General features: G+C 38.1%; 1 protein-coding gene across 1 annotated transcript; it reads right to left on the reverse strand.

The window, feature by feature from the left end:
• Window positions 1-16,707: 16,707 nt before the first annotated feature.
• On the reverse strand, window positions 16,708-55,293 carry LOC115424078 (germ cell-specific gene 1-like protein). The gene is made up of 5 exons (XM_030141185.1): window positions 55,247-55,293; window positions 53,582-53,718; window positions 33,725-33,871; window positions 21,576-21,693; window positions 16,708-17,488 (listed from the first exon to the last, which is right to left on the reverse strand). The coding sequence occupies exons 1-5, from the start codon at window positions 55,291-55,293 to the stop codon at window positions 17,140-17,142; spliced, it is 798 nt and encodes a 265-aa protein (XP_029997045.1). The 3' UTR covers window positions 16,708-17,139.
• Window positions 55,294-72,089: the final 16,796 nt, after the last annotated feature.

Genomic DNA, 72,089 nt, shown 5'->3' on the forward strand with positions numbered 1-72,089 from the left:
CAATCCAATTCCCTATAAATATATATATAAATAATTTTCAATGAGACTCAGTTGTCCAATCCACTGATAAAAACTGTATTTGGACAGTTTATCAGTGCTTATACATGTTATACATTCACAAAAATACATTTATTCAACAGTTTTGTTGTGAAACCTCCTGTAATTACACAAGATATTTGTCAATTAACAAACAAGTCTGGTTCAACTGACAGAACAAATACTTCTGTTACCGTTAACTGTCAGTAATTTTATCTGGTTTTAGTTTTTTTTTTTTTTTTTTACAGTATTAAACTTTAAATTAACAGTTTAATCTCATAAATAGAAAAGAAATATTTGTGAAAATATGATACATTTGCAAATGTATTTTAACTGGATTTTTTTTTTTTTTTAATTTCTTTTTTTTTAAAAATTAATTTTCTGGTTATTCAGTTACAGTTTTTTCATGTTATTTTACATTTTTCATGTAAAATCACAGTCTGTTTTTGTCATTTCATTGATATTTTCCTGTATCTGAAAAATACAGGAAAAATCTGTCAAATAAACAGTGAAAATTCTGTTAAATTACAGATTTTTCTTACGGTGCAATTCAGTCTGCAGTGGGCAGGATTCACTAAAATACTATCAGAATAACATATCAATAATGACAACTCCAAATTTTTCTCTTTGTAAATGTAAATATTTTCATGTATTTACACTAAAACAAAGTATAATTTGTAAAAAAAAAAGAAAAAAAAAAGAAAAAAATGAATAACCTGAACAAATATGAACAACCAAGAGAAATAAGTCCAATTTTAACAATATTCTGCCTGTTATTAAATGTGTCTGTAGATCCACTGTGATCTGGAAGTTCTAATGTATATATGTAAATGATAAACTGAGGCTGAATAGTGTTAAAATTACACTGATTTGTTCAGTTTGTTCGTGTTATTCACATCTTTTGAAAGGACAGTTTGTAGATGGAAACCTTCTCATAATGTAAATTTACTTTTTTCACTGTCAAATATAGAGAAAAGTTTGGAGTTGACATTATGTCTATATTATTCTGTTCTTATTTTCCTGGTTCGGCCCACTGCAGATCAGATTCACAGATTTCTTTATTGTCATTTGACAGCACAGAGTACATCAAATGAGATTTCGATGGATGATTAGGGACACCGGCTGCAGCTGGTGCACCACCATAGAAGCCTTTTTAGCTGAATGTGGAACTGAACTAACATGAGTTTGACAGAAGTGTGTTAGAGAAAGAAGACAAATACTTCTGTAAAATGCTTAGAATTGCTTCTAAAAAGGCCATTACAAGGAAGTGGCTCCAAACTGGCACACCCCATGAGGATCAGTGGTGAAAACCTACTGTCAGGACAGACGGATTATCTCCTACGGCTCAAGGAACATTTCTTCATAAAACACTGGAGAAAATGGAAGGACTATGAATAAAACCATGCATAATTACTACTGGGGATGCACCGACGCCCATACCAGTATCAGGTACTGGTCCAACTGTAAAGTCAAACTGGTTTTAATTCACTGTGGGAAAACACATGGAGGGAGGACAGAAGGTAAAAACAGTGTGTGAGCTTCAGAGGCCACAGCACCGGTCGGGTCAGTCCGGAGCACAGCGGGCTCAGCTGAGCGCTGTCGTCATGCACACTGCTGAACGACTGCAGGTGTGTCCAATCAGACAGCAGCAGAAACTGATGAAAGGGCGGAGCAGACGCCGCTGCAGCTCCTGTACAAACCACAGACGTGTGGACGGTGTGGAGGGGCCGCCGCTCAGACTGTCTGTGAAATGTGGAGTTTACGGCGGCACTAGAACTGTGATCTTTAATCCTAATGACAGTCTGACGTCAGTGTGCTGTTGTGTGTGAGCGCAGACAGGCTTTAAAGGGTCCAACTTAAAGCTGCCGGTGTGGAACTGCAGCGCTGGGGGTTCTGGTGAACAGGTGGGTGATCTGGGCTTTAGATTCCACATAATCATGTATTTGAAATGGAACCAGCCTGGGCACAGGGTTTCAGTCGTCTAATTATGTCGTTAATTATAGTTCTAGTGGTGAGTGTGTTGGGTCTAAATAGTGTTAAGTGAGTTTAATTAATTGGATTTTCTGTCTCTGCTTATTCTATTTATTCAGATGTGTTAAATATATTACACTGGTCAACAACAAATGTATTAAGTTTTCTGAGCTGGTGTAGGATCATTTTGGTGCTGAATCCAAAACTCACATTCATTTTGCTCACTCAGGTCAACTTTCTGAACCATGCTCCATATTGGCTTTTGAACATTTGTGCTTACATTTATGGGCATTTTCACATCATATGATACAAAATTCTTTCATATTTCTTGCAATAAACGAGTTCTGAAGATTTTACTTTTGCCAATTTATGATTAATGTTTTTTTTAATATTACAGGTGAATGAAATGGCTTCGACGAGAAGATCTGGCAAAAATAAGCCTGACGTATTCTGCTCCATCTGCGCTGAATACACCATTGGACCTAACAGGAATCCTGTTAGAAAATGATTTTTTTTTCTCTTCAAACCTATTTTGGGTGAGAACTCTATAAAAAATCAACTGATAAAGTCACAAAAATGTAAGCAATTTTGTGAGAAGATCAAATTTTTCAAAATCAAATTAACAAAAAAACCTGACCTGACTGAGAAAAACAGATGTCATTTTTGGATTTAGCGCTGCAACATGGTCCTGATTCAGCTGAAAAAACCTGGACAACTTGCAAAAAACATTTGTTTGTAACCCAGTGTAATATATTTCTTGTTAATCAATTTAAATTAAACAATTTTTGTGCTGTATTTTATCTATATGTAAATATCTATTTTTCTATCTAATGGTGATTATGTTGTACTTATTGGTCAATTAATAGTTGTTTGTTTCTGTGTTTATTGTTAAAGGTTTTCCACCTAAAGGTTAAAGACCAGTACTGCATTCAGTGTATGTGCACCAAACCACCTGTGCCTCTGAACTTTAATAACAGAAAAAAAAAACTGGAAAAAGTCGTCCTGGGAATCTTTGGAGTGAAGTCCAGTTGCACAAACCTCCTCCAGACGTTTGTGCCTTTTTTCAAGTTGGGGCAAAAAGCAAAAAATCAAAGAAACCAGAACAACTTGACACCAATACTGAGAGTGTGTATTTGTACTCGTACTCATAAAAGTACTCTGATACAAACACACTGATACCACTTTACAGCAGTGCGACGTTCAGCTCATAGTGCAGCAGGTACGTACACGACAGAGGAGTAGTGTCAGCAGAGAGGAGATTAAACTGAAGAAACAACGTGACAACAGTAACGGGTAAGGTTCTAACAGTTCTGGATTTTTCATTCTAGTTTAGTTTTATTTAGTTTGGACTTTTTTTCTCTAATTCAGTTCGTTTGAATTCGTTTTTACAGCAGGTTTGATAGTTTGTATTAATTTTCATTTTTTTCTAAATGTTAAGTTTTAGATTAGTTTTAGTTCAGTGGTTGTTTAGTTTTAGTGTAGTTTAGTTTTAGTTTAGTTGTAGTTTAGTTCAGTTGTAGTTCAGTTGTAGTTCAGTTGTAGTTTAGTTGTAGTTCAGTTGTAGTTCAGTTGTAGTTTAGTTCAGTTGTAGTTCAGTTGTAGTTAGTTTAGTTGTAGTTCAGTTGTAGTTCAGTTGTAGTTTAGTTGTAGTTTAGTTGTAGTTCAGTTGTAGTTCAGTTGTAGTTTAGTTGTAGTTCAGTTGTAGTTTAGTTTCAGTTTAGTTCAGTTGTAGTTCAGTTGTAGTTTAGTTGTAGTTCAGTTGTAGTTTAGTTTTAGTTTAGTTGTAGTTCAGTTGTAGTTCAGTTGTAGTTTAGTTGTAGTTTAGTTGTAGTTCAGTTTTAGTTTAGTTGTAGTTTAGTTGTAGTTCAGTTGTAGTTTAGTTGTAGTTCAGTTGTAGTTTAGTTGTAGTTCAGTTGTAGTTCAGTTGTAGTTCAGTTGTAGTTTAGTTGTAGTTCAGTTGTAGTTTAGTTATAGTTCAGTTGTAGTTCAGTTGTAGTTCAGTTGTAGTTCAGTTGTAGTTTAGTTTAGTTGTAGTTCAGTTGTAGTTTAGTTGTAGTTTAGTTGTAGTTCAGTTGTAGTTCAGTTGTAGTTTAGTTGTAGTTCAGTTGTAGTTTAGTTTCAGTTTAGTTCAGTTGTAGTTCAGTTGTAGTTTAGTTGTAGTTCAGTTGTAGTTTAGTTTTAGTTTAGTTGTAGTTCAGTTGTAGTTCAGTTGTAGTTTAGTTGTAGTTCAGTTGTAGTTTAGTTATAGTTTAGTTGTAGTTCAGTTGTAGTTCAGTTGTAGTTTAGTTGTAGTTCAGTTGTAGTTTAGTTGTAGTTCAGTTGTAGTTCAGTTGTAGTTTAGTTGTAGTTCAGTTGTAGTTTAGTTGTAGTTTAGTTGTAGTTCAGTTGTAGTTTAGTTATAGTTCAGTTGTAGTTTAGTTATAGTTCAGTTGTAGTTTAGTTGTAGTTCAGTTGTAGTTCAGTTGTAGTTCAGTTGTAGTTTAGTTATAGTTCAGTTGTAGTTCAGTTGTAGTTCAGTTGTAGTTCAGTTGTAGTTCAGTTGTAGTTCAGTTGTAGTTCAGTTGTAGTTTAGTTATAGTTCAGTTGTAGTTTAGTTTTAGTTCAGTTGTAGTTCAGTTGTAGTTCAGTTGTAGTTCAGTTGTAGTTTAGTTATAGTTCAGTTGTAGTTTAGTTGTAGTTCAGTTGTAGTTCAGTTGTAGTTCAGTTGTAGTTCAGTTGTAGTTTAGTTGTAGTTCAGTTGTAGTTTAGTTGTAGTTCAGTTGTAGTTCAGTTGTAGTTCAGTTGTAGTTCAGTGGTCTCTTTTCTCTTCTTCTCTGTGCTCCTATTCAAATCAATCCCAGACAGGACTCTGCTGCTTTAGTCTCCATGTTTCCAGGTAGAGTGGGGACCAGAAGACGACTGGAAACCACAAGTGAACACAAGTGACGGAGCAAAAAGTGTCGTATGGAGACAGCACAGAAAACTGAGAGAGACAAAGAAATCCATTGAACATCAATCTGACATTGACAAAGACCAAAACCAAGGGAATTAGATCCAGAATTTTTTCTGTTTTAGTTAGTTTAGTAAACACACAATACAGTTTCAGTTAGTTATGGTTTTTTCTTTTAATTCTAGTTTTTATTAATTTCAGTTAATGAAAATGTTTTTACAATTGTAGTTTTGGTCGTTTCATTAGTTTTCGTTAACGATAATAACCTTGGTAACAGTGACTGAAAGTTCCGTTAAAGACAGACGGATACAGAGCGTTCTGTCCGTCCTCTGCTCCATTCTGTACAGATTTGTCTGTTTTCCAGGTGCTCACAGATGCCTACCCAGACGGAGGATTCCGAGCAGTACCACCGGAAAATCGTGGAGGTCGTGGATCTGTTCAAAGAGTGACTGTGAGTTAATGAAAAACTACTGACACATTTAGGACAACTACCCTCATCAGTACCAACATCAGTATCACAGTAGTGTTCCTCTGTCGTCTACAGGTTTGGTATTACTGACTTTCTTCTTCTTCTTCATTAAACTTTCCTCTTCTTCGTGGTATTTGTCCAGTATGGTTAATTCAGAGCGGCGCCCCCTGGTGGATTAACTGACAAACGCTCATTCCAACACATTAAATGTCAGCAGCAGCACTTTGTTCCAGTCAGACTAATGACAACGACAATAAAGCACATTTACAAAAGGAACTAACAACTGGAATGGGATTATTAAGGACTCGTATCGGTACTCAGTATCGGCAAGTACTCAAATGGAAGTACTCGTACTTGTGCTCGGTCTGGGTGCATCCCCAGTGTACGACTGTCACTGAAATACTTTGTGTTCAACCAGTGACCTCCAGTTTCTGTGTTGTATTGTCTATTGATAAAACAAATAAAGATCAAGTATAAAAAAGTCTGCGTCTGATGAGAACCCTGACGTCTATGGATCACAATCTGAAACATGAGACCAGGGTGAGCGATGGGCGGTGGAATATAAAGGGTACTGATCAGCGGGACGTCTCATTGGAAATGAAGTGCACTATAAATGTTAGCTTGTTTTTCATACAAACAGATCAGCTGTTTCCCCTTCGGCCGCAGGTTGTGTTCATTTGTTCCTATTACTGGTGTCAGTCCTGTGATGAATGCGTCCGATGTCCACAGAGTTTGTGGCGCTGCAGTTCAATCTGTGGCGTCATTAACGGGGAAGGTCACACACTGGGCCTGTTCACACGCACTGGAAAATGCAGCTCCACCTTGAGATGAAGCATTACTATGAGTAAGCCCCATTAAGTCCAGAGCTGCACACCCACATCCACCTAATGGATCCCCCAAGGACCGCAGTGGACTTCATTTACAACCAAACAACAGCTTCCTGTCATCGCTAAGAGCTGATGCGAAGTGTTCACTGTGACGGCGCTGACGGTAAATACACATGTGGACCCACTGCACATAAACGGCACCGTTCTGCTTAGTTTAAGTCACTACTGTTCATGCACTGGCTTCTGTGGACTCTAAGGGGTCGTGTGCCCACCAGTAAACACCCCAGATAGCCCAGTCATTATGGCTTAAATCTGGCCCAAAACTGGCACGCCATTTGGCAAAGTTCTGGGCGGACGTATGGGCCCTAAACGGCCCAAAAAAGGCCAGCCAAAATCCAACCAGAAGGAAGATAAAATTCACCCAAAACTAACTGTGGACTTCCAAAACACAGCCATAACTGTCCCAGAAAAGCCCCAAATCCACATAATCCAGCCAAAAAGTACCAAAACTGACCCAAACAGAGGCCACAAGGAGAACAAAATTCACCCAAATGTGTGTTGATGTGTTTTTAAATGAAGTGGGTTTTCTTCTGGGTAGAAACTCCCGCTCTTTGTGCAGTGTTTTGGCTTTACAGAAATCTGCCAAACACAACCAGACACATCCACATATGGAATCAGATGCCGGTGCTCTGCTCAGTCTGCTGTTAAACATGCCATGCCATCCCTGTTCTGGATCTGCTCTGGGCCCAGTCTGTAGTCCACCACATGTGCCACAACTCACACTCATACTGCTGGAGCCTCCACATCTGGTCTGGAGAACCTGAACCAGACCCCAGTTCAACCTAAAGGCTTTCAGAATGACAACAGAAAGACAAACAGGACACATGTACGCCAGAATACTGCAGAAATATCTCCTATCTGGGACAGAAATACCTGTACAAATGAACTTCAAAACATACATTTCTTATAAACTGGACTTCAGAGCCCAACACAGCACCTACTTGTATCAACAGAAACCTGATCATGAGCCCGTACAGACCCCGAGCTGCTTTTGTAGAACTTCCCAAATGAAGTTTTCTGTGTTTTTTTACACTTTCTTAAAGCGCTCATATTTACCTAAACCCACTGTTCTTCGTCTGTGCTTCATTTCTTTGTGTATTTGGACTCTAATAGTTCAGCCTGTTTGAATTTGAACCCTCCAGCTGATGATAAACTATCTTTAGATTCATTTGGGCAAAAATCCAGTGGATTTCTCCAACCGGTTTGAAATTCTGCTTAATTAGTTGCGTCTCTAACTGGTTCCGTCTCCACATTTGCTCATATCAGGTCCAGACTTCAGACCAACATTTCTCCAGTTCGACACAATAGTTTATCAGCAGCAGCAGTTGGAGTAAAAACTGAAAATCTGTCCAAACTCTGAGCCCGTTACCTCAAATGTTCAGGTGTTGGTTGAACAGGACAGAGCAGCACAGCCAATAACCTGGAGGGGGCGGGGCCTGCAGTGTGTCCTGTGCATTTAAAGGGCCAGCGCTCCAAACCCCCTTTGTGGTGTCATTAGTCAGAAACAGTGTTGAAATGGACCTGTGGAGCTGAATGAAAGAAGAATTCAGAGCCAAGCAGAGCATTTACAGTTTATGGAGACCACAGGGACATGAGGGAAAAGGAAGAATTCCATTTAAAACAAAACATCACTGCTTTAACTGATTTACCACCATTTATTCTAATATTACACTCTGTATTTTGTATTTTTACCTCTGCCAAGAAGGTTATGTTTTCATTGGGGTTTGTCTGTTATGAAGATAACAAAAAGTTATGGAAGGATTTGATGAAATTTTCAGGAAATGTTAATACTGGCACAAGGAATAAATGCTTACATTTTGGTGGTTAACGGGGTTGGGGGGGGGGGGGGGTACTGATGTGCCTTGGCGGAGGTCTGCCCTCTACACTGTGTAAAAAAAAAAAAAAAAAAAAGGTAATATTCTGGCAGCAGGGAAAAAATACTGTAAAATAACGGAAAATAACCATCTCATAAAAATACGGTAATTTTCCAGAATTCAAATACAGTTTTTTTGCCCTAACTTTACATGAGATTTTGCATTTTTTTTTTACTTTTTAATGTTTACTAAAGAATATGTCCATGTATTAAAACAATCCAATTCCCTATAAATATATATATATAAATAATTTTCAGTCAGACTCAGTTGTCCAATCCACTGATAAAAACTGTATTTGGACAGTTTATCAGTGCTTATACATGTTCTACATTCACAAAAATACATTTATTCAACAGTTTTGTTGTGAAACCTCCTGTAATTACACAAGATATTTGTCAATGAACAAACAAGTCTGGTTCAACTGACAGAACTAATACTTCTGTTACTGTTAACTGTCAGTAATTTTATCTCATTTTATTATTATTATTTTTTTTTACAGTATTAAACTTTAAATTAACAGTTCAATCTCACAAATAGAAAAGAAATAGTAGTGAAAGTGCGATACATTTGCAAATGTATTTTTACTGTATTTTTCTGTGAAAAAAGAAAAAAAACATTCGTTTAAAAATGGAAATGTTTCGGTTATTCAGTTACAGGTTTTTTTCTGTTATTTTCCATTTGACATGTAAAATCAGTCTGTTTATGTCATTTCATTGATATTTTCCTGTATCCTAAAAATAGAGGAAAAACCTGTAAAATAAACAGTGAAAATTCTGTTAAATTACAGATTTTTTTTTTTTTTCCAGTGTAGTATAAATTATTTTGAGCTGTTCACTGATTTAGAACAATAAACCAGTGTCTTCAAATTGATAATAAACAGATAAATTTGAGCTTATCTGCAGGTGTATTTGTCCTGAGAGTCATTACTGACACCTCCTGCATATTTAATTTGTTTTAAATTGATACTGGACTTGCTTTTGTATGTGTGTGTCTTTTAACTTGACTGATTTTTTTAATCCATATTTTTATTTTTGGCTGTTCTTAAAATTAACATTTTTAACACCATAGTAAAACAGTGACTCTCCATCTGTCATGTGTTAATAAATAATAAATGAACGACAGAAAAGGTCTGTTATTGCTCACCCTGTGCGGGTAAATCCATGCTAACAGTAGGTTTTTAGTTTGAATTTTTCGTTTTTTGCTGAAGGTTTCAGACTTGCCAGTGTAAACCAGTCGTTTACAGTCAAAGGCTTCAGAGCTCGTGTTTGGATTACGTGGTTTTACAGACTCCAAACCGCCCTGTTTCTGCTGCGACTCCCGGCCAATGTAATCCCAGCGTTTTCCAATCCATCAGACCTTATGTAACATCCAGAGTGCTCCAGCATCTGAAGGAGCAGCGAACACGAGTGGTTTATGGTCATGACACGTTTAGGATTAGAAAACAACATCAACATCAAATCCTGAAGCATTTGCTTAGTTTTGCTTTTTTTTTTAAGCATGTCTGTTCTGTTTATTTCAGCCAATAAGCAAATAAACAGTGATTTATTTGATAAAAAAAATCTTTGTGTTGCTGAAATTTCATCATTAGATAATTTATGCCCCAATAAAACAAATACTCTACAATATAATTCAGTACATGTGAACTAAATTTATTTTATTGTGAATTCTTTGATTATAACTGAAATCTCAAATCTGTTATTTGTCTAAAATTTAAATGTATGGTTAAATGTATCTTAGGGAACAGTATTTTTGTTTGTAAATTCAAAGTGAACTGTTCTCCACATCCAGGCGTTCATGTCTTCTATTCTGTGTTTGACTCTGGTTCAGGTCTTTGAGGGTTGGTGGACTTGGTGGCAGCCAGCTTGGATGAATGAATAATTAATATTTTAAAACACCAATAAAGTTCAAATAACTGACAGTATATTAACCTTTTATCAGGCAAGTGACTATTTTTGGTCATTTCTACGCACATTACAATACAGTGACAGCAATAGTTACAGTGAGGGAACAATCTGAGGTCCAATGTGGTCTCCAGGGTCTGTCAGGTCCAATGAGGTCTCCAGGGTCTGTCAGGTCCAATGAGGTCTCCAGGGTCTGTCAGGTCCAATGTGGTCTCCAGGGTCTGTCAGGTCCAATGTGGTCTCCAGGGTCTGTCAGGTCCAATGTGGTCTCCAGGGTCTGTCAGGTCCAATGAGGTCTCCAGGGTCTGTCAGGTCCAATGTGGTCTCCAGGGTCTGTCAGGTCCAATGTGGTCTCCAGGGTCTGTCAGGTCCAATGTGGTCTCCAGGGTCTGTCAGGTCCAATGTGGTCTCCAGGGTCTGTCAGGTCCAATGAGGTCTCCAGGGTCTGTCAGGTCCCATGTGGTCTCCAGGGTCTGTCAGGTCCAATGTGGTCTCCAGGGTCTGTCAGGTCCAATGTGGTCTCCAGGGTCTGTCAGGTCCGATGTGGTCTCCAGGGTCTGTCAGGTCCAATGTGGTCTCCAGGGTCTGTCAGGTCCAATGTGGTCTCCAGGGTCTGTCAGGTCCAATGAGGTCTCCAGGGTCTGTCAGGTCCGATGTGGTCTCCAGGGTCTGTCAGGTCCAATGTGGTCTCCAGGGTCTGTCAGGTCCAATGAGGTCTCCAGGGTCTGTCAGGTCCAGTGTGGTCTCCAGGGTCTGTCAGGTCCAATGAGGTCTCCAGGGTCTGTCAGGTCCAATGTGGTCTACAGGGTCTGTCAGGTCCAATGTGGTCTCCAGGGTCTGTCAGGTCCAATGTGGTCTCCAGGGTCTGTCAGGTCCAATGTGGTCTCCAGGGTCTGTCAGGTCCAATGTGGTCTCCAGGGTCTGTCAGGTCCAATGAGGTCTCCAGGGTCTGTCAGGTCCAATGTGGTCTCCAGGGTCTGTCAGGTCCAATGTGGTCTCCAGGGTCTGTCAGGTCCACCTGCTTTGTTTGGTACCATGCAGTAATGGAACTAATGTAAGAAATGATGTTCAAAGGGGTCATGTGGATTTGGACAGGGGTCTGGACCACAGGGGTCTGGACCACAGGGGTCTGGACCACAGGGGTCTGGACCACAGGGGTCTGGATCAGCACTTAGTTTGTCTAATGTTCTAAAATACATGCTCCTTTCATCTTACATGTTTTTATTGTTTTATTTTTACGTACATGTCCTGGATTTTTTTCCTGCCACTTATGGGTAAGGAACTAAATATGGTCACTTTGTTGACCTTGATTTTTTACATGACAATAAAAATTTTTGAAACATTTCACATTCATGCATTTTAATTCCTAACTGACTCAGGGCTACTATAACTGCACTGTATGTATTTATCCCGTTTTAGTTGTATTTTAATTGTATTTTGCAGTGTAAAGCACTGAGTGAAAAGTGCTCTTTAAATAAAATTTACTTACTAAAGTAATAAAGTCTTGTTATGTCCTTCAATAACACACTAAGGTTGAAAAGTTGAATTTCAGAGTATTTCTATGAGTGAACTATAAAGGGTTCATGTGAATATAAACTATAAAACTAACACGTACATGCCTCATTAAAGTATCAGTAGAACTAAATCCCTCTGTAGAAGACACACTGTGGTGGTTTTCTGTCCATCTGTACATTTCCAGCTCTTTTTTTCTTTGTTGAATGCAGCCGTTTGGACCCAGACACATTCAGAGTTTTTCATTGTTCATATTTGCAGCACTCATTTTCTGCACACATTTCATTTTCTGCACACATTTCATTTTCTGCACACATTTCATTTTCTGCACACATTTATTTGCAGGTTTTTCCCCTCGACACTCGCAGACAGTCCATTCATTTCCAGAGGGCTCACCAGGGGACGTTTCCACAAGGACACGGTGACGCTGAGCGCATTAGGGGGTTGAACCGCTGACCTGTGGGTGACGGAGCTGTCCGTCACATTTATCCTGTCAGGGAGGCGCTGCGGGTGGGATTCCTTCAAATCCGTTTTCCAGTGAAGGTGATGAAAACAGCTGTCAGGACGGTAAAGACGCTTCATTTAAAACAGGGGCGTTCAGGTGTCAAGTGGGTTGGACAGGAAAATATTAACATAATAGTCTATAAATAATGACAGTTCCAATTTTTTCTTCTTTGTTTTAGTGCAAACAAGTCAAATTAATTCTGAAAGTATTTACATATAAAAACTATCCTCGCACAAACACTGAATAATGACAACAACCTGAAATTTCAGTCCATTTTAACCCCATTATGCCTCATCTTATTTACACGTGCATTATACCCACACAAAACTTTTACTAAAAGGCATAATATTGTTAAAATTTAGAGTTTGGAATTTGGAGTCATCATTATTTATTCAATTCAGTTACAATAAAAAAAAATGTTCTCAGGCAAAACTTTAAAAGCACATGTAAATAACATGATTGTGCAACACTTTTGTGGACACAGTTTAAGCTCACTTTCCAAAGGGCTATAAAGGTCATATTCTCCAAACCACATGGGGGCCGTCTGTATAGACCCTGAACAATACAGTGAAGAAAAGGATCATTTTCGTTTTAGAATTTGGACTGCGCTGTGATCTCATACAGTTGACCTCCTCAGACCCAGCTGTGGGTTCACTGTCCCTGTGTGGACAAGAGTTCCAACAAAACAAAAAAACCAACAAAAAACTGTCCACTGCAAATGCATCTGTAAAAAACTGTTGCATCATGGTGTTTCCAACATAGGCAATTATTTCATTCAAATAAGCCAAAACTGTGTACTTTCCTGCGTCTCAGAAGGTTAAGTATCTTCTTAATAAAACCATAAAAAAAAAAAAAAAACACCTCAAAATGCATTTCAACTTCAGCCTAATTTCGAGTAATTAAATTAATCTAAAAAAAAATCTAGATACTTTTTTTTTCATAATTCCTGCATGAAAGGGTTAATTAACGCATCTGCAGCAGAATGACTCAGAACGTCTGGACAACGCAGTTTGTCCAAGTAGAGTTACTGTCACACATGTGCACACGGACACAGGATCCAGTAGAGACAGGCAGCAGAACCCACCCATGAAGATGGAAGAGCAGAACCAGCAGAACCAGCAGAACCCACCCATGAAGGCAGAAGAACAGAACCAGCAGAACCAACCCATGAAGATGGAAGAGCAGAACCAGCAGAACCAGCAGAACCCACCCATGAAGATGGAAGAGCAGAACCAGCAGAACCAGCAGAACCGACCCATGAAGATGGAAGAACAGAACCAGCAGAACCAGCAGAACCAGCAGAACCGACCCATGAAGATGGAAGAACAGAACCAGCAGAACCAGCAGAACCGACCCATGAAGACAGAAGAACAGAACCAGCAGAACCGACCCATGAAGACCGAAGAGCAGAACCAGCAGAACCAGCAGAACCGACCCATGAAGATGGAAGAACAGAACCAGCAGAACTGACCCATGAAGACGGAAGAACAGAACCAGCAGAACCGACCCATGAAGACGGAAGAGCAGAACCAGCAGAACCAGCAGAACCAGCAGAACCGACCCATGAAGACGGAAGAACAGAACCAGCAGAACCAGCAGAACCGACCCAATGAAGACGGAAGAGCAGAACCAGCAGAACCAGCAGAACCAGCAGAACCGACCCAATGAAGACAGAAGAGCAGAACCAGCAGAACCGACCCATGAAGATGGAAGAACAGAACCAGCAGAACCAGCAGAACCGACCCATGAAGACAGAAGAGCAGAACCAGCAGAACCAGCAGAACCAACCCATGAAGATGGAAGAACAGAACCAGTAGAACCAGCAGAACCAGCAGAACCGACCCATGAAGACAGAAGAGCAGAACCAGCAGAACCGACCCATGAAGATGGAAGAACAGAACCAGCAGAACCAGCAGAACCGACCCATGAAGACAGAAGAGCAGAACCAGCAGAACCAGCAGAACCAACCCATGAAGATGGAAGAACAGAACCAGTAGAACCAGCAGAACCAGCAGAACCGACCCATGAAGATGGAAGAACAGAATCAGCAGAACCAGCAGAACCGACCCATGAAGACAGAAGAACAGAACCAGCAGAACCGACCCATGAAGACCGAAGAGCAGAACCAGCAGAACCAGCAGAACCGACCCATGAAGATGGAAGACACTAAACAGCCTGTTGTTGCTGTGGATGGAAACATGAGGACAGAACCCAAACCAGACCAGCTGACCCACATGAAACATTAGACACACTGCAGCAGGACTGTTCTTTCTCTGAAGCACTTCCATCTTAAACACCACATTAACATGAAGCATACGTTAGTCGGGGCAGAAGTAACCACAGTGCCGAGGCTATCTAATGTTTCCACTGTGTTGGCCGTGGCCACAGCGGCTCAGACTGCAGTGCACTGTGGGGTTTGGGCCGGTTTTTTCTCCATATTTCAGTTTTTTCTTAGATAAATGGTGCACTACGTTTGGGCCAAACGCTGCGACCTCTGGAATAAAATGTACAGCTAGCTTTAAAAGTCCAGCCCAGCATCCGCAGCCTCAGCCGCACTGCTCTGTTTTCTTCTGTCCCACTACACAGCGTGGGCGCGTACGTCCATACTAACGTGGAAACTAATCCACTGCTGAATTTGTTGACAACTTTTAAAAATCTATTAAATCAATTCATTGTTGCAGCACAAATCTGATAACTCTGTTTGATTTTTAGTGCAACAGAGGGTCTGCACATCCGTCACTTCCCCCCCAGGCCACGCCCCTCTAAACCCAGGCCACGCCCCTCTCAGTCAGACTGAGTGTCTTAAACCAACCTGCTCAACATGACGGAGTACAGCAGTAAACACAGCCAGAGCAAAGGATCATGGGAAATCTGAAATTAAATGAAGGACAGTTGGACTGGACATGGATCTGTACGAGCTACCAAAGAACAAGTGGTCCATGAACACTGACATGTGGACACACATGGAGGATCCAGACCTGATCCAGGGTCCAAAACTAGGGCCCAGAACCAGCTGATCCAAAGGGTCTAAAACTAGGGCCCAGAACCAGCTGATCCAAACGCTCCAAAACTAGGGCCCAGAACCAGCTGATCCAAAGGGTCTAAAACTAGGGCCCAGAACCAGCTGATCCAAAGGCTCCAAAACTAGGGCCCAGAACCAGCTGATCCAAAGGGTCTAAAACTAGGGCCCAGAACCAGCTGATCCAAAGGCTCCAAAACTAGGGCCCAGAACCAGCTGATCCAAAGGCTCCAAAACTAGGGCCCAGAACCAGCTGATCCAAAGGGTCTAAAACTAGGGCCCAGAACCAGCTGATCCAAAGGCTCCAAAACTAGGGCCCAGAACCAGCTGATCCAAAGGGTCCAAAACTAGGGCCCAGAACCAGCTGATCCAAAGGCTCCAAAACTAGGGCCCAGAACCAGCTGATCCAAAGGCTCCAAAACTAGGACCCAGAACCAGCTGATCCAAAGGGTCTAAAACTAGGACCAGAACCAGCTGATCCAAAGGCTCCAAAACTAGGGCCCAGAACCAGCTGATCCAAAGGATCTAAAACTAGGACCCAGAACCAGCTGATCCAAAGGATCTAAAACTAGGACCAGAACCAGCTGATCCAAAGGTCATTTCCAGTAGGTCGTGGACTGACCCCAGTGAATCTATGCAGGATCTACTGGGACTGAGCAGATTTACTGAGTCTAGTTCAGATCCAGTCCTTCATCCAACACAGATACTACTGCTGTGGACCAGCAGGGCACCACTGCATTCTGGGAAATGAGCAGATTTACACCACCTGGTTTAAATTAACAAATTATTCTGATAATATTATGGATTTATTGTCAGAATATGACGACTTTAATCTCATAAACAATGACATTTTTGTTAAATTATGAGTTTTTTTAAACTACGACTTTATTCTCATAACATTGTGATTCTTTTTGTATTTGACTTTATTCTCATAAATTCCAGGTTTTATCTCCATATTTTCTGACTTTCTTCTGGTAGTGCCCAGTGTTTTTCTTTTCTTCTGTGGTCCTAATACTCCGTCGTAGCTTTATTCTCCAGTTCCTCCGTATTTGTAAAACTAGGTTGGCCTCAGTTTCAGTTCGTTTACTAATCATGTAGGAGCACAAGGTTCACAATCACAAAATGAGACAAAAACCAGGAAAGATCTGATCATGAAACCAAGAGCTGCACTAAGAAGGAGCGTTAGCCAAAACAATGGGTCATTTCAGGTCTGATTGGACCAAAAATACAGCATCAGTGAATGTTAGCTGACACCAAACAGGATCCACAGATCTAGGTTTGGTTTCCTGGATTTGTGGATCCATCTCCTTCTGTTTTCTTTGTCTTTGGGTGTCTGTAAACGATAGCTCCCACTGCTTTAAGAACCTGAAAATACAACCAACCAACAACAGCTCTGCCCCAGTTTTTACTGAATACTGAACCACTCATCTTCCTCTTTCTGCCACTCAGTGGGCGGAGCCACGATGATGTCACTAGTGGTGACGTCACATGCACCCTCTACACAAACTGATAAAACATTCTGAAAGAACTAACAGACTTTTTTTTTCTTCTAAATGGACTGCACTTGTACCAACTCTCATAAAAGACCAACACAGCTGAAAAACTGAACAGACGTATACTTTTAATAGAGCACTAACAGTTTTCACATTCAGCGTCAAACACAGAGCCTGGACACGACCTACAGCTGAAAATGCTATGTGTAGTATTTTCTGTTTGTGTTCCTGCAGGACAGGTGACGCTGTGGCCAAAACATTACACATAGCACCTTTAAATATGCGAAGAACAACTGCTGTTCATCCACAAACACTCACTAATCATACAGTTAAAGGTCCGTTTGTCACGACTTCTGTCGCTTTTCTATTCATGTACGGACAGTGAGTCAGTCTGTTTAATTAACTGCCTCCTGTCAAGTCCTTAACCTTCATTAAACAGAAAATAAGGACGGCTGTGCTTTTGTTTTTGGCGGGAAAACCTGAGGCCAGTCCAGACTTAAAGGTACAGTCCGCCTCTTTAACTGTCGTTAGCTCCTCCCCCTCTCAGCACTGCTCCTCCCCCAACGAGTCCGTGTTATCGCCCAGGTCTATGGAGGCCGACGTGGCTCTCATCTTCCCACGTCCCAGGCCCGGACCCGGACCCGGACCGCCGCCCCCCATCCCGGCCCTGGTCCCTCCGTGTCCCGGGTAGACCTCCACGGTGCTGGAGATGGACTGGAGGGATCGGTCCCGGAAGTAGTGGAAGGCCTCCTGGTCCAGGTAGTTCTGCTCCTCGCGCAGACCCTGTTCGAACAGTTTCCGTTTGTGGCGGAACTCGATGACCGTCTTGGTGTAGGAGTTGAGGGTGGTGACGGAGGCGGCCATGCAGCAGGTGAAGGAGCCCCAGGCCATGCTGGAGGACACACAAGGAGGATCATGGGTGACAGTTTTACACACAGGAGGCTCACTGGAAAAACCAGACCCATGGCCCTGGAGCTGAGCAGCCAAATTCAAAGCTGTGTTAAATGTATCCAGATCCATTTCTTCTGCCCCAGTTCTGTGTATTTATTCTGTTACAGAAATAGTCCATGTTTTGCTCATATTCAATCAGATCTGTACAAATTCAAATTCACACTTGATATGATCGATACTGATTTATTGGATCAATCCACTTCCTATCTGTTAGAATGGGAACATTTTTCAAAGTGGCACCAAATCCAGAATCAGATCCAGATCCAAATAATTTCACTACCTTTTGCTGACATCATCATACAGAAGCTGTAGACCAAGTCTGAAGTCAATCGGAATTGTAGTTTCGGAGAAGAAGACGACTGACAGTTTTGTAACAGACGCCACATGACGACATTAGCTCCAGCCTGTGGGCCGCTAAGCTAAAGTGTGTTTAACCCTTCAAGACCCAGCGCTATTTTTGAGGCAGTTCCCAAATGATTTTTTCTCTATTTTTAACTTTTCTTAAGCGATTTATCGCCATTTATTCTAATATTTCACTCAGTATTTTGCATTCTTCAGTGATCACATCTAACATTAGTCCCTTTTCCATTGGACATCTGCACAAACCTTTACCCAGATTTACTAAATGTCAAAAAAACAGAAGTGTGTAATGTCAATTTTTCCATTAAATCACAAACGCGATGATTTGTTATTTATTATCGTGAAATGACACGAGAAGTCATTCAGTAAACATGGTGACGATCGTAAATATGGTGCAGATTTACAGATGTGTTCATCATTATTATCCATGACTTCTATCCCGTCCTAAATGCAGGTTCAGGACACAGCGTTTATTAAACAGTTTGGTTCCTGTCGCCGTCACTGAGCTCAAGAAGAAACAGTGACACTGCACTGGATTTACTTATTTAGTTATTTATCCTATTTCTTCGCTCTATTTATTATTATTGTGACTTCTAATTCTTTAATTCTATGTTCTTATCCTGGTTTTTATCCCAGTCTGTTTTTATCTTCTTGGGTTTTTATTATGTTTTATTGCATCTTGTTTTTATTTATTTGATTGTATTTATTGATTTTGTCCTTTTCTGCTGCTATACTGATGAATGGTGGAACACTGAACACTTTTTGTCTTGACACTTAATCCAGTTTCTGCTGAACAGGTTCAGTGTGTGTTTGTTGTGATGCCAAATGCAGTTCACTCTGTCTGCAAAACAAATGGACCCACAGGTGGAAATAAAGGAACTTTGAACCTTATTTGATAAATGCGTCAGTTTCCTGGTGTGTCCACACATACTGCACCGTGTTTCTTTTAAAACTCTTCTTCTTCACTTGTTGTAACGTCCGTCATCATCTGTTTTTTTTTTTTTCATTCATGTGACTCTAGTTGTGTAAAAAGGTCTTTCCGTTGCAGTTTTGCGTGGTACACCATTTCCTCTACACCTGAAAAACCACCTCCGTCCAGCGCAAAAACTTTTAATCGAACAAGAGTTTTGGTGAAATTGTCGTGTTTCCATTGGGTAACTTTTTAAACGCAAGTTATATTCATGCAATTTGAAGGTCAATGGAAAAGCGACTAATGATGGCATCTGCACTTTCCACACAGACTGAAACGGAGGTTCAGCTCCCAAACGCAGCGTGCTCTGCCATCACTGGAGCTAACAGAGTCACCTGATACGATGGAAACAACGCCACAGTCTCAGCAGGAGAACTGTTTTATCAGGCAAGATTTTGAGGAAATTGTGTTCATAAAATGTAATGAGTAACAGCATAAACTGTAGTAGTGTAGTGGAGTAGAAAGTACAGAGAACTGCCAGAAAATGTAACCGAGTAAAATCAAAAGTATGCGTTATTATTTTTACTAAAGGAAAGCAGAGATACATAAAAATGTACTTAAGTACAGTGAAGAAGTACAAATACTTTGTGACATTCCACCACTGGATATAAGTTTATTTACAGAGTTAATTTCCCCAGCCTACCTCGTTATAAAAATAGACAGTTTGGGCTGTTTGACACCATTTTTCTAGTTGTTTTTTTTAGTTTTTACTGTTGTTTGCAGCATTGTGGTGATTATTTTGACCCCACCCCCCAAAGGGGAGGCAAGGGCTACTGTTTTTGGTTGGGTTTGTTTCTTTGTTTAACACTTTAGCAGCAAAACTATTGGTTGAATTCACACCAGATTGCGTTTATAGATTGCTGGTGACCCAGAGTAGATGCCAATACATTTTGGAAAAAGTAGGTCAAAGTTCAATTTTTTGATGAGTTTTTAAAATATTTTTTTTCTTCCATTTACTTATAATGGGCGAAATTTCAAACGTCTCTGAAAACATCAATTTTGTTTCAATTTACTTGAAACTTGGCACAAGTATAGAGGCAGCTGACTGTGCACAGCTCCAGTACTACCTGAACTTCAGATGGCTCCTTCATTTCCTGTCTTTCATTATTGGACACACTGTTTAATCCAGGTGTGTCTGCTGCTTCTTGTTGTGATACTGATTAATTAGACACACCTGGATTAATCAGTTAATCAGTGTGTCCAATAATGAAAGACACACTGTAAAAAAAAAAAAAAAGAAAAAAAAAAAGGTATTATTCCTGCAGCAGGGGCGCCGAAAAAATACTGTAAAATAACAGAAAATAACCATCTCATAAAAATACAGTAATTTTCCATAATTCAAATACAGGTTTTTGCCCTAACTTTACATGAGATTTTGCGTATTTTTGACTTTTTAATGTTTAATAAAGAATATTTACGTGTATTAAAACAATCCAATTCCCTATAAATATATATATAAATAATTTTCAGTCAGACTCAGTTGTCCAATCCACTGATAAAAACTGTATTTGGACAGTTTATCAGTGCTTATACATGTTATACATTCACAAAAATACATTTATTCAACATTTTTGTTGTGAAACCTCCTGTAATTACACAAGATATTTGTCAATGAACAAACAAGTCTGGTTCAACTGACAGAACTAATACTTCTGTTACCGTTAACTGTCAGTAATTTTATCTGGTTTTATTTATTTTTTACAGAATTAAACTTTAAATTAACAGTTTAATCTCACAAATAGAAAAGAAATATTTGTGAAATTATGATACATTTGCAAATGTATTTTAACTGTAATTTCTGTGAAAAAAGAAAAAAATTATTTTAAAAAATGTAAATTTTATGCTTATTCACAGTTACAGTTTTTTCCTGTTCTTTTCCATTTGACACGTTAAATCACAGTCTGTTTGTGTCATTTCATTGATATTTTTCTGTATCTTGAAAATACAGGAAAAACCTGTCAAATAAACAGTGAAAATTCTGTGAAATTACAGATTTTTTTTTTTACAGTGCAGGAAATAAAGGCTCCACCTGAAGTTCAGGTAGTAGTGGGCTGTGCATGGAGGTGATGACATCAGATGGATGGAAGCCAAACTCAGCTACAGTCCATGTGAGGGGCGGGCTTTGGAGTGAGTGGAACCACTGGTTTTACTGTTTTTACCAAGTTTGGACTGGGTTTGCAGCTCGAACACAAAAATCTGGGGTTTTTCTTTTGCTTGATATAAGTTTGTGGTCCAATTGTAATGAAATGTCTTTTTTCTTTTTGAAATAACAGAATATTTATTGACTTGTGCATCCTTTTTTCCAGACAGTCTGCAGATCGGTCCGTAAAATGACAGAAAAACACACATCCTTCCATTTATTGAGACAGATCCACCTCTCAGTTTGTCACTTCAGAGCCAGTTCACTCTTTATTTGTCCTGGAGGAGGGGTCTGGCCTTCAGCTGCAGCAGACTAATCATTCTACTAAATGTATTCCACTTTAACGATCTAAACGACTCCCTCTGGTGTTAAATGAGAGTGGAAGTGACTTTGGTCCACCTGGCCGGCAGCAAACAGCAGACAGACGGAACTAGAGATGAGCGCTGAACAAAGTGGAACATCCAGGAACTAAACAGGCATTTATCTAAGCCACTTAATGCAGCTTTAATAAGACATGTTTCATCCAAATGAGACGAGGTATCAGTCTGTGTTACTGACCAGAAAGACCAGCCATAGTCCCAGCTGTGAGGCCTCCAGTCTTCAGGACCCAGACTGACGGTGATCTGGAACACCTGAGTGTACATCATATGAGCCACCATACCCAGAAGACCTGCAACACACACAATACATATAGAAATACACACAAATACACACACAAATACACATACAGCACACAAAAATGCAGATACACTGACAATGAGAACCCGTTGTTTAAGGAAGGGTTCGGATCCCCTTTAATAAGTGTGTGTGTTAAATGCACTGTAAAAAATCTGTAATTTCACAGAATTTTTACTGTTTATTTGACAGATTTCTCCTGTATTTTTAAAATACAGGAAAATATCAATGAAATGACAAAAACAGACTGTGATTTTACATGCTTATAAAATAACAGGAAAAAACTGTAACTGTGAATAACCAGAAAATTTGCATTTAAAAAAAAAAAAAAAATTAAAAAGAAAAATACAGTTAAAATACGTACATTTGCAAATGTATCATAATTTCACAAATATTTCTTTTCTATTTATGAGATTAAACTGTTAATTTAAAGTTTAAAACTGTAAATAATAATAATAATAATAATATTAAAACCAGATGAAATTACTGACAGTTAACTTTAACAGAAGTATTAGTTCTGTCAGTTGAACCAGACTTGTTTGTTCATTGACAAATATCTTGTGTAATTACAGGAGGTTTCACAACACAAATGTTGAATAAATGTATGTTTGTGAATGTATAACATGTATAAGCACTGATAAACTGTCCAAATACAGTTTTTATCAGTGGATTGGACAACTGAGTCTCACTGAAAAGTATTTATATATATATTTATAGGGAATTGGATTGTTTTAATACGTGGAAATATTCTTTATTAAACATTAAAAAGTCAAAAAAATATGCAAAATCTCATGTAAAGTTAGGGCAAAAAACTGTATTTGAATTCTGAAAAATTACCGTATTTTTATGAGATGGTTATTTTCTGTTATTTAACAGTATTTTTTCAGCGCCCCTGCTGCTGGAATAATACCATTTTTTCATGTTTTTTTTTTTAGTAGTGTTGTAATGTTTCAAATAGTAATTAATTAAGTTACCCGTTACTGGAAAACAATAATGGCGGTAGTAACGCCGTTATTTTAACGCCGTTATTCCCAACACTGGTGATAAATGTACTTTCACTGCATACAAACTTTTTCGTCCTCTTCAACTTGGAACCTCTGGAACTTTTGGTCTAATATTACACTTGATGCCTGGTTCTCCACTGAGGGTGTGTCTGTTGGAGCTGGACCTCCTGCTCTGGTACTGACTACTGGGAACAGGGGACACGTCTAACCCAGATTCCCCCTTCTTTCTGTCCCATATACCCCTGCCTCTGCTGGTGCCCCCAGCCCCCCCCCGGTGATTAATGGCACTCCACCAATAGAGCAGAAATACCTCAAATAAAAATTCATTCATTTTCTGTAACTGTTTAATCCTTCGTAGGCTTGTGGGGGGGTCGGAGTCTGTCCCAGCATACACTGGGGGGGGGGGGGGGGTAGACATAAGATAAAATAAGATAAGGTAAGATAAGAAAAGGTAATATAAAGATAAGATAAGGTAAGATAAGATAAAGATAAGGTAACATAAGGTAAGGTAGGTAAGATGAAGTAAGATAAAGAGAAGATGAGGTAAGATAAAGTAAAACAAAAATAAGGTAACATAAGGTAAGGTAAGGTAAGATAAAGTAAGATAAAGATAAGGTAAGGTAAGGTAAGATAAAGTAAGATAAAGATAAGGTAAGGTAAGGTAAGATAAAGATAAGGTAAGGTAAGGTAAGATAAAGTAAGATAAAGATAAGGTAACGTAAGGTAAGATAAAGTAAGATAAAGATAAGGTAATAAGATAAGATAAGGTAAGATAAAGTAAGATAAGCTAAGATAAACATAAGAAATGACTTTATTTATTCCATCATAAACTAAGACAAAATAAGTCAAATTTTACCACAAACACACTGAAAGTGGTTTCATTCAGGTTCGTTATGTGATAAATGTCCCTGTAGCTTTAAGTCCTCCACCTGTCCGTCTTCACATTCTATATTAACTCACTGTGGTTGTGATTTATTTTCATCAGTAAAACATTTCACAAACATCTCCACCTTCTTTCAGAAGTCCCAGCTCAGATGGAGCCTTTAACTGATGCTGAATAAACACATTATTTGCACAGTCATTATTTTTGCATGTGTTGAAATGATAAAGAACACAGAAGTGACAGGATGACAGAACCCTTATTTGGAAGCACTACTTCACACACGTCACCTTTTATTTTCACTGACATAAATGTAGTTCTGTTGATTTGTGGTGTCATTAGTGATCTGTGGTTGCAACACAACAGTAATAATGTGAGATAATTAACCAAACAAAACATTAATGAATCACATCGTATCTACTTCGTGGCTCAGCATATTATCAGTAATAAATCAGAACTGGTGTAATTATCATAATTAGTCATTACACTGTATCAATTGATTTAACGCGGTGGTTACAAGGCATTCGATCAATTAGAGACGGAGACGTAATCAGTCATAAAAACATTAAATCAAAGATGTGAATGATGTTCATGTGTGTGTGTGTGTGTGTGTGTGTGTGTGTGTGTCACATGAAGTGTGTGATGGTGGAAGCCACGTGTCGTCGTGTTGGTAATCTGTGTGTTCAGCGTCACAGCAGTAAATAAACACTGAGCGGTCCAGATTTACGACTGCCTGTGAACGCAGCATCATATCTCATCGACCTTGACTCATGACGACACAGATTTCTAGGAAATGTGTGTGTGTTGTGTTCAATGCACTGTAAAAAAAATCTGTAATTTAACTGAATTTTTACTGTTTATTTGACAGATTTTTCTGTATTTTTCAGATCCAGGAAAATATCAATGAAATGATAAAACCAGACTGTGATTTTACATGAAAAATGGAAAAGAACAGGAAAAAACTGGAACTGTGAAGAACCAGAAAATTCACATTTTTTAAAAGAATTTTTTTTTTCACAGAAAAATACAGTTAAAATACATTTGCAAATATATCATAATTTCACAAATGTTTCTTTTCTATTTATGAGATTAAACTGTTAATTTAAAGTTTAATACTGTAAAAAATATTAAAACCAGATAAAACTACTGACAGTTAACGGTAACAGAAGTATTAGTTCTGTCAGTTGAACCAGACTTGTTTGTTCATTGACAAATATCTTGTGTAATTACAGGAGGTTTCACAACAAAACTGTTGAATAAATGTATTTTTGTGAATGTATAACATGTATAAGCACTGATAAACTGTCCAAATACAGTTTTTATCAGTGGATTGGACAACTGAGTCTCACTGAAAATTATTTATATATATATTTATAGGGAATTGGATTGTTTTAATACATGTAAATATTCTTTATTAAACATTAAAAAGTAAAAAAAAAAAGAAAAAAAAAAAAAAAAAGAAAAATCTCATGTAAAGTTAGGGCAAAAAACTGTATTTGAATTATGGAAAATTACTGTATTTTTATGAGATGGTTATTTTCTGTTATTTAACAGTATTTTTTTGGCGTCCCTGCTGCCGGAATAATACAGTTTTTTTATGTTTTTTTTTTTTTTTTTACAGTGTAAAAATACCTAAAATAAATAAATGTGTGTGTGTGTTGTGTGTTCATGTGGACATAAATGTGTGTGTGTGTGTGTGTGTGTGTTCATGTGGACATAAATGTGTGTGTGTGTGTGTTCATGTGGACATAAATGTGTGTGTGTGTGTGTGTTCATGTGGACATAAATGTGTGTGTGTGTTCATGTGGACATAAATGTGTGTGTGTGTGTGTGTGTGTTCATGTGGACATAAATGTGTGTGTGTGTGTGTTCATGTGGACATAAATGTGTGTGTGTGTGTGTTCATGTGGACATAAATGTGTGTGTGTGTGTGTGTGTGTGTTCATGTGGACACAAACCTTGGTTTCACATTTCCTTGCAGACTCGACAGAAAGTACGATGTTAAGGCTTAAATGAGAGGATTAAAGTTGGACATGTACTTAAAGGACTGTCAGACCCATGAGTACAGATACTTCAGAATGTGCAAAAGTGTTTCAGTACCCCCCCCCCCATATCACACTATAAGCTAATACATTGTAAATATGTGTATAATATTTAATCCTGTAAAGAATGAACCATTAAATCCTTGACAGAACATTCCAATTCTTTAAACCGGAGCCTTTATTGGTCCTTCTGAACAACCAAAAACATTATTTTTTTCAAACATTAATTTCCATGTATGAGTTTCAATTTTGTATCATATTTGATACATCGGGTCTCAATTCTAAAATATTATTATTTTTGAACAAACAAAAAATATAATATAACACAAACCTGTTTGATAAATTGTTAATTCTTTGTCAAAATGGTCCCAGTCCTTCCTCATTAATGCCAGTCTTGTAGTGTCACTAAAGGCCTCTGGTGAATGAACTCCTCCCCCTGGTGGATGATCTGTGTGTTGTATGGATCTAATTGGATACATCAGGTTTTTCCCACTGACCATGTAGAAGGCATCAAAACTCATGTATCAAATATGATACATTTGGCGTTATAGGGTTAAATTTAAATCTAAATTGACATAAATGCTGATACAAATAGCAGATTTCTTTTTTCTCCTTATATTTTATGTTTTACACACGTATATTTTCTGTTTTTTGGGTTTTGTACACTTTAGTTTTCTATTTGTTGCTGTCAGCTGTGAAATTTCCCCATGATAGGATCAATTAAGCCTCATCTCATCTCATCTCATCTCATTTTTAGGTTAAGTCACGGACCAACTTCACATCTTCATTGGTACTTAAAAACAAAAACAAAACAAAAAAAAAAAACGGTATTATTCTGGCAGCAGGGGCTCCACAAAAACCTGTAAAATAACAGAAAATAACCATCTCATAAAAATACAGTAATTTTCCATAATTCAAATACAGTTTTTTGCCCTAACTTTACATGAGATTTTACTTTTTTTTTTTTGACTTTTTAATGTTTAATAAAGAATATTTACATGTATTAAAACAATCCAATTCCCCATAAATATATATATAAATAATTTTCAGTGAGACTCAGCTGTCCAATCCACTGATAAAAACTGTATTTGGACAGTTTATCAGTGCTTATACATGTTATACATTCACAAAAATACATTTATTCAACAGTTTTGTTGTGAAACCTCCTGTAATTACACAAGATATTTGTCAATGAACAAACAAGTCTGGTTCAACTGACAGAACTAATACTTCTGTTACCGTTAACTGTCAGTAATTTTGTTTTATTTATTTATTTTTTACAGTATTAAACTTTAAATTAACAGTTTAATCTCATAAATAAAAAACAAATATTTGTGAAATTACGATACATTTGCAAATGTATTTTAACTGTATTTTTCTGTGAAAAAAGAAAAAAAATTCTTTTAAAAAATTTCAATTTGATGGTTATTCACAGTTACAGTTTTTTCGTGTTCTTTTCCATTGGACATGTAAAATCCCAGTCTGTTTTTATCATTTCATTGATATTTTCCTGTATCTGAAAAATACAGGAAAAATCTGTCAAATAAACAGTGAAAATTCAGTTAAATTACAGATTTTTTTACAGTGCATAATGCACGCCTAGCATTAGCATTAGCACATTAGGAGCTGCCACTGAAAGCCCTCATGGACCGACTTCACATCTTCATTAGTACTTCTGTCCAGAAAAACGGAGGATTAACCTCTGTATACTGGGGGTGTACTGGTTATCCACAGCTGGGTACAGTGTTGTGGTTCTGGAGTCATGGGTTAGGGTCCGGTTCAGACGCAGAGGCCGACTGGAGCCCAGCTGTGCACCGAAATGTAACTGATGGAGGCACTTCAGCTGTTTTTTTTTTTAGTATTTGAAGTTCTAGTTTCAGGATTTCCCTTCTTTTTTCTTCCAGGGGTGGTTTGAATTGTTGTGCCCTGGACACCACAGGCTGCTGCTGTGGACACTGGAGAACACTGAACTGACAGTTCTGTAAATATTCTGTCAAACTGTGGAAGCGTCTCAGGGATGTGTGTGCATATGTGGTGGGAGGGTGGAGGCTGGGTGGATGCACTAGTGTGTTCATTTGTAATTGCTCTGTCTTGGATCCTGAACAAACGCTCTCATCTGTCTGCTCTGCTGTCGTATGAACAGCAACAAGACAATAAACTGGATCTGATTAAGGCTGCTTTCTGTTCGCTGTACGTCCTTAAATATGTGCGTCTGTTTCTAACGTCGTCATGTGGCTTCACGCTGCCACGCCTCATGTACGTTGGAATGAGTGTTTCTTAATCAATCCACCAGAGGGCGCCGCTCTTAATTACCATACTGACTGAATACCATGAGGAATAAAGAGTAAAGTTTTATGAGAAGAAGAAACTGAATAATGAGGCCAGTCATCCAGGTGAGTAAACACAGACAGAATAATGGATTAGTGGTAATTAGGATATCACTATGGTTTCACACATTTGAAAAACATTGTGATGAAAGTCTTCCGCTGCTTTAAGAAACGTCTTCAGTTTGAGTGGAAAGTTAACGACCTTCCCTTCCTTTCAGTGACACGTGCACTTTGGAAGCACAGGCTGAGCTGAGCTCGCATTCATCTGTGGATGTGGTTCCGTCTTCAGTGAAGGGATGTTCTATATGCACTGAACCTCCCAGGTCTGCAGACCGGGTCAACTCACAGAAAACTCCTCCAAATGGATTTTTCTGCCTTGAATCTTTAATTCTGCTCTGCACAGTACAGGCTGAAAGATCCAAATCCCCTCTTGTTTTTCTTTGAGGATCCATCTCTCACATAATTACAGGCAAAATGTCAATACTTTACACTCAGTAGATTATTCTTTGATGGTACTTTTAGATCAAATCCTCATTAGTACCTTCAGCCGACAGCAGCTGCTTCAGATCATATTTGATGATGCTAATCTGTCCATTTCCAACCTACACTATATGGACAAAAGTATGTGGACACGTTGAATCCAGGTGTTTCTTTTCTAGCAGGAGTCTGGGATACAAAACATTACAGACTACTGTCATAGTATACATTTAAATTAGGATAAACATCATTGTATTGCATTGGTTAGTTTGGATTAAATTGTTATCTTTGCTTCCAAAAGGCCTCAGAGAGTTTTTACTTAATTTCTCTCTTTTTTAAAATATCCATGACTATGATTTTAAATGTTCTACCTCTACATTTCTAAAATATTTTTCATGCTCTGTAAATAATAATTTTCTACCAAAACTAACCATCTACTTTCTTCACTTCTCACTGAAGAAGAAAAATCTTCCATTAAACTTCAAATAAATATTGATGTCAATATAAACCACAGGGACAAAAATATTGGGACACATCATGTCTACAGCTGTAAGATGTCCTGTTCATGGTGATTTGAGATAAAAACATCAATATTTTAATATTTATCACAATATAAAACTATATTATGACATTTGTCACTTCAGTTCAAAATGTCCCAATACTTTTGTCCATATAATTTATAAACATCAATATTTCCTTAGAGTTTAATGGGAGATTTTTCTTCCTGAGATGTGAAGAAGTGGTTAGTTGTGGCAGGAAATTATTGTTTAAAAATATTTTATAAATTTAGAGGCAGAAAATTTAAAATCATAGTCATGAATTTAAAAAAAAGGAAAAAAAATCAGTGTTGAGAGAAATTAAGTAAAATCCATCTCTGAAGCATTTTAGAAGCAACAATAACAATTTAAACCAAACTAACGAATGCAATGATATTTATCCCAATATAAAACTATATTATGACATTTGTCATTTCAATTCAACATGTCCCATTACTTTTGTCCATATCTTCCCAATATTGTATAATTTGATCTACAAAAACTCTAAGGAAAGATGCTAACATTAGCTCTGTTAGCATACACTCCAATTAGCCATAACATTATAACAACTGACAGGTGAAGTGGTAGTAATATTATTAAAACATCCATATTTCTAATATTTGCCGTTGTTTTGTATTTCAGACCCGTTAGAAAAGAAACACTTGAATTGAACATGTCCACATACTTTTGTCCATATAGAGTATTTTTTGATTATTAGAAATAGACAGAACATTACATACATTTCATTCTCTGTAATAAAAAAGGAATTAAAGCACATGTACACTGTAAAAAAAAAAAAAAAAAAAAAAACGTAATAAAAACAGTATTATTCCAGCAGCAGGGGTGCCGAAAAAATACTGTTAAATAACAGAAAATAACCATCTCATAAAAATACGGTAATTTTCCATCATTAAAATGCAGTTTTTTGCCCTAACTTTACATGAGATTTTGCATATTTTTTTACTTTTTAGTGTTTAATAAAGAATATTTACATGTATTAAAACAATCCAATAATTAAATTAAGTAACAATATTTATTTTTATTTTTTTTACACACATTTTGGTTATGCAATGTAAATACTGTCAAATGAGTTGATTCTAATTTGGTTTGGGCCTGTTTTCTTCTATTTAGTTCATTGTTCTGGGTTGAAGTCGAAGGACAGGAGTGAGGATTTCAAATGTTCTTATGTTCAGGTATTGATAATGAGAATGGGGGTGGGATTAATCAGTTTTTCTTCTTCCCACTCCTTTTCGAGTATAAATGAATGATTTTTTGGGGGGGATTGTGAATTTGTTTGTATTCTATAAATCCTGGAAATAAACAAACAAAATGAAATTAATCCAATTCCCTATAAATATATATATAAATTAAAGCTGCAAGCAGCGTTGGGCGGGACCTCGCACTGGGCGATCCGCCTCCCATACGTTCTGCCTCCCCTACGTTCCGTCTTCTGTACATTCCGCCTCCTGTGAATTCCGCCTCCTGTGCATTCCGTCTCCCGTGCACTCTGCTTCCCATGAATTCTGCCTCCCGTGAGTTCCGCCTCCCGTGGGTGTTGACACCTCAGCTCCACTCACACCTCTCCGTCCAGACACCAGCCCCCTCCCTTTTGCATCCGTCCTCCTTTCATCCCTACAGAACACCTGCGCCCCTCTATTGAAACCACCATCACCTTTTAATGCGGCTTTTATTTTGAAAAGAGTGTGCAAAGCAGTCATCTGAGCTAAGGGTGGATACTTTGAAGAAACTAGAATATAAGAGATGTTTTCAGTTATTTCACACTTTTTTGGTAAGTACATAATTCCACATGTGTTCATTCATAGTTTTGATGCCTTCAGTGAGAATCTACAATGAAAATAGTCATGAAAATAAAGAAAATGCAAAGAATGAGAAGGTGTGTCCAAACTTTTTGCCTGTACTGTATATATGAGGGTTTTACTTTGAAAGGCAATTTTCTGACTTCCTCTTGGACAGAGCTCATTGCGTCCTCCTATATTTTTTGTAGTGCTGATGTAAGGAACATTTTGACATTGGTTTCATGTCTCTTGGACATTCCTGCTGGCCACTATGGTGGTTTCTGTGTTTTTTGACATCGGTGGCGCTAGAGAGTGCATTTTGGCACCTACGAGGTTAATTTTTGCATTTTATCAAAATTTTCACCGGACCTGACATATGTGCCAAATTTGGTGAGTTTTGGAGCATGTTTAGGGGTCAGAATCCAGTTCAAAGTGGCGGACAGAAAAGAATAAAAAACGAACTAAAAAACAATAGGGGCCTTGGCTTCTGGCCTCTCAGCTCGGTCCCTAATAATTTTCAGTGAGACTCAGTTGTCCAATCCACTGATAAAAACTGTATTTGGACAGTTTATCAGTGCTTATACATGTTATACATTCACAAAATACATCTATTCAACAGTTTTGTTGTGAAACCTCCTGTAATTACACAAGATATTTGTCAATGAACAAACAAGTCTGGTTCAACTGACAGAACTAATACTTCTGTTACCGTTAACTGTCAGTAATTTTATCTGGTTTTATCTTTTTTTTGTTTACAGTATTAAACTTTAAATTAACAGTTTAATCTCATAAATGGAAAAGAAATATTTGTGAAATTACGATACATTTGTAAATGTATTTTAACTGTATTTTTCTGTGGAAAAAGAAAACAAATACTTTTTAAAAAATGTAAATTTTCTGGTTCTTCACAGTTCCAGTTTTTTCCTGTTCTTTTCCATTTGACATGTAAAATCACAGTCTGTTTGTGTCATTTCATTGATATTTTCCTGGATCTGAAAAATACAGGAAAAATCCTTAAATAAACAGTGAAATTTCTGTGAAATTACAGATTTTTTTTTACAGTGTGGATGCTGTTTGGATCCTGTTTCAATGCCCTTCTGCTTCGTTGTTTCAGCTCTTTGTGATTGGATGTGGGCGGGGCTTCAGTTTATCTCTGTCCTGTGACTCCACACTGCCGTAATATCGATTTCTAAAACGTCAATGCACATTTCACCTGGGAAGGATATTCATCAGCGTGTCCTGCCGATATGAAACACGCTCCAGATCCGATCCTTCACTCGTTCTGTGACGGCTGAGGAATTTATGAGCACGTCTTTGCAGCAGCAGCTAAAAACGCCTGCGAAACGTCCACAGACGAGGCCACGGGCGCCAGCGCCGCGCCAGCGCCTTGTGTAAGAGGTTTAACAGGAGTTTGGAGGAAAAGTCCCTGGCAGCCCACAGCGCCCAGGCTTCCAGGGGATAACCTCTGACCCCGGATGACCCCGGATGACCTCTGCAGCCCGTAAATCTGTTTCTGAATGTGGGGAGGTTATGAAGTGGCTCTAAATGCTGAACGAACCATTATTGTCATGATTATTAAAGCCAAAACCCACTGGGACCAGAAAACTCTCCATATATACAAGACTAAAACACTGAAGCTGCTTCAGAATGGTCCACAATTTTATTAATTCAGTGGATTTTTAGTTTTATTTTTAGCTTATGATAGATTTTTATGAAAATTAATGTATAAAACCCAATTATACACAGGAAGTAAGAAATAATACCCACAAATTCTTCTATTATGAACTATAAAAACACTAAAGCTGCTTCATAATGCTTAACAATTTTATTAAATCATCTGATTTTTACTTTTATTTTTAGCTTATGGGGAATTTTTATGCAAATTAATGAATTAAAACCCAATTATACACAAAAAGTAAGAAATAAAAGCCAAAAATTCTTCTACTATAAGCTAAAAATACTAAAGTTGTTTCAAAATGGTTCATACTTTTATTAATTCAGTGGATTTTTAGTTTAATTTTTTGCTTATGGCAGATTTATATGTAAATTAATGTGTAAAAACCCAATTTTACATAAGAAGCAACAAATACCAGCCGCAAATTCTTCTATTATAAGTTAAAAATAATAAAACTGCTTCAAAATCGTTCATATTTTTATTAATTCACTGGATTTTTTGTTACATTTTGTGCTTTTGACAGATTTTTATGTAAATTAATGTGCAAAAACTCAATTATACATAGAAAGTAAGAAATAATAGCCATAAATTCTTCTATTATAAGCAAAAAAAAAAAATACAAAAGCTGCTTCAAAATAGTTCGTACTTTTATTAAATCATTGGATTTTTTGTTTTATTTTTAGTTTATGTGAGATTTTTTTTATATAAATTAATGTGTAAAAACCCAATTATATGTAGGAAGCAACAAATACTTGCCACAAATTCTTCTACTATAAGCTAAAAATACTAAAGTTGTTTTGAAATGGTTCATACTTTTATTAATTCAGTGGATTTTTAGTTAAATTTTTAGCTTATGGCAGATTTTTTGATGTAAATTAATGAGTAAAAACCCAATATGCATAGAAACAACAAATAATAGCCGTGAATTCGTCTATTATAAGATTAAAAAAAAACAACAAAAATACTGTATACAGTATATGTATATATATATATATATATATATATATATGAATATATATATATATATATATATATATTATATATATATATATATATATATATATATATATATATATATATATATAAACCAAATGCTGAATACATCTACTCTAAAATTGAATTCAAACTAAACTGAAGTTGAAAACAAAAGGTGGAACAGAACCAGATGTTGAATCGTAGAAGAGATGAAAGGGTGAATATTCACACAAAGTCAGTGTTTGATGAACTCTGGGTCAGAGTTCAAAGTGAATTTACCGAAAAAAAAGATACAAAAGAAAGAAGAATTTACCGGAGGAGGACGGTGAAGACGGCGGCGAAGGCGTTGAGTTTGAGTCCGTCGATGACGTTACTGGAGTGGAAAAGTTCCAAACACATGAGACTGAAGCCCACGACCAGCAGCAGGATGTAGAGCACCTCCGACACCACCGACAACCACAACACACCTGCACACAGAGGATACACAACTGAGGACACACAACACACCTGCACACAGAGGACACACAACTGAGACACACAACACACCTGCACACAGAGGACACACAACTGAGACACACAACACACCTGCACACAGAGGACACACAACTGAGACACACAACACACCTGCACACAGAGGACACACAACTGAGACACACAACACACCTGCACACAGAGGACACACAACTGAGACACACAACACACCTGCACACAAAGGACACACAACTGAGACACACAACACACCTGCACACAAAGGACACACAACCGAGACACACAACACACCTGCACACAAAGGACACACAACTGAGACACACAACACACCTGCACACAAAGGACACACAACCGAGACACACAACACACCTGCACACAAAGGACACACCACTGAGACACACAACACACCTGCACAAAAAAGACACACAACTGAGACACACAACACACCTGCACAAAAAAGACACACAACTGAGACACACAACACACCTGCACACAGAGGACACACAACTGAGACACACAACACACCTGCACACAGAGGATACACAACTGAGACACACAACACACCTGCACACAAAGGACACACAACTGAGACACACAACACACCTGCACACAGAGGACACACAACTGAGACACACAACACACCTGCACACAGAGGACACACAACTGAGACACACAACACACCTGCACACAAAGGACACACAACTGAGACACACAACACACCTGCACACAAAGGACACACAACTGAGACACACAACACACCTGTACACAAAGGACACACAACTGAGACACACAACACACCTGCACACAGAGGACACACAACTGAGACACACAACACACCTGCACACAAAGGACACACAACTGAGACACAAAACACACCTGCACACAGAGGACACACAACTGAGACACACAACACACCTGCACACAAAGGACACACAACTGAGACACACAACACACCTGCACACAGAGGACACACAACTGAGACCTACACACAGTCAGTAACACACTATTAAACTCTATTACATTGTGGATCTAGTTTGTTATTATCTGTGGAACCCTGGAGAACAAAAGGAACATGCACAACAGACCACTGGAACACCATCATATATTATTATTATTTTTTTTTTTTTTCATAAATCTCTTAAACCACTTAATCTCTGCAAAAAACGACCAAAAGTTCCATTTTTTTCCCAGGATTTTTTCCTTTAAATGCCAGTTTGAATGCGTGATATGACTGGTAGAATGACAAAACCAACAGAAACAGGAGCTCTTTTCCATAGAACTCACACTGGGGGGATGTTCTACTGTGTATATCAGAGTCTTGGACATGTCACAGGTTATCAGTAACAGATTCATTGCATTAGTCGTTTTTGTTCAGTTCAGAACCCTCATGGAAAAAAGGGCTCACTGACTTGCATTGAAATCACATTTTTTAATCTCACAAAAAAATGGAAATGTTTGAGAAATGTAACAGAAAAAACAGATTTATGCAGGGAAAAAGCTGAAAAATACCGACAGATGATGATTTATAGCAGAGGGTGTACAAAGTTTGCATATGAAAGTGTATAATAGAACTATGACAGCAACTGACATTAGATTCGATGCGTTTCAATTCATTCATTCATTCAATTGCAATATGTTTAAAAGAAACATCCTTGCCATAAGCTTTAACACAACCATAATGATCAGCAAACGAACAAGAAAAACGTAGAAAAATGGCCAAAGGGTTAGTCATTGTCAGATAAACCTGTATGCAGATGATACTCTACTGTACTTCTGTGTCCAGTTCACTCCTTAAAGGCTGCTAAATGAAAAGCCCAAATATGATTCCGTTATGAATTTACATGATGTTGCACATGAAAATAAATGCAGGTTCAAACATGATACAGATGGAGCAAATGGACGAGTTTATTTAAATGTAGTTAATGTGTAGTTTGTTTCATAATCCTGTGAAATGCTATAAACTGCTGCTCTAAAGTTAAATTAATTAGGTAATTGGATTGCTATTTCAAAACTGTAGCCTAAAATGTGACTATTATCTGTTGCCAATTATTATTTGTTATGTTCTGTATGACAACATGATAAATAACTAATTAAATCTAAGTGTCAAAAAACATAATATGACACAATGTGAAGGTTTTGTAACAGGATGCGGTTATGAATCATTTATGTCAGTGGTTTCCAAACTTTTTTTACTCCTGACCCACTTTTAACATCACAAATTTCTGGAGACCCCAGACATTCAAATGGAGACTTTTTTTTGTTTTGCTAAAATTAATTAATTTATGATCATATAATAGTTTGCTATACTATGTTGCAAATAACATAATGTTAGAGGACATTTAGTCTGTATAATGTCTGTTACTGTGGACAGAGGCAGTAAATCCAGGTGTAGATTAAAGGTCAGGATCTGTCCAGTCAGTCCAGCTGGGATTTACAAGGAGGACAATTAATACTGAACAAACAAGAACTGAAACTATGAATGATGAAAGAGCTGCAGCATCTGAAACTGACCACAGTGAACATGTGACACAAACAGAAGCACAGAGCTGCAGTTTCACAACCACAGTTTGTCTGCTATGGATTGGGATTGTCTCTGTCAACTCACCATATGTTTTTATTAGTATGGTTTTTTTTTGGGGGGGGGTTAGTAATTACTATAAATTTCAGGCGACCCCATGTGAATTCCAGGCGACCCCATGTGGGGTCCCGACCCTAAGGTTTGAAAAACACTGATTTATGACACAAGTGTTCTTACAGTAAAAGGTCTGGTTTCAGGTCTCAGACAGAACACCAGGCACAGATGGAAACAGATGAAGACGGTCAGTGTCAGAATTAAAAGTGTTCACGTTCTCAGTTAAAAATCTCTTAAATTGGTCTCATGCTCGGTGAGTGTGGAGGAAACAGAGGGTGACATTCAGAGGAAACACAGACTGGGATGAAGGCCAGAGGAGGAACACCCGACCCAAGGACTCATACACAGACCCCATCCTGCATTTAGTTCTGTCTGTGGCAGACAATAGTATTTAAAATATATATATATACACTGTAAAAAAATCTGTCATTTAACAGAATTTTCACTGTTTATTTGACAGATTTTTCCCGTATTTTTAAGATACAGGAAATATCAATGAAATGACACAAACAGACTGTGATTTTACATGTCAAATGGAAAAGAACAGGAAAAAACTGGAACTGTGAAGAACCATAAAATTTCCATTTTTGAAAAGTATTTGTTTTCTTTTTCCACAGAAAAATACAGTTAAAATACATTTATAAATGTATCGTAATTTCACAAATATTTCTTTTCTATTTATGAGATTAAACTGTTAATTTAAAGTTTAATACTGTAAAAAGAAAAATAAACAAGATAAATTTACTGACAATTAACGGTAACAGAAGTATTAGTTCTGTCAGTGAACCAGACTTGTTTGTTCATTGACAAATATCTTGTGTAATTACAGGAGGTTTCACAACACAAATGTTGAATAAATGTATTTTTGTGAATGTATAACATGTATAAGCACTGATAAACTGTCCAAATACAGTTTTTATCAGTGGATTGGACAACTGAGTCTCACTGAAAATTATTTATATATATATTATAGGGAATTGGATTGTTTTAATACATTAATTATTCTTTATTAAACATTAAAAAGTAAAAAAAAAAAAAGTAAAAAAAAAAAAAAAAAAAAAGCTAAATCTCATGTAAAGTAACGCAAAAAAAAAATTACCATATTTTATGAGACGGTTAATTTCCATTATTTGACAGTATTTTTTTTGGTGCCCCTGCTGTTAGAATAATACTGTTTTTTTTTTTTTTGTTTTTTTTTTACAGTGTGTGCATCATTACAAAATAGGAATGTTTGCAGTAAATGTGTTGCTTTAGAGCAGGACTGTCAACCTCAGTTTAGTTCAGGTTCCACATTCAGCCCAGTTTGATCTCCAGTAAAAGAAAACATAGTAGCCTACAGATAATGACAGCTGCAGTTCTTTCTGTTTGTTTTAGTGCACAAAAAATAACATTAAAATATGAAAATCTTTACATTTACAAACTATCCAAACAAAAAAGTTCTGAAATAACCTGAACAGTTTCTCATTTCCTAAACAACTGTGTCAGAATACGTATCCAGTTGTCATGGAAACGATCTAACTCCGATGCAGGTCAATAATTTGTCTCTTCTGAAATAAATAAAACTGAGGAACCACTAAAGTTACGACTTAGGCTTTTTAATGAGGTATTTTAATTATGGAAAATTACTGTATTTTTATGAGATGGTTATTTTCTGTTATTTAACAGTATTTTTGGCACCCCAGCTGCTGGAATAATACCGTTTTTTTTTACTGTTTTTTTTTTTTTTTTTTTTACAGTGTACCATGCTGACCGAGGCCTCTGGCTGCACGGAGGGAAAAACAATCCCATGTGAGGGACGGGGACGTTACAGGAGGATGATGAAGCAGCAGCGTGTCCTCCTTCACAGCCTGAAATGTGCACATTTTTTACAGCAGAGCAGAGTTGTCATCGCTGCCCTCAGGACTCACTGGTACCAACCAGACTTTTCTCTTTTGACTTCTTTTTTTTCTTCTTTTTTTTCCTCAACAGCTCTCCATATTCTGAATGTCTGAGAAGCAGCAGCTCCTGTTGAACATGTGAGACTTCAACAGGATTATGCGCTCTGTTCTGCTCTGAAGCACCAGCTCCAGGCTCAGTTTGGCTCATTTCAGCATCATCCACTCAGAGGAAGCCACAGGATTCCACCACAAACATGAGCAGTCATGTCGTGTCTTCAGGCGACATCGACTCATTTCTGTTTTTAAAGTGTTTTACATAAAAGACAGTGAAACAACTGAAGAAAAGAGCAACATTAGGAAAAAGAAAGGGGGTTTGTTCCACATTTGTCCAACTGAAGACAGCTTCAGGAACCTGCACTGGAAAGAAACTTTCAAATCTAAACATGTATGGAAGAAGTTTGACACAAAGACAATCCTAACGGAAATTTATAGGGCAGGAATTTACAACAGAATATTACACTATATTTGTCTGAGGGGATTAAAGTGCAACAGCAGCTTATGTTCATATGTTCCATCTACTGTTCCACACTTTACGTATTTTAGGTGGATTTCACACCTAACAGTCCAACACACTCAGTTCACTGGTCTGAGTTTTATTCACCACTGAACTTTGTCAAACCAACCAGGCATTTTGAATAATGTACTCCCCTCCTCACCTGTGGGGGCGCTATATCTAGAATTAGCAAAGGAGAAAACCACACCAAGACCAAGAAGAACAAGCATGTGAAGAAACAATTAAAAATGGTTTAAAAACAAAAACAAACAAAAACAAGAAGTTACATAGTCAAACATGAATGGAAGACAGTCACAGGAAGTTTGATTCTACATCGCTACGTGTATGAACTCTGGAAAGAAATCTGATAATGGACGAAGCGACTAGATTATCACATCAGGTTGGTTATTACAATTATCTGATTACAGTTATCAGACTTTATATCATGTAAACACACTGGAAAAATCTAAATCTGACCAAATGTATTTGTCGTGTCATTGTAGTTTCAAATATCTTCATCACACTTAAAATCAGACCAGAATCGCCCTAACGAGTTGCTTAATTCAAGGTTGTTGTTTTTTTTTTTTTTTGTTTTGTTTTTTTTTTGCTTAATTCAAAGATTGTTTTGTTTTTTTGTTGTTTTTGCTTAATTCAAGATTGTTTTTTTTTTTTTTTCTGAATTCAAGATTTGTTTTTCTTAATCCAAGCCAAAGAAAAATCTGCCAATGGAACAGGGTGAAAATTATCCTGGTAAGATTTCTTGAAATCCGATTTTCCAGCTCTACTGTCTAAAAATAAATTCTTACATTTCACTGAAAAGTTTACTGTTTAGGTGATTCTGTTGATTTTAAGTTAAACAAATGAAAGGATACACTGGAACAAACGCCTGTAAAAACAGTCCATTTGTCCAGTATCCTGCTGTTCTTTGTAAATCCAGTCTAACGCTGTAAATAATGAGGTCTGTAAGGGGCACATTTAACACAGTCAGCTCCTGCTAACTGGGACAGGGTTCTCCAGTCCTGTTCTCAGTTCCTCCACTGCTGTTCAACCCACAACTGACCCGAACCTAAATCATCTGGTACTCAAATCCCACCAGCTCATTTAGAAAAGATTCAGTCAACCAAAGTGAACTCCAGACGGTCTGCACCAAAGGGAAGGGCTTCCTTTTACAAGCAGAAGGAGGAAAAGAACACGAGAGAAGAACTGAGGAGGACGATTTTTCAGCTGGACTCAACCCCAGACAGCAGACCCTGACCCTGACCGGACCCTGACTGGCCTGACCCTAACCCTGACCCTGGCCCTGACCCTGACCCTAACCCTGGCCCTGACCCTAACCCTGACCCTGACCCTGACCCTAACCCTGGCCCTGACCCTAACCCTGGCCCTGACCCTAACCCTGGCCCTGACCCTGACCCTGACCCTGGCCCTGACCCTAACCCTGGCCCTGACCCTAACCCTGACCCTAACCCTGACCCTACCCTGACCCTGACCCTGACCCTGACCCTAACCCTAACCCTGACCCTAACCCTGACCCTGACCCTAACCCTGACCCTGACCCTGACCCTGGCCCTGACCCTAACCCTGGCCCTGACCCTGACCCTGACCCTCCTGACCCTAACCCTGGCCCTGACCCTAACCCTGACCCTAACCCTGACCCTGACCCTGACCCTAACCCTGACCCTGGCCCTGACCCTGACCCTAACCCTGGCCCTGACCCTAACCCTGACCCTGACCCTGACCCTAACCCTGGCCCTGACCCTAACCCTGGCCCTGACCCTAACCCTGGCCCTGACCCTGACCCTGGCCCTGACCCTAACCCTGGCCCTGACCCTAACCCTGACCCTGACCCTGACCCTGACCCTGGCCCTGACCCTGACCCTGACCCTCTGACCCTGACCCTGACCCTGACCCTGGCCCTGACCCTGACCCTAACCCTGACCCTGACCCTGACCCTGACCCTGACCCTGGCCCTGACCCTAACCCTGACCCTGACCCTAACCCTGACCCTGACCCTAACCCTGGCCCTGACCCTGGCCCTGACCCTAACCCTGGCCCTGACCCTGACCCTGACCCTAACCCTGACCCTAACCCTGACCCTGACCCTGACCCTGACCCTGGCCCTGACCCTAACCCTGACCCTGACCCTAACCCTAACCCTGACCCTGACCCTGGCCCTGACCCTGACCCTGACCCTGACCCTGACCCTGACCCTGACCCTAACCCTGACCCTGACCCTAACCCTGACCCTCCCTGACCCTAACCCTGGCCCTGACCCTGGCCCTGACCCTAACCCGACCCTAACCCTGACCCTGACCCTAACCCTGACCCTGGCCTGACCCTGACCCTAACCCTGGCCCTGACCCTAACCCTGACCCTGACCCACAGACCACATGCTTCTGCCTACACTGCCATCACTCCGCTCTGCTCCAGTTGTTCATTTATCAGGTAAATGTGATTTGATCAACATAACTGTGGCATTTTGGGTTTCATTGAACATTAAACTGCCTCCATAAACTGCGTTCACACAGGACACAACTTGCCACAGTATAACAGGTGTGATAATACTGCTTCATATATTTTAGGGTTGTTAGCCGTACGTAGCACACATGCAGCTCATTTAAGTTGAAGCATTTTTGCTCGCTGCAAAGTGGGACACCGTCAAACTAAACAGTGTTGTCAGTTTATGTGGTTATATGTCATAAGGTCATCTCTTGTTTGAGCTTTTTCTAGCAGTGTTTCATGATTTTGTCTTTTAAAATGTAATTTGAAATGTTAAAGTCCTAGCTTTTGCTGTTATACTGTAAATAATTACATTAAATACATTTGACAGTAATATATTGTTTCCTGGAATACAGTAGTTAGTGTAAAATGCAGCAGCTGTGGCTAACAGTATTTGACTGTAAAGAACATTATTTACAGCCCAGTACTGGAATACTTTTACAGTAAGTAACTGTAGTTGTAGATTACAGTTGAGATACTGTAGAATAACAGTAACATGTTGTCAACTCTAGCTGACAGTATTTGAACTGTTATTAACAAAATTTGTTCCAGTGTACAACCAGATAAATAACCTGTACAGCGGTGTTCCAGACCCAGATGAACCACAGGAGCTTGTGTCCTCAGGTGGTCAGTGCTCATTGGGACGGTGTCCTCAGGTGGTCAGTGCTGATTTGGGACGGTGTCCTCAGGTGGTCAGTGCTGATTTGGGACGGTGTCCTCAGGTGGTCAGTGCTGATTTGGGACGGTGTCCTCAGGTGGTCAGTGCTCATTTGGGACGGTTGTCCTCAGGTGGTCAGTGCTGATTTGGGACGGTGTCCTCAGGTGGTCAGTGCTGATTGGACGGTGTCCTCAGCGTGGTCAGTGCTGATTTGGGACGGTGTCCTCAGGTGGTCAGTGCTGATTTGGGACGGTGTCCTCAGGTCGGTCAGTGCTCATTTGGGACGGTGTCCTCAGGTGGTCAGTGCTGATTTGGGGACGGTGTCCTCAGGTGGTCAGTGCTGATTGGGACGGTGTCCTCAGGTGGTTCAGTGCTGATTTGGGACGGTGTCCTCAGGTGGTCAGTGCTGATTTGGGACGGTGTCCTCAGGTGGTCAAGTGCTGATTTGGGACGGTGTCCTCAGGTGGTCCAGTGCTCGATTTGGGACTGGTGTCCTCAGGTGGTCAGTGCTCATTTGGGACGGGTCCTCAGGTGGTCACGTGCTCATCAGCTCCACCTGCTGCGGTCCACCTGCTCGGATCAGTCCAGTTAAAGGAGCTGGAGTTCAGCAGCTCCGATTGGAATGAGCTGTCCAGGAAACAGCAGCCCCTTTAGTGGGCTGGCATTCGTCCCTGTGTTTGGTTGGTCCTGTCCACCCCTTCTGTCCAGACCAGACCACTGACTCCCACTTACACCACCACAGTTGAAGGCCCACCTGTCAGTTTTTCTGGGTTTAGACTTCTGCTGCATTCCAAAGTGTTGGGAGGCAGAATATATGTCACCTGACTTAACTACAGAACACCTGAAAGATTCAGGTGATCCATGTTGAACATAAACAACAATATGGAGATGTCCGCTCCTGTTTGCTTTGTTACTGCAGAGGCATTTAGACTGTGGACAGTACACCTGTAAAAATATGGAATTTAATAGAATTTTCACTGTCTTCACCGTCCCTCTCCGGTAAATACTTCCTTCTTTTTTTTTAATCTTTTTTTTTCGGTAAATTCAATATGAACTGTGACCCAGAGTTCATCATTGACTCCCACTGTAACAAAAAATCTCCAATTTAACAGAATTTTCACTGTTTATTTTACAGATTTTTCCGGTATTTTTCAAGATACAGGAAAATATCAATGAAATGCCAAACAGACTGTTGATTTTACATGTCAAATGGAAAAGAACAGGAAAAAAAACTGGAACTGTTGAAGAACCTAAAAAATTTCTCAATTTTTAAAAGAATTTTTTCTTTTTTCACAGAAAACTACAGTTAAAATACATTTGCAAATGTATCATAATTTCACAAATTTTTATTTTCTATTTAGGACATTAAACTGTAATTTTAAAGTTTAATTCTGTAAAAAAAAATTAAATGAGATAAAATTACTGACAGTTAACAGTAACAGAAGTATTAGTTCTGTCAGTTGAACCAGACTTGTTTGTTCATTGACAAATATCTTGTGTAATTACAGGAGGTTTCACTACAAAACTGTTGAATAAATGTATTTTTGTGAATGTATAACATGTATAAGCACTGATAAACTGTCCAAATACAGTTTTTTATCAGTGGATTGGGACAACTGAGTCTCACTGAAAATTATTTATCTATGTATTTATAGGGAATTGGATTGTTTTTAATACATGTAAATATTCTTTATTAAACATTAAAAAGTAAAAAAAAAAAAAGCAAAATCTCATGTAAAGTTAGGGCAAAAAGCTGTATTTGAATTATGGAAACTTACGTATTTTTATGAGATGGTTATTTTCTGTTTTTTTTACAGTATTTTTTTGGCGCCCCTGCTGCTGGAATAATACTGTTTTTTACAGTTTTTTTTTTACAGTGTACAGTGTTCTCATGTACGCAAACAACCTGGAAGAGGTGAAATGACGGATGAGCTACTTTATACGTGTCATATCAGTCCCTGGTCTTTTTCTGTTTTGTGTGTTTCTGTTTTATTTGTTAGTTCCCTAATGTGTCTTGTCTGGTGTCTTTACTTCTCTTTGTGTCACCTTTGCCTGATTACCTGCCTCCTCCCTGATTGTCTCCACCTGTGTCCAATTGTCTTCCCCGCCCCTCTTGGTATTTAACCCTGTGTTTCCCCCTGTTCGTGCCAGTTAGTTTTCACCCTTGGTGTGATTACTTACAGCGTTTTTTTGATCATGCCTGCCTGTTGTGACATGTTTTGCCACCTCGACCTCCGACTCTGCCTGTTCCTCGTCTGCCTGCTCGTCTGTCTTCGACCTGGTTTGTCATCACACATGAATATACGCCTGACCCCTGTCTGTTCCTCCGCCTTGGTGCCTTTTCCTGGTTTGACCCCTGCTGGACTACTGGTACGTGAGCCTGCCTGACCCTATGTTACGTTGCCTGTCTGATAGTCTGCCCGTGTATGACCTGGTCTGTCCACTGATTCTCCCTTTGCTCCTTCCTAGTCGGGTTCCCCTCGTGTGCTCCCGACCTGGGCCGAACGAGGTTCACTTAAGATCGAAGCCGAGACGATTTCCCCATCTCAGTCCAGCTGAAGATACATTCATTACCATTCTGTGTGAACTGTTACTATGATATTCTAATAAATCCATTTTTAATTGTACTCCTGTCTGAGGGTCTTGCATCTGGGTCCAGTACTCGTACAATCGTTCCTAACAGTACGATGTGAAGTTTTTTTTTCATTGTGAACTTGAACACTGCGCTGCCGTTGTGGTTCATGTCACGTTGTAGTTCTGTGGTGGGGTCGGGGGTCCTTCCATCTGGACCCACTTTACATGTAGGACCTTCTGCTTGGACAGGTGTTCTAATGCTTTTTATCGAGTTGGACGTCGGAAACGTCCCACCTCCAGCACTTTGGAATGCAGTGTTGTGGTGTTAGTGGTGACTGAGCCTTCCAGTTTCCTTTGAGGACCTTTTTAAAAGGACCCTAGTTTGGTTTCAGCCCTTTTCCTTGGGTTTGCTGTTGTTTTGTTGGTTTCCCAACTTGCAACCCCAGTCCATATTCTGTTGGATTCTGTTTAAAGGGGAAACATAATAAGACTAAAAACAAAAACCTAAGCCCCAGAGCTTAAAAAAAAAAAAAAAAGATTTATAGACTTTACGAAGTGACAAGAGAAAAACAGAAATATCATGGCGAAAACACAAAACATGTAAAAAAACAAACAGAAAACCTAAAGATGTTTGTTTTGCTGCTTCCACACAACTTTTCAGACCAACTATTCTTTTATTCTGGAAAATGAGCAACGATGTAAAAATGTAAAGACAAGTGTGAAATAATTAAAGATGGAATAGATTTAAGTAATAAACTTAAATGAAATAAAAAAAAACTTTAATCTTCAAACCATTGTTCATCTTCTACAGTTGAGACAGAAATAGTGACAAGTGTTTGGGAAATTCTAGGTGAATGTCCTCAAATCCAAACCTGCAGAAGTCACTAAACGATCTGATGTTAAATAAATCCAAATAAATAATACAGTGGAGGCCTCCTGTTGGAGGTTTTGGCAGATAAACTGTCGTTTATTTGATGTGGACTGTCGCCACAGATTAGATTTAATAAACGTTCACTCTCTGGTTTCTCGTTAGACGTGGCTTTAATTTCCAAACAGTCGACGGAACGAACTCCAGGAGCATAAAACGCCTGAGAGGGAAACGAATTAACAGCAACAATATTCAGCCCAATAATTTTTCAGCCTGTTTATGTCTGTGTGAATATGTATCAGGAGACGGAGCAGACTGAGATTCATTAAACTGAGGACGTAAATAAAATGTGTTTTGAGGGATTAAGCAGCAGCAGCAGCAGCAGCAGCAGCACTGACACCAGGAAGGAGCTGAGTGGATCTAATTACCAGAATGGATGAGCCTCTTCTGTCTGTCATACACTTACATACAATGAGGAGCTGCTTTAGTCACTGTTTCCATGTTAAGAAACTAATTTTTTTTATGTTTATTTTTTGATATAATAAGGAGCTGCTTTTTTTCAGCGTTTCCATGTTAAGAAACTAAATTAATCAGATTTACTTCTCAGGAGAACTTCATTAACAGATTATGGATGAATAACTTAAACACAATCAGAAAAGTACTTTAATTCTCTAATGCAATCAGGAAATTAAAGCCTGAACTCATGATACTGTAGATTTTCACATTAATCGATAAATAATTGACTTTAAAAAGTGGAAAAAGAAAGTCAAAATGAATGAAACTTATAATTAAGTCCAAAAGAAGAAACAGAAAATACTTTGTGTTGAAGCTGCAGTTAATGTTCATATTTGGGACGCACTGATACCACTTTTTTCCAGACTGAGTACAAGTACTTCCATTTGAGTACTTGCTGGTACCGATATGGGTACTTAATAATCCCATTCCAGTTGTTGGTTCCTTCTGTAAATGTGCTTTATTGTCGTTGTCATTAGTCTGACTGGAACAAAGTGCTGCTACTGACATTTAACCTTCCTCTTGTGTTGGAGTCGGCACCAACCCCATGTTAGGTTTTAAATGCGGTAAAAGAACCACATAAAATGTGTTTATTGCATCCAGGCTTTTTGACTTTGTCAGAACCTCATTTCAACAAAGTAATACAAAACTTTTTTTTTTTTTTCACTAAATTATGAAATACTGTGGTTGAAATTATGACCTTGTGTTGTAGGGTCGGTTTCAACCCCGTTATAGAAAAATGAGTTTATAAACCAATAATTAGAGCGAAAACTGAAATCCTAAGTGCACTGTCAGTCAACACACTGACAGCCAGCCCCTCTCCCAATCATGTGAGCTTTAAGGGATTCTCATTTTGCCTTGTATCCAGTTTACCTGCACAAAAACAAAACAAGCAAAGACGGGCACGGGCCACACATGTGACGTCAGTTCAGTTTAGAGTTGGTGACTTGCAGAGTGCACATCAAGGGGTATACTGACCAAAAAAAGGCCAAGATGCTCACACCAAAAATATTAAACCAATATTTTCATGGATAAGGAAACCTAAGAAGGTAGCCAAGAGATGAAAAACTGATTGGATGATAGATCATTGATTTTTGTGTATTTTACAGCTGATTTAAGACATGGGTCAAAACCAACCCGTTAGCATAAGAGATGGTAACAGAAAGCTAACACAAGAGGAAGGTTCATGTGTTGGAATGAGCGTTTGTCAGTTCATCCACCAGGGGGCGCCACTCTGAATTAACCATACTGGACAAATACCACAAAGAAGAGGAAAGTGTTTTGAAAAGAAGAAAGTCAGTAATAATAAACATGCAGACGACACAGTTGGCCCTTTCGTATACGGTCGTCATGTTCCAGATCTCATCTACACATGTGCACACATCTGTCAGAATGTGTCAGAACGGCAGCGAGTACCAAGTGGAAGAAACGAACAGGCAGGAAAATATTCATGTGAACAGTCGCACAAGTGCACAGTCATTGTATTCTTTCACATTTGAACTTTTATTAATTGAACTATTTTGAAGCTAACAGCCATCACTCTGTCATAGAAGCATCAGCGCAGGTCAGAGGCGGGGCAGGACTCTGCCGGTCCAATCAGGACCTAGAGCTGCAGCAGGGGTTGGTCCAACAGTTGTCATTTACTTCACATTCATTCAACTGTAGTCAGAGGAAGCCAGCAATGAGCTCAGCCTTTCTGTAGAATAGATGGGAAAACGTTCAAATGTCAACAAATACAATGACTGTGCACTTATGCTACTGTTCACATGAGTATATTCCTGCCTGTTCGTTTCTTCCACTTCGTACTCGCCGCCATTCTGACAGATTCTGACAGATTCTGACAGATATGTGCACATGCGTAGATGAGATGTGGAACAGAACGACCACATATGAAAGGGCCAACCGCAGAGACTGACAGAGGAAACACTAATGTCACACTAATGTTACTGATGAGGGCAGTTGTCATAAACGTGTCAGTAGTTTTTCTCTAACGCACAGTCTGGAAAAAAACCCTGGAAAACAGATGGAACACACGCAGATGGACGGACAGAACGTTTATACTAAAACGGTTGATTGTGTAAATTGACTGTGTGAGGCGACTAAAAAAGTGTGTGAATGGTTTGTATGGATGTTTGGTGTTATTGCAAAAATATACGGAAGAAAAGGTGTGTTACCAAAGCAAAGGAAGTGGATTTAATTTAATTAGTTTGTAAAAAGGGGTGGGAGTTCATTAGTTATACTTCTGCACACTCCTTTTCGAGTGCAGAAAAATTTGGTTTGACCACGTTGTATGGTTCTGTGTGATCTGACGGTTCTGTGTGCAAGAAATAGAACTACACTACTATGAAGAAAAGCAAATAAAAAACTCTATGCATATGAACTCCTATACAGTATCAGCTACATGGAATATAAATGTATTGTGTGTATGTATAGATACTTTTAAAGTCTGTATTGTATATTAGTTGTATAGTGCACTGTCACTGGACATATATAATCTGTGTACTGACAAAGTCTGTTCTATTCTATTCTATTCTATTCTATTCTATTCTATTCTATTCTGCTCTACAGTTAAAGTGCAGTTGTGGATTTTTATCTAGACTCTTGTGGACCTGCAGAAGGTTACTGGTGTTCTTCTCTGAATTCCACATCCTGTCTGACCTCAGCTGCCTCAAACTGTTTTTATTTTGGTGTGGACTTGGATCTGCCCGAGGAGCAGCTGCATGTTCTAAAAACAGCAGTGAGCGTTTAAGGCTCAAAGGACGACTCATGAACATATCGCATCCTGGTGTGTGTGAACCAAGGTCGCCGTGTTGGCTGCATCCACCGCTGCTCTTCTTCCAGATGGCATTAACGATGAACCATCAGAGAACTTCATTATTAAGTACCTGCTCTGCATGGAGCGGCCAATTACAGGCTACGCCCCACATGCAGCAAAAATATTCCCTTTCTTCAGGACGTTTAAGTATTCCTTTAGTGAGCTGCTGGAAATAACCTGAAACTATTCTGTTTGGGAGGAAACGGCAACGAGAAGAAGAAAAAAACAGACGTGTCTTACATGGGAGTGGTTTTTATGATCCAAGAGTTTTTGGTATTGACTATTTAACCCTCCGGTATCCAGGTGTGCCTTTTACGCACACTTTGCACTTCGTTTTAAAAACTTCATATTATTTTTCACAATTTAAATAAGGTTAGAATTCAAAAGTTGTTCATTTGTGCATGATCTTTAAAATTCTGTCCACCAACTCAAATGTGCACATTGTAAACAAAAGAAAATGAGCAGACTAGCATCTGTCTGCCAAGTGTGCAGAAAACGCACTATGTTTTCCATCTGATCTGTATGATTAGGACTGAGCTGGATTTACCAAAACAAAATCAAAATTAGAGCAGAAAATAAATCAATATATAATATTTAATAGTTTGATTATAGGTGTGCATTTATGCACACTTGGTGACAGATGCTAGTATTTTTGAACATTTGACCTAGCACCAAAATAATACTGTAATTAACCAGTGTTGGAGTTAATCACCTGACATATGCCAGGAGGAAAAAATCTAAATAATATGTGATCCACTTTTTATGGAGTACATTGAAAAAAAATTTTTTTTGTGTTTTTTTGCATCAAAAAAAAAAAAAGGTTTGTTTCCATTACAACACGGCACTTAAGGGTTAAAAATGTGACAATTATTGAGTATTTGTTATTTTTATTTATGGCTCAAGTTGATGAAATAGAAAAAAGTGTAAAAGAATTAAAAACAAACTGCATGAAATTTCTTTTGCCATTATTCCACAAGTGTGTGAAACACTTGGTGTTTAGTAAGAGCCTTGGTGGATGGGATACCAGAGGGATAACCCTAATACACAAGGAACTACAAATCTATACAACCTAGATGCTAGTTTTTGTCACTCTCTGAACACTTTTAATAGCTTTTCTGACAAAACAGACATCACATGCATCTGTATCAGCGTGGCCCACCCTGTCACATGCACCTCAGGTGTAAAGTATGGACATAAACCACTCATTCTAAGGTACTTTCATTTATTTATTGTTTCTCCATTAGCTTTAGCTTTAGCTAGGCTATCACTATTCTTCCTGGAGTCCACACCCAACACAGCTGTCTTTATACTGCAGTACACACATGACCAAAACACAGAACAAAACTCAAACCGCTAAAACCATTCATCACAATTACAAAACCAAAACAACATCCATATAATACAGGACCTGCTTCTGTTAACTGGACCTCCCAAAAGAAGATTTCATCATACTTTGTAAATGGTCAGATATATTTCATAGTTATAATGTAATGTCAACCACCTGAACATTAGCAGACACTGAGCACTGTTTGCAAATAAACTCTCAGTCATTCTTTAAATAGTTTGACTTGTCCTGTAAATTACTGGGTGTTGTACCTGTGTGTTGGGTTCATGCTGCCTTTTTGTCAGGACGCACTTGGAAAAGAGGTTATCAGTTCTTTCTTTCTGTTTCTTTCTTTCTTTCTTCTTTCTTTCTTTCTTTCTTTCTTTCTTCTTTCTTTCTTCTTTCTTTCTTTCTTTCTTTCTTTCCTTCCTTCCTTCCTTCCTTCCTTCCTCTTTCCTTCCCTTTCTTTCCTCCATCAGCTGTACCATAGATACAGCTGTTCTTCCTGGGGTCCGTACAATAATCTTTACAACTTGTCAATGCCAATCACATACAATAGAATCAGACAAAACAATTTTCCCATTCTACACAACGTACAAAAACCAGACACACATACAGACAGGACAGCTCCTTTAGGTCAGCAGCGGTTATAATACAGTACATATTAGGGCTGTGCAATTAATCGAAATTCAATTATGATTTCGATTATTACACACAACGATTACAAAAATTATGTAATCGAGAAAAAACGATTATTAATTTTGAGTCGTTTTAATTCACGCGCACACAAGCTACCATGAGCTGCTCTGCCCCGCCCCCCCTCTAAGCTACTGCTGCTGCTAGCCGGCAGGTCCACCCCAAGAGGACAGTTGTACTAGCAGTCTGGAAAAATGGCAGGAGAATCCCAGCAGAAGTGCTTGGTAAACAAAAAAGGCAAGTCCAATTCAATTGTATGGAATCACTTTGGGTTGATGAAGAAGACGAAGAGCAAAAACACATCACGTGCAAAAAGTGTTTGGTAGTTGTGTCCGCACCGACCGCTAACACAACAAACCTTTGTAACCATCTAAAGTTGAACCACCGCCACCTTTATCATAATCTTATGAAAACTAAAACACATAAAAACAACTTCGTCCGCAATGCAATCTTCAGTTTCCGAATCTCTTTACGCTGTAACTCCCGTATTAACCTAACCCTAACCTGTTTAACCCTAACGTACATACTCTAGATGGCTGATGTATACAGAAGGCCTGAACTGAAACCTCACAGCACGCCACTGAATTTATTATGTTTCATACTACATTGAACATACTTGAATTTATAATTTGCACTTTACGTGAGCTTTTTTTTTATTTTTTTATTATTGCTACTGTTCTATGGCAAGTCTATAGCAGTTTAATTCCAGTGCACTATTTATTTACAAAAGGAAACATACTTGAATTTACAGTACACTTATTTGCATTCAAAGATTTTTTTGTTTCATACAAAAGTGAACATACTTTGTTTTAGTGGTTAAAAGCTTTATTTATGTTTAAAGAGAATATTTTACATTGCTTTGCAAGAAAAAAATAAACAACTTTAAGGTTAATAAATAATCGTTTTTAATAATTGTGATTTCAATTATTGCTAAAATAATCGTGATTATTTTTTTTCCTATAATCGAGCAGCCCTAGTACATATAATTTAATTAACCCAGGTTTCAATCATCTATGGTCAATAGATGTTTTTCACTGATTTCTTAAATTTCCTTTGACCACTTTTCTTGTGTGTTGTGTTCCAGTCGTTTGTTCCATTCTTCCATTCCTCTGTTTATTTCCATTCTTTTCACTGCATTTGTCTTGTTTGGGCCTGTGTTAAATTCCCTCTGGTTGTCCGTCTGGTTGCACAGCTCTGTCTATCTGAAACTAAACAAACATTTTTGTACAAGATGGATGTGTTTTTTTTGTTCTAATAATATTTCTAAAGAAAACCAGTCATCTTTTTTTAACACAGAGTCAGTTCCAGTGGTTCTGCATCTCAGTAACATTTGTTCTGTAGACACACTGTAAGCAGTACGAGCAGCTCTATTTTGTACAATTTGAAACTTTTGAATATTTTGTAGTGTTGTATTTGAGCGTACTGCTGCACAGTAATACAACACTGACAGTACTAAGGACTGAAGCACCAGTTTAGTTCGACTGGTGGCATAAAAGCTGCACAGGTTTGACCACACAAACAGCGTTTCCATCCTTGGTCATCATATTATCGATCTGTTTAGTCCAAGATGCTTTATTATCTAACAGAACTCCCAGTAATTTTGTTTCTTGAACTTGTTTCACAGATATTGATTTAATGCTGAGGTTCAACCAGGCTGATGATGTAGAGTAAGAGTGGGAGCCAAATATAAAAGTGTTGGTTTTAATACATTAAGAAGCAGCTTATTTTTCCAGATCCATTCACTCACAAGATTTCAATTCCTGCTGAAGCACAGAGTGTAACTGCACGACATGTGGGTGCATGGGTAAATAAAGGGCAAATAAATAAATAAATATATAACTCTTTGCACTTTGCGGTTAAAAAACTTCATATTATTTTTCACAATTTAATAAGGTTAGAATTCAAAAGGTGTTCATTTGTTCATGATCTTTAAAATTCTGTCCCACCAACTCAAATGTGCACATTGGAAACAAAAGAAAATGAGCAGACTAGCATCTGTCTGCCAAGTGTGCAGAAAACCACTGTTTCTAACATTTGATCTGTATGATAGGACTGACCTGGATTTACAAAAATAAAATCAAATTAGAGCAGAAATAAATCAGTATATAATATTTAATAGTTTGATTTATAGGTGTGCATTTTACGCACACTTGGTGACAGATGCTAGTATTTTTGAACATTTGACCTAGCACCAAAAATAATAATGTAAATTAACCAGTGTTGGAGTTAATCATTGACATATGCCAGGATGAAAAAATCTAATAATATGTGATCCACTTTTATGGAGTATGTTGAAAGAAAATATTTTTTGTGTTTTTTGCATCAAAAAAAGGTTTGTTTCCATTACAAAACACGGCATTTAAAGGGTTAAAAATGTGACAATTATTGAGTATTTGGTATTTTTATTTACAGCTCAAGTTGATGAAATAGAAAAAGTGTAAAAGAATTAAAAACAAACTGCATGAACATTTTTTATTCCACTAGTGTGCATAAAAGGCACACTTACATACCAGAGGGTTAAACTCTTTAAGGGAAAATGAGCTCCTGAAAACACTTGGAGCGTCTGGAAAAGAGACGTTATGGAAGAGTTTCTGATTTTTGCAGTGTTTTCCGTGGGCCTGGTGAACAGGTGGGGAGCCGCAGGGAGCAGCGGCGGCGCTTAATGACGCCATTACTCACCTCTCTCCGACGCCGGGGCCAGATCAATGAAGCTCCGACACTTCTCACTGAGGGGGAGGGAGGGGGGGGGGGGGGGGGGGGGATATAAAGAGGGGGAAAAGAGGAAGGAAAAGGTGAAGAATGCAAGGTGAGACAATCTGAGCGAGGACAGAAGACAATAAAAACAGTACGAGACGATGGAGACGAATGAACGCGCCAAAACAAGACACCAAAGATGTAAAGCAGGGGCGTCGAACATACGACCTGTGGACCACAACTGGCAACAAAGAGTCCAATCAGCCCAAAGGATGATTTAGAAAAAATACACTGAAAATATTACATTATTTTAGTTCAGATTCCACATACAGACCAATTTAATCTACACTGTAAAAAAAACAACAACAGAAAACATAAAAAAACAGTATTATTCCAGCAGCAGGGGCGCCGAAAAAACTAGTAATTACCTGCGCTGTGAAAAAAAAAAAAAAAAAAAAAAAAAGTAAAAAACAGCATTATTCTAGCAGCTGGGGCGCCGAAAAAACTACTGTTAAATAACAGAAAATAACCATCTCATAAAATATGGTAATTTTCCATAATTCAAATACAGTTTTTTGCCCTAACTTTACATGAGATTTTACATATTATTTTGACTTTTAATGTTTAATAAAGAATATTTACATGTATTAAAAACAATCCAATTCCCTATAAATATATATATAAATAATTTTCAGTGAGACTCAGTTGTCCAATCCACTGATAAAAACTGTATTTGGACCAGTTTATCAGTGCTTATACATGTTCTACATTCACAAAAATACATTTATTCAACAGTTTTGTTGTGAAACCTCCTGTAATTACACAAGATATTTGTCAATTGAACAAACAAGTCTGGGTCAACTGACAGAACTAATACTTCTGTTACCGTTACTGTCAGTAGATTTTATCTCATTTTATTTATTTTTTTGCAGTATTAAACCTTTAAATTAACAGTTTAATCTCATAAATAGAAAAGAAATATTAGTGAAATTATAATACATTTGCAAATGTATTTTAGTAGTTTTTCGGCACCACCTGCTGCTGGAATATTACTGTTTTTTTTTTTCCTTTTTTTAAATTTTTTTTACAGTGTATGTGTCTGAATTTGCGTGGTTGAAAGATTTAATGTTTATATTAAAGTAAAACAATAAAAAAACTTGAATTTGTCATTATTTATAGACATTTATGTTATTATTTTACTTGAGGTCAAATGTGGAACCTGAGGGTAAATGAGTTTGACTCCCTGGTGTAAAGCGAGCGTCGGTTCTCATAGTTAAAACAGTGAAAACACAACATAATACTGACACAGCGCTTATGAAATCCCTCTGTGTATTTTCCCCAAACTTTATAGATTTTCTGCAGTTAAAATGACAGAATAACAGGCTGCAATCACCAGTGATAAACAACAGCAGCCTCCTCGACACACACCTCCCAGCAGATCCAAACATCCACGGCACAAACAACCGTAATAAATGAGACCGACAGGAAGGTGACGGTACCAACAAATGGAGAGGAATACCATGGGAGGAAACTGTGTGGAGGTGTGGAGTCGGGAAAAGCACCGTACGCTCGTAATGTGTTCGACAAAAAAAAAAAAAAAAAGGCTGAAGCCCTGAGGTTTGGCTGTGGTTCACTACGGTTCACAGACACCTCAAGAAGAGACCTGAGTGAAGGTTTGGTTTCATCACCACTATCATTGGGCCTTTTGTCTGAACATTTTAAACCCAAAAACTATTTTTATGGCGACTTCCACATGAGTTTTTCTCTGCATTTAACCTTTTATAAAGTCATGTGTCACCATTTATATAATATGATGCTCATGTTTTTACTGTGTTAATGTACTGACCATACAGATGTGTAGTAAAGCTCAGTATTAATTCAAAGCGTTTATCAAAACAGAGAAAAATGGGACTTTTTTCAGCATTAATTGAACATAAAAACAGGAGTTATTGATCCAACTCCATGGGTTTTGACTGGTGAATCAATGTTGTAGAAGATGTCGGTGTTTCCATGGTAACTACAGAGCCTCTGAACATCCAAATTTATCACCATTCATTATAATATTGTCCTTTGCATTTTACCTTTTTAGTGTAAATCATGTATTTTCCTATATTTGAGCTTTTACGGACATCTACATGATCAGTTAGTTACAGTAAATTCAAAGGTGATTATATCAGAGCAGAGAAATGGGAAGAAAAGGGACTTTTTTTTTTTTTTTTTTAGAAAAATATCATGAACTGAACATAAAAATAAACATTTCCATTCACTGTCATTGATCCAACTCCATGGGTTTGACTGGGGAACCAGTGTTGTAGAAGATGACGGTTGTTAACTATGGAGCCTCTGAACGTCCAAATATGGTCATATCTGATGAATGTGAAAAGATGAAGAACTGTATTTTACACCAATTATTGACATGTATTGATATGATTAATGATTGATAAATTATTTAATATTAGATAGATTTATTTAATGTTTGTTTTGATCGTTCCATGTTTTCTTTTCTGTCTGTTTTAGTCACATGATACACACAGGAGTTAGTACACTGTAAAAAAAAAAATCTGTCATTTAACAGAATTTTCACTGTTTATTTGACAGATTTTTCCTGTATTTTTCAGATAGAGGAAAATATCAATGAAATGACACAAACAGACTGTGATTTTACATGTCAAATGGAAAAGAACAGGAAAAAACTGGAACTGTCAATAACCATAATATTTCCATTTTTTAAAAGAATTTTTTTCTTTTTTCATATAAAAATACAGTTAAAATACATTTGTGAATGTATCGTAATTTCACAAATATTTCTTTTCTATTTATGAGATTAAACTGTTAATTTAAAGTTTAACTGTAAAAAAATAATAAAAGATAAATTACTGACAGTTAACGGTAACAGAAGTATTAGTTCTGTCAGTTGAACCAGACTTGTTTGTTCATTGACAAATATCTTGTGTAATTACAGGAGGTTTCACAACAAACTGTTGAATAAATGTATTTTGTAAATGTATAACATGTATAAGCACTGATAAACTGTCCAAATACAGTTTTTATCAGTGGATTGGACAACTGAGTCTGACTGAAAATTATTTATATATATATATATATATATATATATATATATACATATATATTTATAGGGAATTGGATTGTTTTAATACATGTAAATATTCTTTATTAAACATTAAAAAGTCAAAAACATATGTAAAATCTCATGTAAAGTTAGGGCAAAAAAACTGTATTTGAATTATGGAAATACCGTATGTTTATGAGATGGTTATTTTCCGTTAACCAGTATTTTTTTGGCGCCCCTGCTGCCGAAATAATACTGTTTTTGTTTTTTTTTGTTTTTTTTGTTTTTTACAGCGTACTTGATTGCATAACCATTGTTTTGATGACTTTTCATGGTTTCTTTTTGTATATTTTAAACCCATTCCCTGTTTGAGGACGACAGAGGCTGAGCTTAGGACGATAAAAGAATGTTTTTGGATGAAGTTCAGGCTCATGTTGGGATAAAGTATGAATATTCACAGAGAAAGGAGATTTAAGTCAGCGATGAACTGATGAAAAGGAGATTAAATGATGAAAATACAGTAAGACACAGTTTTGTATTTTTCAGTGTTTATCTGTAACAGTGTGAACCGTCAGAACAGGAGGATGGAGTCAGGAAATGTAAGGCTAAACAGACAGGGACATGGAGGGTACGAGGCTCCCAGGTGAAACTAATCCCAGTCAAATAGTCCTTCCAGTTGAAAATCCTCAGATGAGACTTTAAACACTATCGACAACAGCTGTCCAGTAAAACGTCCCATTAATTGGACTGAGAGGACGGCCTGTGAAGTACAAATTAAAACCCTACCTTCATGTTTCACAGTCTCCACATCACATTAATATGACTGAAAAACGTCCTTCAAAGGCCGACTTCTGTCTTGTACACCTTGAAAACATTTGCCACAGTAATGAATCCATAAAAAACAACAGACACCAACTTGACAATACTGATGCTGAATTATCAGTCTATTAGTGCACTGTAAAAAAAAAAAAAATCTGTAATTTAACAGAATTTTCACTATTTGACAGACTTTTCCTGTATTTTTCAGATACAGGAAAATATCAATGAAATGACAAAAACAGACTGTGATTTTACATGAAAAATAGAAAAGAACAGGAAAAAACTGGAACTGTGAAGAACCAGAACATTTCCATTTTTTAAAAGAATTTTTTTTCTTTTTTCACAGAAAAATACAGTTAAAATACATTTGCAAATGTGTCATAATTTCACTAATATTTCTTTTCTATTTGTGAGATTAAACTGTTAATTTAAAGTTTAATACTGTAAAAAAATATACACACACAGGGTGGGGAAGCCAAATGTACACTGAACATTTAGTTGTTTTTTCTCAGCAGACACTGCGTCAGTTGTTTTGAACCCAAACATATACTGATGTCATAATCATACCTAACACTATTATCCATACCTTTTCACAAACTTTGGCCCATATGAGTAATCAGGAAAGCCAAACGTCAAAGAGTGTGTGATTTGCTGAATGCACTCGTCACACCAAAGGAGATTTCAGAAATAGTTGGAGTGTCCATAAAGACTGTTTATAATGGAAAGAAGAGAATGACTATGAGCAAAACTATTACCAGAAAGTCTGGAAGATACTATTAAAGAAGAATGGGAGAAGTTGTCACCCCAATATTTGAGGAACACTTGCACAAGTTTCAGGAAGCGTGTGAAGGCAGTTATTGAGAAAGAAGGAGGACACATAGAATAAAAACATTTTCTATTATGGACATTTTCTTGTGGCAAATAAATTCTCATGACTTTCAATAAACTAACTGGTCATACACTGTCTTTCAATCCCTGCCTCAAAATATTGTACATTTTGCTTCCCCACCCTGTATGTATATAAACCAGATAAAATTCCTGACAGTTAACGGTAACAGAAGTATTTGTTCTGTCAGTTGAACCAGACTTGTTTGTTCATTGACAAATATCTTGTGTAATTACAGGAGGTTTCGCAACAAAACTGTTGAATAAATGTATTTTTGTGAATGTATAACATGTATAAGCACTGATAAACTGTCCAAATACAGTTTTATCAGTGGATTGGACAACTGAGTCTGACTGAAATTATTTATATATATATTTATAGGGAATTGGATTGTTTTAATACATGTAAATATTCTTTATTAAACATTAAAAAGTCAAAACAAATATGCAAAATCTCATGTAAAGTTAGGGCAAAAAACTGTATTTGAATCATGGAAAATTACCGTATGTTTATGAGATGGTTATTTTCCATTATTTTACAGTACTTTTTCGGCGCCCCCGTTGCCGGAATAATACTGTTTTGTTATTTTTATTTTTTTTTTTTTTACAGTGTGTCTTTAATGTCTTTTTTGTGACCATAAATATAAATGTTAGTGTGTGGTGAATATTTCTGAGTATTTCTTTCATTTTCAGTGTAAATACGTTGCCATGGCTGTGAAATAAAATCCTCTTAGTTCAGTTCAGTGTAAATGAGGGCAGTTTCGGTGGTGCTGGGTCCTACACTGGTGTGTGTTGGTGTTGCAGGTGCTGTTCCACACAGTGTTCACAACCTCAGTCTGGTTCAGTTCTGCTGCTGCAGTCGCACACACACGTCACAGATCAGCAGCTGGAACCCCAGCAATAAGTCACAGTCCACAGTGTCAACCACAGAGGGAGGAGCCATCTGTAACTGGAGCAGGCCACGCCCACCAAAGACACACAACTAACACACAGCTAACACAACTAACACAACTAACACACAGCTAACACAACTAACACACAACTAACACACAACTAACACACAACACAGCTAACACAACTAACACAACTAACACACAGCTAACACAACTAACACACAACTAACACACAACACAACTAACACACAACACAACTAACACAACTAACACACAACACAACTAACACAACTAACACACAACTAACACACAACTAACACAACTAACACACAACACAACTAACACAACTAACACACAACTAACACACAACTAACACACAACACAACTAACACACAACTAACACAACTAACACACAACTAACACAACTAACACACAACTAACACACAACACAACTAACACACAACTAACACAACTAACACACAACTAACACACAACACAACTAACACACAACTAACACAACTAACACACAACACAACTAACACAACTAACACACAACTAACACACAACTAACACACAACACAGCTAACACAACTAACACAACTAACACACAGCTAACACAACTAACACACAACTAACACACAACTAACACACAACACAGCTAACACAACTAACACAACTAACACACAGCTAACACACTAACACACAACTAACACACAACTAACACACAACACAGCTAACACAACTAACACAACTAACACACAACTAACACAAACACAACTAACACAACTAACACAAACACAACTAACACAAACACAACTAACACAAACACAACAAACACTAACACAACTAACACAAACACAACTAACACAACTAACACACAACTAACACAAACACAACTAACACAAACACAACTAACACACAACTAACACAACTAACACACAACTAACACAAACACAACTAACACAAACACAACTACAAACACTAACACAACTAACACACAACTAACACAAACACAACTAACACACAACTAACACAACTAACACACAACACAACTAACACAACTAACACACAACTAACACACAACTAACACACAACACAGCTAACACAACTAACACACAACTAACACACAACTAACACACAACTAACACACAACACAACTAACACAACTAACACAACTAACACACAGCTAACACAACTAACACACAACTAACACACAACTAACACACAACACAACTAACACACAACTAACACAACTAACACACAACACAACTAACACAACTAACACACAACTAACACACAACTAACACACAACACAACTAACACACAGCTAACACAACTAACACACAACTAACACACAACTAACACACAACACAACTAACACACAACTAACACAACTAACACACAACACAGCTAACACAACTAACACACAACTAACACACAACTAACACACAACACAACTAACACACAGCTAACACAACTAACACAACTAACACACAGCTAACACAACTAACACACAACTAACACACAACACAACTAACACAACTAACACACAAACACAACTAACACACAACTAACACAACTAACACAACTAACACACAACTAACACAAACACAACTAACACTAACACAACTAACACAAACACAACTAACACTAACACAACTAACACAACTAACACTAACACAACTAACACAACTAACACTAACACAACTAACACAACTAACACACAACACAACTAACACAACTAACACAAACACAACTAACACAACTAACACTAACACAACTAACACAAACACAACTAACACAACTAACACAAACACAACTAACACAACTAACACACACTAACACACAACTAACACAACTAACACTAACACAGCTAACACAACTAACACACAACACAGCTAACACAACTAACACACAACACAACTAACACAACTAACACACAGCTAACACAACTAACACACAACACAGCTAACACAACTAACACACAACACAACTAACACAACTAACACAGCTAACACAACTAACACACAACACAACTAACACAACTAACACACAACTAACACACAACTAACACACAACACAACTAACACAACTAACACACAACACAACTAACACAACTAACACACAACTAACACACAACTAACACAACTAACACACAACACAACTAACACAAACACAACTAACACAAACACAACTAACACAACTAACACACAACACAACTAACACAACTAACACTAACACAACTAACACAAACACAACTAACACTAACACAACTAACACAACTAACACAAACACAACTAACACAACTAACACAAACACAACTAACACAAACACAACTAACACACTAACACAACACAACTAACACAACTAACACACAACTAACACAACTAACACTAACACAACTAACACAAACACAACTAACACAACTAACACACAACTAACACACTAACACAAACACAACTAACACAACTAACACACAACACACAACTAACACACAACTAACACACAACACAACTAACGCAACTAACACACAACACAACTAACACAACTAACACACAACACACACACTAACACACAACTAACACACAACACAACTAACGCAACTAACACACAACACAACTAACGCAACTAACACACAACTAACACACAACACAACTAACACAACTAACACACAACTAACACACAACACAACTAACACAACTAACACATAGCTAACACAACTAACACACAACTAACACACAACACAACTAACACAACTAACACACAACTAACACAACTAACACACAACTAACACACAACACAACTAACACACAACTAACACACAACTAACACACAACACAACTAACACAACTAACACACAACTAACACAACTAACACACAACTAACACACAACACACAACTAACACAGCTAACACACAACACACAACTAACACACAACTAACACAGCTAACACACAACACACAACTAACACAGCTAACACACAACTAACACAACTAACACACAACAGACTCGTCTTTAACTGGAGGAGGCTGACACCCACCGCAGACACACAACACACAACTATCCCCCAGCAAACAGTACAACAAACACACAACTAACAACACAAATGACAGATGCACAACAAACGACACAAACAACCCAACACACTACACACGACACACAAACAACAAACAGCTCATATCCAGTACATGTGTGGAAACAGTACAAACAACACAACTAACACACACAACACACTCATCCTGACCACAGACACAACACACACACAACACACACACACAAGTATAAAAGTTTTCATCTGTCAGAACCTTCAAGATTCAACACACACTTTAGTCCAGTTTAATGTGTAGTGTGTGTTGGAAATGTGAACACACACACACACACACACACACACACACACACACACACACACACGAAGCCTTTGTGTTGCAGAAAATACACATTCTTCTTCTATAAATTCTTTTCTGGAAGGTGTTTCCCTGTTTTTGTTTTTTTTGTTTGTTTTTTATGTTTCCGTTTTTTTTTTATGTTTCCCTGTTTTTTTTTTTTTTATGTTTCCCTGTTTTTTTTTTTTTTTTTATGTTTCCCTGTTTTTGTTTTTTTTATGTTTCCCTGTTTTTGTTTTTGTTTTTTATGTTTCCCTGTTTTTTTTTTTTTTTTATGTTTCCCTGTTTTTGTTTTTTTTTTATGTTTCCCTGTTTTTTTTTTTTTTTTATGTTTCCCTGGTTTTTTTTGTTTTTTATGTTTCCGTTTTTTTTGTTTTTTATGTTTCCCTGTTTTTTTTTTGTTTTTTGTGTTTTCCCTGTTTTTGTTTTTTTTTTTTCCCTGTTTTTGTTTTTTTTTTTTGTTTCCCTGTTTTTGTTTTTTTTCTGTTTCCCTGTTTTTGTTTTTTTTTTTCTGTTTCCCTGTTTTTGTTTTTTTTCTGTTTCCCTGTTTTGTTTTTTTTTTTTTTTTTTTCCCTGTTTTTGTTTTTTTTTGTTTCCCTGTTTTAGTTTTTTTGTTTGTTTGTTTTTTTTGTTTCCGTTTTTTTTTTTTTATGTTTCCGTTTTTTTTTTTTATGTTTCCCTGTTTTGTTTTTTTTTATGTTTCCCTGTTTTTTTTTTTTTTTTATGTTTCCCTGTTTTTTTTTTTTTTTTTTTTCCCTGTTTTTGTTTTTTTGTTTGTTTGTTTTTTATGTTTCCGTTTTTTTTTTTTTTTATGTTTCCCTGTTTTTGTTTTTTTTTTTATGTTTCCCTGTTTTTGTTTTTTTTATGTTTCCCTGTTTTTGTTTTTTTTTAATGTTTCCCTGTTTTTGTTTTTTTTTTTATGTTTCCCTGTTTTTGTTTTTTTTTTTATGTTTCCCTGTTTTTGTTTTTTTATGTTTCCCTGTTTTTGTTTTGTTTTTTATGTTTCCCTGTTTTTGTTTTGTTTTTTATGTTTCCCTGTTTTTTTTTTGTTTTTTTTTTATGTTTCCCTGTTTTTTTTGTTTTTTATGTTTCCCTGTTTTTTTGTTTGTTTTTTATGTTTCCCTGTTTTTTTTTGTTTTTTATGTTTCCCTGTTTTTTTTTTTTTTTTTTTTTATGTTTCCCTGTTTTTTTTTTTTTTTTTTTATGCTTCCCTGTTTTTGTTTTTTTTTTTTATGTTTCCCTCTCTTAGTGCCGGGTGGCTAAAACAGACCCAAAAACACACATTCATGACTGAGGCCTTTCAGGCTGCAGTGCATCATGGGTAATGGTGTGTGCACATAATCCAGATCATGGTAGTCTCTAATCGCCGCTGTGACATGTTTGGACGCTTCAGTTTCAGCCTCTTCAGCGTTCACAGAGTGTGAGGTGTCGAAATAAAACTAAACTAACTTTAACACAGTTGAACTCAGATGAAGTTCATCCATAAAAACAGCTGAATGTGATGGTAAATAAATAAACCTCCAGAGGAAAACAGAATCAGAAAAAGGTCCGTAAACATAGAGATCAAATCCTAATAAAGAAAATGAAACAGTGTTTAATTATGAATTTAATTAAATTATTGAATTTAAAGTCATTCAGTGAACCAGAGCTGATGAACAGTTCAGTCACAGACACATGAACTGTTTGTTCTATTCTTAAATTCTCCTCGTTTATCTTTGAGATAAATGTCCTTTTGTTTCTCCTGACCACTGTTCCTCTTTTATTATTGTCCGTATTAATGTTCATTCTTATTTCCTATTAAATCCCTCTGTTATGGGAGTAAATGTAGATCTGATGTGGATCTTTTCTGATCATGTTAACTCTTTAAATAAATAAATCTGGCACCTAAAGGGTTAAACTGATCCATACGAGGTCACAGATTCGAAGGACTGTGGTCTGAGAAGGAAGAAGAGTTTCAGATTTTATTTCCTGTGTTTTTGTGTTTTTAGTTTTGACTTTCATCATCACTCTTGATCTACAACCCTGCTACCTTCATTAATTTAGTATTAAATTAAAATGTGTTTATTTTAACAACATGTTTTTGGGTAAATCACTAAAACGTGCTCGTTGTCCACTTCTGTTATTACTATAATTCACTGGTTCCTAACCTTTTTCCTTACCCCGCCACTGAAGCTGTCCTGTCCTTCACTAAAACCAAAGTTACAGTAACTCTTGACTTTGTTTTTTGATACTGGTGAGTAATCGGCATTTTCCTGACCTGGTGTTTCTACAGCACAGAACCTGCACAGGGTCAGAGGAATGTCAGAACGGTTTTCATACAGTTTGTTTTGAACTTTTTTTTTTTTTTTTTTTTTAAATTTTAATGATTTCATGAATTTCATGATTTTGGTGATATGGTGACACACTGACAACAGGAAAAAAAACAACTCTAAATTCTGCATCTGACCTGACGACTGTTCCTCTGGCTGTGGGGGTCACAAAGTTTCAGAGGTCAAGGGGGCGTGGCTACTAAATAGCTTTGATAGTTTTGGACAAATTATGTTTTGAGTGGGTTCATCCAGACTTTTGATGATCTTCCATCCATCCATTTTCTCCTGTTTTATCCAGGGCCGGGTCGGGGGGGCAACAGTCTACTGCCACGTTTCCACTGCGTGGTACCAACTGGACTGGACTAGACTGGACTGGACTGGACTGAACTGGACTGGACTGAACTGGACTGGACTAGACTAGACTGGACTGGACTGAACTGGACTGGACTAGACTAGACTGAACTGGACTAGACTGGACTGAACTAGACTAGACTAGACTAGACTGGACTGGACTGGACTGAACTGGACTGGACTGAACTGGACTAGACTGGACTGGACTGGACTAGACTAGACTAGACTAGACTAGACTAGACTAGACTGGACTGGACTGGACTGGACTAGACTAGACTAGACTAGACTAGACTAGACTAGACTAGACCTAGACTAGACTGGACTGGACTGGACTGGACTGGACTGAACTGGACTGGACTCGGCCTTTTTGCGTTTCCATTACAAAAAGGACCTGGAATCTGGTACCTGGTACTAGTTTTTTGAATCTGGTACCTGGTACTAGTTTTTTGAATCTGGTACCTGGTACTAGTTTTTTGTCTCACCTCCGCCGAGGTTCCAAGTGATACTAAACTGTGATGTAAACACTGCAGACCACTGATTGGTCAGACAGTTTTCTGTGTTGCCCGCCCTTTTATAAACACAGATACGTTAGTGGACAGTAAACCTGTGGGCCCATGAATCCACATGAGAACAGATAAACTAGACCAGGGTCGGTCCAGGAGGTTCAGTCTGTGGTGGAAGACAGAAACATTCAGACCAGACAACAGGCAACGAGCGAGTTTATCAGCAACTGTGAGCAGACGAAACACACATAACGCACCGCATCGCTATGACGACCAGGTACTGTAACGTCTGTAGTATCTGGAATGGAAACGGTCTGAGGAACACTGAGCTGAGCTGGTTCCATGAAGTGGAAACGCAGCATAAGCAGGGACGTCCAGACTTCCCTCTCCTCAGACTCCTCCTCCTGGTGGGACATGCCCAGGACACCTCCCCAGGGAGGAGTCCAGGAAGGTCTGAACCACATGTCTGATCCACCTCAGCTGGTTCCTCTGGATGTGGAGGAGCAGCGGTTCTACTCTGAGCTCCTCCCACATGACTGAGCTCCTCCCCCTATCCCTAAGGGTGGACCCACCCACCCTACAGAGGAAACTCATTTGGACCGCTTGTATCCTGGATCTGGTCGTTTGGGTCCTGGATCTGGTCCTTTGGATCCTGACCCACAGGTCAGGACCACAGGTGAGGGTCTGAACGTAGACTGAGGGTAAATCCAGAGCTTCTCCTTTGGGCTCAGCTCCTTCTGAACCACAACAGACCCATACAAGTACTGCAGATGCTGCACCCACCCACCTGTCAATCTGAACCTCCACCCACCCACCTGTCAATCTGAACCTCCACCCACCACCTGTCAATCTGAACCTCCACCCTTCCTTCACTGTGAACCAGACCCAGATACTGGAACTCCTCCACTGGGGGCAAAGGACTCCCCCCCCGACTCAGAGAGGGCAGACCACCTTTATCTGGTCCAGAACCATGGTCTCAGATTTGGAGGTGCTGATCCTCATCCCAGTCCAAACCACCCCAGGACACGCTGAAGGTCCAGGTTCCATGAGGCCAACAGGACAACGTCATCTGCAAAAAGCAGAGACGAAACCCTCCGGCCCCAAACCGGACCCCTCCGGCCCAAACTGGACCCCCTCTGGCCCAAACCCAAACCCTCTGGCTCCTGGCTGCACCCAGAAATTCTGTCCATAAAAATGATGAACAGAACCGGTGCCACAGGGCAGCCCTGCAGGAGTCCACATGGACCTGGAACAGGTCTGACTGACTGCTTTATCTTATCAGGTGTGTGTGTGACAGGTTAAAATGCCTTATTTTTTTTTTTGTAGGTTAAAAAGTGGATTATTTCTTTGAAATGTTCTCCATGGGTCATTAAGAAGTCTATTTGTTCTCAGGTATTATTATAACTTTATATATATTGGTACTGAACAGGTACAATATAATTACATGTATATTTAATTCATGAGGGAAAATACAGGTTTATACAAATGTAATATTACATTTAAAATGGTTGTTATTAAAATCATTACATATTTTGTTTAAAAAGCTGATGCATTTACACAGGTTTAATTTAACACAAACTGCACTGCTTTGTTCCATGTTTCATGTCTGACTGATACTGTCTCAGAGGAAGTTGTTGTACACATGCGTCGTTGAGGCTATTATTGTAACGGCTGTTGTTCAATAAACTACAGACGAGTGAGGACATGTAGGTAGTGGTTGCTCTTTTCAGAAACTCACACAGCGCAGACATCTCCCCTCGAACCTCCAGGCAGAGAGCGCAACATATAAGTATTTTTTCTTTAACGTCCACAAATAGAATTTTCACAACTTGTCACCTCAAAGTAAAGTCGTGCGCCCCCCTGGATCTCTGGCGCCCCCAGGTTAAGAACCGCTGCTATATTTCATGTATTTGTTAATTTTATGATAGAAACTCCGTCCTGTTACTTTCACTCCTGTCGTTACTCATTAGAAATGTAACTTCATACTGATTAAAACATTCAGATTCAGTCAAATTTTTCCCACCAGTAGCATTAAAAGTACTCGTTTTCTTTGTTTTTATTTGATTCCATATTTTTTGTCCCTGCATGTCTCACTCCTCATATTGTTTTTTTTTTTTTAAAGTTTGTATTTAAGGTTAAATTCTGCGGAGAAAAAGGTCTCTTACTGTTTGTCACTTTCATTAATCTGCATCCAATGTAAAAGCTTAATAACCCCCGTCGCATCTGTTTACGACTCTAGTTAAAAATACGTTGCGCTCTTTGACAGATACTGCAGAGGAACTCAACAGAGACGGTTATAAGTCATGTTTTCAAGGTTAAAACTCGGGGGAAATGAAGAGGAAAACAGTATGAATGTGTTCCTGATGTGGTGAAAACCTGCCTCAGCCCAAAGGTGAGCGGTCAGCGTCTGATTAGGACGTGAATCTAAAATGTAATTAAAGCCTGAGAGGGTCGGACTGTGACCGACGACACAGCAGGAACTAAAACACAATCAGTATTCCTCCCCTCCTCGAAAATGTCAATTAACCAAAAAACTCCCAGTTCTGGCGCTCCCAGTCTATCAGCGCTACTGGGATGGATTCATGTGAAAGAGGCTTCAGGTGCTGTTTTCTTCTTCTTCTGCTGTATTTTTAGTTGGTAGAAACTTTGCAGCCATCTATTAGTGCGTCCCTGCAGCTCTGCAGTCTGTTTAATCACTGATCCGCTGTCATCTGGGGCTAATTGCAGCTGTAATGAGTATGAATGGTTGTGTGAAACAAAGCCCTATTGTTTCACGTCTGAAGTTAAAGGATCAGTCTGATGAAACACAGACTGGTACGGAGGAAACATCTGAAGAACAAGACACACATAACAGCGTATTTTTGCAACTGGAGCCGATTTTTCAGTGTTTCTGTTTAAGCTAGCAAGAAAATCCACTACTAAGACCCTACATCAGACCAGAAACGGACCAAACGTCCAGTATCCATGAAGAATGAAAGTATTATCTCATGGTAATGTTAGATGAAGTACAACAAAGGCTTCCACACTGTAAAAAAAATATGTACTTTAACAGAATTTTCACTGTTTATTTGACAGATTTTTCCTGTATTTTTCAGATACAGGAAAATACCAATGAAATGACAAAAACAGACTGTGATTTTACATGTCAGATGGAAAAGAACACGAACAAAACTGTAACTGAATAGCAATAAAATTTCCATTTTTTAAAAGAAATTTTTTTCTTTTTTTCACAGAAAAATACAGTAAAAATACATTTGCAAATGTGTCATAATTTCTCTAATATTTCTTTTCTATTTGTGAGTTAAACTGTTAATTTAAAGTTTAATACTGTAAAATAAATAAATAAAACCAGATAAATTACTGACAATTAACGGTAACAGAAGTATTAGTTCTGTCAGTTGAACCAGACTTGTTTGTTAATTGACAAATATCTTGTGTAATTACAGGAGGTTTCACAACAAAATGTGAATAAATGTATTTTTGTGAATGTAGAACATGTATAAGCACTGATAAACTGTCCAAATACAGTTTTATCAGTGGATTGGACAACTGAGTCTCACTGAAAATTATTTATATATATATTTATAGGGAATTGGATTGTTTTAATACATGTAAATATTCTTATTAAACATTAAAAAGCCAAAAAAACCCCCAAAAACTAGAAGCACTCGGAGAGCGCAGACCTCCACCAAGGCTGATCAGTGGCCCCCCCCCCCCGTGGGCCCCCCCACCCCCGATCACCACCAAAATTTAATCATTTCTTCCTTATCCCATTTCCAACAAACCCTGAAAATGTCATCCAAATCTGTCCATAACCTTTTTGAGTTATGTTGCACACTAACGGACAGACAAACAGACAGACAAACAAACCCTGGCAAAAACAGAACCTCCTTGGCGGAGGGTAAAAAGCAAAAATCTCATGTAAAGTTAGGGCAAAAAACTGTATTTTAATGATGGAAAATTACTGTATTTTATGAGATAGTTATTTTCTGTTATTTAACAGTATTTTTTGGCGCCCAGCTGCCAGAATAATACTGGTTTTTTCCTTTTTTTTTTTTTTTTTTTTTTACAGTGCAGGTAATTATTATGCCTGTTTATCAGTGTAAGCTAATGTTAAAAACTCCACTTCCTGGTTGAGGAGGGGCGGGACCTGACCTGGCCTATCAGCAGTGTTCTGAGTAGCACGTTACAAAAGTAATGCATACAGTAATAGATTACTTTTGGCGTAATGCAGTAGTATAAGGCATTAGTCATTAATTTTCAGTAATATTTTATTTGGTACATGTTCAATAGTGCTCAAGTTACAACACACTTCTTTAATTTAATTGCTCAAATGAAAAAAACAAAACAAAACAAAAAAACAGCAAGGACCATGAGACCTATTTCCTGTTTCTGTTTCCTGTTTCTGTTTCCTGCTGGTGTTCAGCCAATGGGTGCAGGACGGCAGAAGACAGTCCACTGTCCACATGGACGGATGCCCAGTACTAACCCTAACCCTGCTTAAGAAGACCGTTAGCATTAGCATGATCCCTTGATCATCAATGACAAGGTAAGATACCGTTTTGGACTAGTTAGAATCTTTATCAATTACGGATTTATGTTCCAGCGGTCATTGGCCCCCCCCCCTGTTTGAACATGGAAACTGTTGAAATAATGCTGCGTTCCAGGCCGTTTTTTGAGCCCTTAAGTCACGACTTCAAACCACAACTCACGACTTTGTAGCGTTCCAGGTTAGTCACACCAAACTGTCTGGCACAAGGAATTGTGGGAGTTAGATGTAAACAAACCGCATGGTGGAGCATACGTTATGTTCATTTACAATCATTTCTATCCTAAAGGTGTTTGTCTTTGATTATTTGAGGGAAACAGAGGAGGAAAAACAGCACATAAGGAAGAGAAGCTGTTCTACCTTTGATGTTCTTTGTAGATTTGGATTCGTATTTGGTTTTTTAATTTATTCTGTCAGTCATTGGACTGGAAAATTAGCTAACACTAGGCAGCTGCTGATTATACAGAACATATATATACACACACACACACACACACACATATATATATATATATATATATATATATATATTACAGTACAGGCCAAATCGTTTTGGACACCACCTTCTCATTCTTTGCATTTTCTTTATTTTCATGACTATTTTCATTGTAGATTCTCACTGAAGGCATCAAAACTATGAATGAACACATGTGGAATTATGTACTTAACAAAAAAGTGTGAAATAACTGAAAACATCTCTTATATTCTAGTTTCTTCAAAGTATCCACCCTTAGCTCTGATGACTGCTTTGCACACTCTTGGCATTCTCTTGATGAGCTTCCAGAGGTAGTCACCTGAAATGGTTTCCTAACAGTCTTGAAGAAGTTCCCACAGATGCTTAGCACTTGTTGGTCCTTTTGCCTTCACTCTGCGGTCCAGCTCACCCCAAACCATCTCGATCGGGTTCAGGTCCGGTGACTGTGGAGGCCAGGTCATCTGGCGCAGCACTCCATCACTCTCCTTCTTGGTCAAATATCCCTCACACAGCCTGGAGGTGTGTTTGGGGTCATTGTCCTGTGAAACATAAATGATGGTCCAACTAAACACAGACCGGATGGAATGGCATGTCACTTCAGGATGCTGTGGTAGCCATGCTGATTCAGGTTGCCTTCAATCTTGAATAAATCCCCGACAGCGTCACCAGCAAAGCACCCCCACACCATCACACCTCCCCCTCCATGCTTCACGGTGGGAACCAGGCATGTAGCATCCATCCGTTCACCTTTTCTGCGTCGCACAAAGACACGGCGGTTGGATCCAAAGATCTGAAATTTGGACTCATCAGACCAAAGCACAGATTTCCACTGGTCTAATGTCCATTCCTTGGGTTCTTGGCCCAAATAAATCTCTTGTGTTTGTTGCCTCTCCTGAGCAGTGGTTCCTAGCAGCTGTTGACCATGAAGGCCTGATTCACGCAGTCTCCTCTTAACAGTTGTTGTAGAGATGTGTCTGCTGCTAGAGCTCTGTGTGGTATTCATCTGGTCTCTAATCTGAGCTGCTGTTAATTTGCGATTTCTGAGGCTGGTGACTCAGATGAACTTATCTTCAGCACCAGAGGTGACTCTTGGTCTTCCTTTCCTGGGGCGGTCCTCATGTGAGCCAGTTTCGTTGGAAGCGCTTGATGGTTTTTGCGACTGCACTTGGGGACACATTCAAAGTTTTTGAAATTTTCTAGACTGACTGACCTTCATTTCTTAAAGTAATGATGGCCACTCGTTTGTCTTTACTTAG

The sequence above is a fragment of the Sphaeramia orbicularis genome, chromosome 8 (assembly GCF_902148855.1).
Source record: "Sphaeramia orbicularis chromosome 8, fSphaOr1.1, whole genome shotgun sequence".
Lineage (NCBI taxonomy): Eukaryota > Metazoa > Chordata > Actinopteri > Kurtiformes > Apogonidae > Sphaeramia > Sphaeramia orbicularis.

Coding starts and splice junctions, on each gene's coding strand:
- LOC115424078 (XM_030141185.1), bottom strand. CDS start 55,293: ATGATAGTGGTGATGAAACCAAACCTTCACTCAGGTCTCTTCTTGAG. Junction 33,872..53,581: donor GGCCCCGGCGTCGGAGAGAG/GTGAGTAATGGC, acceptor CTCTGTGTGCAG/GTGTGTTGTGGTTGTCGGTG. Junction 17,489..21,575: donor GACTATGGCTGGTCTTTCTG/GTCAGTAACACA, acceptor TGTGTCCTCCAG/CATGGCCTGGGGCTCCTTCA.